The 72,089-nt window shown below is 41.5% G+C and overlaps 3 protein-coding genes across 3 annotated transcripts; all 3 read left to right on the forward strand.

Annotated features, from left to right (window-relative positions):
* Positions 1-22,489: 22,489 nt before the first annotated feature.
* On the forward strand, positions 22,490-43,523 carry LOC144604791 (mucin-19-like). Its single transcript, XM_078419450.1, has 8 exons — positions 22,490-22,660; positions 22,973-23,077; positions 24,478-24,666; positions 27,109-27,354; positions 32,614-32,770; positions 35,706-35,831; positions 40,388-40,526; positions 43,418-43,523. Exons 1-8 carry the CDS (start codon positions 22,490-22,492, stop codon positions 43,521-43,523), a joined length of 1,239 nt encoding a protein of 412 aa, XP_078275576.1.
* A 678-nt stretch (positions 43,524-44,201) lies between these two features.
* LOC144604792 (uncharacterized) lies at positions 44,202-57,694 on the forward strand. Its single transcript, XM_078419451.1, has 9 exons — positions 44,202-47,598; positions 49,677-49,855; positions 51,249-51,408; positions 51,518-51,750; positions 52,359-52,545; positions 52,675-52,897; positions 55,025-55,194; positions 57,082-57,151; positions 57,583-57,694. Exons 1-9 carry the CDS (start codon positions 44,202-44,204, stop codon positions 57,692-57,694), a joined length of 4,731 nt encoding a protein of 1,576 aa, XP_078275577.1.
* A 3,551-nt stretch (positions 57,695-61,245) lies between these two features.
* On the forward strand, positions 61,246-67,885 carry LOC144604793 (integumentary mucin B.1-like). The gene is made up of 5 exons (XM_078419452.1): positions 61,246-61,254; positions 61,359-61,469; positions 64,315-64,366; positions 66,645-66,759; positions 67,681-67,885. The coding sequence occupies exons 1-5, from the start codon at positions 61,246-61,248 to the stop codon at positions 67,883-67,885; spliced, it is 492 nt and encodes a 163-aa protein (XP_078275578.1).
* Positions 67,886-72,089: the final 4,204 nt, after the last annotated feature.

Consider the following 72,089-nt stretch of genomic DNA (forward strand, 5'->3'; position numbering starts at 1 on the left):
TGCTTTAACTTAAGTTCACCCCAAATCTCCTGTTCATGCCATGATGGACCTCGAGCCCTGCTTACCTATTGCTCCTGTTCACAGAGACCTCCATCAACTTGGTAATTATTTCATGTTGAGTCTCCTCCATTTTGTAACATCTTGTACTACAAGTGCTCAAATGCACACTTTTTAAATATGGTGAGAGTCACTGTCTCCAGCACCCACTTGGGTCGTGCATTCCAAACTAAAACCATTTATGGGTAAAAATAAAGTGCTTTGTCTAATTTTTCTACTTAAACGTTGTAGTAAACTACAAATTAATTATATAATTTTGCTGCCCCTTCAGTTTTGCTATTCACATCTGAAGACTATTGGTTACTCTTGCTATTAAATTCTCCCACCATCTACAGGTATCTCTTTCAACTCCTTCAATACTCCTCTCATATAAGAGTTGAACTTCCTATATTTGAATTTGCAGCTGACACTTGGTTGGCAATCACAATAGATTGTGCAGACAGGAAATTGCAGTCAAATAAGAGAGAGGGGTAAATTCAGTAATTAGAGTTCATAATTCTGAATGGAGGAGAGGGAAGAGGTGCATGAGGCAGGTGTTGCACCTCCTGCAGTTGCAGGGGAAGTGGCTGCGAGGGGGGAGTTGGGTGGTAATGGATGACTGACCCAAAGAGTTGAGGAGGGAGTCGTCTCCAAGAAAAGCAGAAAGAGGGTGTCCCCACATGTTAGGAACAGTGCCTCATATTGCGTGTGGGTAACTTACAACCCTGCAGTTTGAAGATTGAATTCTCCAATATTAAGTATACCCTCCCTGCCCTGTCTCCCCTTTCTGTGCTCCCCTCCCACCAGTGCACACCCATTTCTCCCACTATTCTGCCCCTCTTCCTACCACCCCCAGCACATCCCCTTTCAGCTGTATCCCTTCCTCTGACTTTACATTTCATGCCTCTTCTCTCCTTATCTGACATCATTTTGTCACATTTTACTCCACCCACTCTACCAATCAACCTCCCTTCACCTGTATTCATCTATCACTTGTCAGGATTTGGCTCACTCCCACCTCTCTTTCCCCACTACAGTAATCACTCAGAAGAAGGATTCCGACCCAAAACATCGCCTATCCGTTTCCTTCACAGTTGCTGCCTGACCCGCTGAGTTACAGCAGCACGTTGTGTTTGGCTCAAGATTCCTGTGTCTGCGGTTCCTTATGCCTCTAACTTATTCATTAAGTTAAATGTCAACTCATTCAAACCGCTGTCAATTTGCCTTAATCTCTGACTTGTCCTTATCGAGGACAACCCCTATGGTTACCCCAAAGGTGACATCCTTATGATTACCCCAAAGCATCAGACTTCTTTGTTTTTGGTGTTGGTTTATAATGTCTTTAAGAGATACCTCTGAGGTTATTCACTTTGGAAGTAAGAATAGAAAGGCAGATTATTATCTGAATGGTGTCAAGTTAGGAGGAGGGGGAGTTCAACGAGATCTGGGTGTCCTAGTGCATCAGTCAATGAAAGGAAGCATGCAGGTACAGCAGGCAGTGAAGAAAGCCAATGGAATGTTGGCCTTCATAACAAGAGGAGTTGAGTATAGGAGCAAAGAGGTCCTTCTACAGTTGTACCGGGCCCTGGTGAGACCGCACCTGGAGTACTGTGTGCAGTTTTGGTCTCCAAATTTGAGGAAGGATATTCTTGCTATGGAGGGCGTGCAGCGTAGGTTCACTAGGTTAATTCCCGGAATGGCGGGACTGTCGTATGTTGAAAGGCTGGAGCGATTGGGCTTGTATACACTGGAATTTAGAAGGATGAGGGGGGATCTTATTGAAACATATAAGATAATTAGGGGATTGGACACATTAGAGGCAGGAAACATGTTCCCAATGTTGGGGTAGTCCAGAACAAGGGGCCACAGTTTAAGAATAAGGGGTAGGCCATTTAGAACGGAGATGAGGAAGAACTTTTTCAGTCAGAGAGTGGTGGTGTGGAATTCTCTGCCTCAGAAGGCAGTGGAGGCCAGTTCGTTGGATGCTTTCAAGAGAGAGCTGGATAGAGCTCTTAAGGATAGCGGAGTGAGGGGGTATGGGGAGAAGGCAGGAATGGGGTACTGATTGAGAGTGATCAGCCATGATCGCATTGAATGGCGGTGCTGGCTCAAAGGGCTGAATGGCCTACTCCTGCACCTATTGTCTATTGTCTATTGTCTATACTGTCCATTTTCAATCTAAACATTTATGAGTTTGTTATTAAAAAAAATCATACGAATTACAGGATGTGTAAATGATCAGCAAAGAACAAATTTAGTTTTAGATTAATTGTTGGTGATGCAGTTGAGGTAATAATGTTTCTGTAAGAAAACTAAATTACCAAACTATGCAAATGATTCTGAGCATACATTTTTTTCTTCAGCTAACACTGCACCCGAGGTACAGTGGACATGTCTGTGGACTTTGTGGAAACCTTGAAGAGAATGGAAATGAAGATATGAGATTCAAACGGGGTAATTATAATATTTTAGTACATAAGTTAGCATCCATTTTTCTACTACATTTTGGCATTTTCCTCAAAGTGAAGTACAGAAATTGTAACTTTACATGAATATGGGAATTTTTAGTGCAAAAAATTAAACTGTCTATTGATTGAAATTAATTTCTTTCTGGGTGTACTCTGTCCAGTAAAATATTAAAATGTTCTTATTGCACATGAAAGCCCCATGATGAGACAGGGTGAACTGAATGATGAAATAAGCAGGTAGAAAGAACTAGGCAGTGTTATTGATAGAGAGAACATGGATACCTAGAAAATGGACTGCATTGTGCTGGCTTGGTCACGTCTATGCAATCCTAAGTCAAGGCACTCTGGGAGTGAAAGGAATGAGGGAGTATTTCTGGATAAGATCACTTCAATCTTGTATTTTAGAATAGACACTCCCTGATGGGATCTGCTTTACCCTATTAATGTTATCCCACTGCTATACACATACTCAGATATCAGTTGTCATGCATTGCACATTTGGAGCTTTACTGCACGTAAAGTGGAGCACCAAGGTCTGGCAAATAACTGCTGTTTGGAAAAATGCAAGGAATTCAACATCTACACACTATTTAAAGTGACACTCGACTTTCAATGGGCACTCCACAAAGTTGCTACAAATATCACTGAAGACTGTTCACTAATCTCTCAAAGTATAGACTGTGATCAAACTCGTGGCCAATCCATTTTGGTAATGTATCTACTGACAAAGCTATTTAGTAGTAAGTTCCCCAATGATCCCTCTGCCCACAAAAAGGAGGGCTGTAAGACCTATTCAGGTGGACTCCCTACTGTTCCTGACAGTTTATTAGATTTAAATAAACATCTTATTGCACATTTGCATGCTTGAACTCTTTGTTGGAGAACTGACTGCGGTGTGTGCAGGAGAATAGGGTATATGTGTGTGTATATTGGTGCATGGATCCTGCCCCATATGCATGGTATTATTTCTTGTATGGCTCCATTGTATTTCATTCACCAACATTTTAACGTTTCACTTTGAAAATCTTGGTGCTCATCCATGCCTTCTTCAGCTCACTGAGAAGGATTTGCCACAATTGTAACTCTAGCTGCATTTCAAAATGCAATGTCACTTTCTCACTCTTTTCTAGTGACTGCAACCTCTCTTCGTGGTGACTCTGTTACAGTTGGTAATTGTCCTGTCAGCATACCTCATCTTATGAATCACCAATCATTCCAGGTAAGTTTTGTATTTCTACAGGATTTCCTATTACTCAAATTATATTTCATTTAAATATAATTATAACCTAACTTCCAGCCAGGAATAATGCTTATTAATATGTACAGATGCAGACAATAATAAGTTAAATAATCAACAAATAAATCTCTTTTGTATATTAAGCTACTGATTTCTGTTCAATTTCTTATTTCTGTTAGAAGAATGTAATGAATAGGAGAATGCGCCATTCAATAAGGTCATATAAAATTAACTTTTAATCCTTATCCCTTGGTTCTCTTTATGTCCAAATATTGACATAATCTATGGCTAGGCAAACACTGCTCTCAAAGGTAGAAAGCTTAGAAAATTCAGAAATACTGAGAGAACAATTTTCTTCTCATCTCAGTCCTAGATGGCCAATCATTATGTTGTGAATGTGAGCTGAAGACTCTGAGGGATCAGAAGAGCCACAGAGTCTACGGAAGAAAAGTGGAAGTGGGATATCCTTGGTTGTTGAAGAATATTCAGAGTTAGGATAGGGCAAGAATGGGAAAGTTATGATAGATATGAAGCCTTCGACATACATAAAGTCTGGTGGAGCATAACAGCTGCAAAAGTCATAGAGTCATACAGCATGGAAACAGGCCCTTTGGCCCAATTTGCCATGCCAACAAAAATGCCCTGTCCATTCCAGTCCCACTTTCCCACGTTAAAGGCCTTGCTGAAATCCATACAGACAATATCAACAGCTTTGCCCTTATCGACCATTTTGGATACTTCTTCAAAGAACTAAATTAGATTCGTAAGAAATAATCTTCCACATAGAAAACCATGCTGCCTCTCTCTAATCAGCTCCTTGAATCCTCTCCAGTAACTAGCCCACCACAGATGTTAGGCTCACAGGTCTATAGGCTTTTCTTTGCAGCCCTTGTTATATAGAGCAACTACCTTAGCCATCCTCCAGTCATTGTGCCTAATGATGATTCATATATCTCAGCCAGTGCTCCTGGAATTTCTTCTATAGCCTCCCACAGTGTCCTCAGAGATACCTGATCAAGCTCGCCAGATTTATTTGCGACCATATGCCTATGGAAGTCCAGCACCTCCTCACCGTAATACAGACTGTCCTCAAGCCATCTCCATGGACTGTCCCACGTTTCTTAGTCTTCACGTCTTTCTCCACAGTAAAAACAGAGGAGAAACACTCATTGTGTACTTTGCCCATCTCCTGCAGCTCCACACAGAGATGACCACTTTGGTTTCTGAAGGGCCTTCTTCTTGCATTAGTTACCCTGAATTCCTTAAAGTACATAAAATTTATTTGGATTTGTCTTAATATTATCTGCCAGAGCTATCTCCTGACTACTTTTTGCCCTCTTGATTTCCTTCTTATGTATGCTTCTTAGTTCCCAAAACCCCTCCAGGGATACACTCGATCCCAGCTGCCTATATCTGTCCTTTGTCTTCTTTTTCTTGACCGGAGTCTTAATTTCCCTCATCATCCAAGCTTCCTTACTCCCACTCGCCTTGTCCTTTGGTCCACCAGGAACATGCATGGCCTGAACTCTTGTCATCACACTTAGGATAACAAATAGTGTGGTATGAAAAGAATGTGGTAGGTAAAAGGAATGAAAACCAAAATGTGTTATGGAAAAATGCCAAGGATAGCGAATTACTCCCTTTAAAAACCAAACTGGCAGTCTTGTGAAGTTGGAGCACTTTAACTCCCCCTCCCATTCCCAGTCTGACCTCTCTGTCATGGGCCTCCTCCAGTGCCATAGTGAGGCCCGCCGGAAATTGGAGGAGCAGCACCTCATATTTCGCCTGGGCAGTTTGCGGCCCGGTGGTATGAACGTCGACTTCTCCAACTTCAGATAGCTCCTCTGTCCCTCCCTTCCCCTCCTCCTTCCCAGATCTCCCTCTATCTTCCTGTCTCCACCTATATCCTTCCTTTGTCCCACCCCCGACATCAGTCTGAAGAAGGGTCTCGACCCTGAAACGTCACCCATTCCTTCTCTCCCGAGATGCTGCCTGACCTGCTGAGTTACTCCAGCATTTTGTGAATAAATCGATTTGTACCAGCATCTGCAGTTATTTTCTTATACTTGTGAAGTTGGAGGATGTATAAAATTCAGATTGCATTCTTTGTATCTGCCCATGGAAGTCGGGAATGGTTTAGCCATTGTCATTAAGGAAGAGATATGAATTATTTAAAGTAATAAACGTAGAATGTGGGTACATATTAACGTGGTGCCATTTTTAAAAATGAGCAAAATGTATTCCATGCTCTTAATAAAGTCTAAGGCACTTACTTTCATTTTCTAATGTTGTTTGTTTATGGACAGGGTTGGATGCTGACCAATAAGATACTGTTATTTAAAATGGTGGAAAGCGAACGCACTACAGGCTAGTAGGAAACCAAGTTCTGGAGCAACTCAGCAGGTCAGGCAGCATCTGTGGAGAGAAATGGAGACATTTTGGGTTGGGACCCTTCTTCTGATTTAATATTATTTGTCCATTGAATCAGATGAATAGAATAGAATAGTTCCTTTATTGTCATTGTAACATGAGCCATGTACAACGAAATTGTAAAATGTCAGCCAGTCAGTGCACCATTCAAACATTTCTAAAAGCTAACGATACATACAAGGTAAAATATTTTAAAAAAGATAAACAACTAAAATAAATATCATGAAAATAGCACGCATAAACACCCAACCCTACATCCTTCTGTCGATTTCACAGTCTCTTATTATGTATCGCCCCTGCGTTCCTTGGCGGCTACATTTAGTGCCTTTATAGCAGTGGGGTAAAAACTATTTTTAAGTCTGTTTGTCCTTGTCCTTGTAGATCTGTACCGTCTGCCTGACGGTAACAGTTCAAACAGGGAGTGTCCGGGGTGGGAAATGTCCTTTATAATACTCTGGGATTTTTTGATGCAGCGGGATTTTTTGATGAAGGGTCCGGATACAAAGTATCACCTGTCCATTTCCCTCTACGGGTGCTGAATGACCTGCTGAGCTCCTCCAACATTTTTTGTTGCTCAAGCTTCCAGCATCTGCAACCTCTTGGATCAGTTGGCCTGTAAGCCTGAGATCAATGGTATAAAATTGTTGTATAAGCTGTGAAGGATGGCAGAAATCAACACTGAGTGAGGCAAGGATTAATCAAAAGCAATTAGTGTGGATTTGTTAAGGGAATGTCATGTCCAGCTATTACATTGTTTGGGGCAATGTGTGTTGAGGAGGGTAGATCTATGTACAAGGTATGAGATAGCAGATTTATCAAGCCAGTGATGATCTTTCATCCAAGTGAAACTGGTTCAGTGATAGAAAACAGGGAGAAACAGACAAAAGGAATTTTACTTACTGGAGGTTTCCACAGAACTCAGTTCTAAGCCTCCAGATTTTTATGATATAAATAAATGGTACAGACTTTTCGGTGAATTTATTCTGGTGATTCAGAAATAGATGTATAGATTTCCAACTGAATGGATGGCACAGACAGCATGAAATGATATCATTTCGGATTCATCAAAATACTAGATATACTCAACAGATCTGTCAGTAGTTGTGAAGAAAAAAACGGTTAACATTTCAGCTTGATGTCTTTTCACTGGAATTTTCAGCAGATTGATGTTATTGTTAGATTATGAATTAAATCCTATTTTTTTAAAATTTCAATGAAAATACAATAAACTCTATTGTGTATCCCATTCTGCAAGCTGTACATTTAATCTCAAACTTACCATCTATTCTGTTTCACATTTGTAACCTGTTATCAGACATTATTTTTTTTTTAAATTAAAATTGTGATCCATTTCTTCCAAGCTTTCGAAGTTCAGCTACATAGATCTAACAATGAATAAAAGTGCTCTCCTTTGAAAGTGTAATGTCTTTCTTTAGGAAACTTCATCACTTGTTAAATATAATTACTTAAAATTCCAGCAAAAGGCAGGGCCTAATTTGAAATGTTTTTTAGAGTGGAAATCTGAATGCCCTGGGAATCAGATCTACGGTGATTTTGGTCAACTCTTATTCCAACTTGTATTGATCCAGATCTGCATGTTTAATAACTGTGTGATTTTACTGTTTATTGTTTTCCTTATTAGGCTTGCACAAAGATCTTCACAACACTTTATTCGTGTAGGAATGTTGAAACCTTCTATAGATTGTGTGCAATGGACACCAGTGCTTTTCCCAATAAAAATCAAAGTCACTGTCCGAGTATAAAAGAATTTGCACGACACTGCCAAATTCAGGAGGATTGGAGAAAGATCTCAGGATGTGGTATGATTTTCTCCATATTGAGAAAATAAATATATTTAAGCTTACAATTACCAAATTACCAAATATTTTCATTCAGAAATAGCACAGTGACAGTTGTGCCATTGTACTTTATAACAACGTGAAAATGTGAAATGCATGAATTTTATTTTTTAGAGAAACCTGAATGCCCTGGGAATCAGATCTACAGTGATTTTGGTCAACCATTTATTCCAACTTGTACTGATCCAGACCCTCAACAGAAAGATGCCCTTGAAAATACTTGTGAATGTCCAAAAGGTAACAACAATTTTGACTAAGATAGATTCTTTTTGTTGGACTTAGAGAATAAGTTGATGGGTAGCCAGCATGTCTCTCGAGAACTGCTAGTGCATCTGAATGTGCTTGTGCATCTGACCTTTCATTCAATTCTATGTTCAAATTGAAATTGGTTGGCTGAGTGACTGGATACATTTAATGTCTGGCCTTCCAGCTACTCACCAGCATCCATTTGAATAATGGTGGCAACCTTCATTTAAAAAGTAAGTTTTGGTAAGTTTTTTTGTATCTTTTCTTTATTTCATTGACTTATTTTCTGAATTCATTGACAACAGCCTTTTTAAAAATGTTAAGAAGTTTTTGGTCAGACTGATTGCAGGAGGTCACCAGTCACATCTTCACATCTCCACCCCTTTACACTTTCTACAGAGGTCACTCAATTCAGACCTCCTATGTTCACTCATCCCCTCCCACCCAAACCACCGCCACTCCAGGTAATTTCCCGTGCAACCGATTGGATATGTAACACTTGTCCCTATACCTCCTCTCTCACCTTCATCCAGGAGGCCCAGCAGTCGTTCCAGGTGAGGCAGAGGTTCACATGCACCTACCCTAACCTCATCTACTGCATCTCGTGTGATCAAGAATGTCCTAGTAAGTTCTTCAATTGTGAAAATCTTAAACTTAACCCTGTTCATAAAATGACTTAAGCAGGTGTTCTGTTCAACTTCAGACACTGTTCTTGATAACATACGACTTGACAACAAATGCATCAGAAAATCAGAGTGTCCTTGTGAATACAGTGGAACCGTTTATGATTCTGGAGACAAAAGGAACACTTCGTGTGAAACATGGTAACAGCTTCTAATTCGTCCTATTGTGGATCATTCATCCACTCTCATCAAATGCTTTACTAACAATAGTGGTCTTCTTCTCAGTGTTTGCAAAGGTGGACTATGGGAATGTTTTCATCATAATTGTTCCAGAAGTTGCAAAGTGGAAGAAGGAACACATATTACAACATTTGATGGAAAATACTATAATTTGAGAGGGGATTGCACATACATTGCACTTTCTGTAAGTGAGACATTTTGCTGCCACAGTGGTAGATGGTCACTCTGATATTAACCCTTGTTTAGTAAGCTTAAAGTTCTAAACTTTAATGTATATTTTTGTAGACTCTGCAGGAGGATCTCTGGAGAGTGACCATTGAGATGCGTGAATGTCACAAAGCAACTAAACATATTTGCTTACGGCGTATTATATTTTCCACATATCAGGTAGGAGTTTATGAATTGTTTTAGTACATTTTGTTATAAATGTAAATGATATTTGAAAACATTTTTTTTTTTATAGACCAAGTATGAATTCAATAATAATGGTGACGTTACATTTGATGGAGAAAATGTTGTACTTCCATTGAAAAGGGGTATGAACAAAATTAAAGAAAATTAAGTTTTCTATAATAAGAAGCTATAATTAAATTAAATGATAATTTTTAATTTCATAGATGGAACTATAATATTTAAACCATCTTCACGTTTCATTCAACTTGAAGCAACACACGGGTTGACAATGCAGATACAGATTTCTCCCATTATGCAGCTTTACGTTTCGCTGTTGGATGGTAATAAACGAAGTTTAGGAGGTAAGGCTAAATGACCTCTTAAGAGTGAACAAGATCTAAACTCCTCAAGTTGAAAAGAGGCCTTATGTCATATAATAGTAAGATTAAATGAGAACTTACCAGTTCGAAGTTTGATCTGTATTTTATGAGGAGTTACGATGAGGGATTACGTGAAGACCCCGTCCAGCACGCATGCGCGACATTCTTCAAAGCAGCGGTGTGGATTCACAGAAAAAACACAACGATTGAAATAAATATAGTAAAGAAAAAATAAGAATTTAATTACCAGTTGATCTGTATAATAGAGGGTGGGAGCGGAGGGCACGTAATCCCTCATCGTAACTCCTCATAAAATACAGATCAAACTTCGAACTGGTAAGTTCTCATTTAATCTTACTATTTTATTTCGGAGTCACGTGAGTGACTACGTGAAGACTTCAAAGCTCTGTGATTCCGAACCGTGTACCAGCTCATGCTTCACTCACTGTCTGAAGACTTTAGAGGGAGGAAGTATGTTATCACAATCAAAAAACCCGTTTGTGAACAAAAAAGGTTTATTAATGACAACAAAAAACAGAGAGCTCCCCAGGGCTTAAATTAAATATTATCTGCAGACTGTAGAATTCTGTCTGCAAATGTAGCAGGTTGCGCCAGCGGCTTATTATAAAACCTTTGGAAAGTTCTTTCCGAGGACCATCCTGCTCTGGTCAGAATATGGTCGATAGGCACGTCCATTCGACTAGCCGCCGACGTAGATGCAGCCCTGGTGGAGTGAGATTTGTAAACATTAGTATTCACTCCTGCGGACTTAAGCACCTGCTTGAGCCACCTTGAAATGGTTTGGCTCGTCACCTGACGATGAGGCTTCTTGTGGCTTATCCATAAGGCTTTTTCTCTCCCTCTTAATTTGTATGTTGTGTCTATGTAATTGGCGAGATGGGTCTTGGCACACAGCCGTGGGTCAGATGAATATGCCCAGAACTCCATGACTGGAGGCGTGGTACCTGGTCTAGTTTGTTTGACCAGTCCCTGAATATGAAATGTGAAACAGTCCAATGACTCTGTCATGCTGTCCAGCCTCAGAAGGTGGAGGGACTGTACCCTTTGAGCTGACACTAGTGCCATGAGCATGACTGATTTCAGTGTAAGTTGTTCCAGCGTGAGTGCCCTGGGCGGTGGCCATCCCCTAAGGTACGTCAGCACAATGCTGACATCCCAGATCTGAGTGTACCTTGGTCTGGGGGAATTGGTGTTAAAAATGCCCCTCATGGTTTTTACCACTAGTGGATGGGACCCCAAAGTCAGTTGTCCTGCTGCTGGAACCAAATAAGCTGACAACGCACTCCTGGCTGTATTTATGGCGCTGTAGCTGAGTCCTTCCCGATGTAATCCAACCAGGAACTCCACTACACTGGTGGCTGTCGCTGTAGTGTAGGTAGTTCCTGTTTTGGAGCAATACCGTTCCCATTTTCTTATGTTGGTCAGGTATTGTCTCCTGGTGGACTCCCGGTGGGATGCGGTCATCATGTTGATGGCGTCCTCAGACAGTCCCAGGCCCAGTAGAGGTCTTTTTAGAATCTGCAAGCCAGGAGATTGACTCTGTCATGGCACGGGTGACTAATGCCTGACACTGGGTGGATTAATAATTCCGGACTGCTGGGGAATTCCAGCGGTGTTTCGACAGCCATGTCGAGGGCCGCTGGGAACCATGGCTGTGTAGGCCAGTCGGGTGTTATCAAGATTCCTGAAGCGGAATCCAATTGAATCTTGCGTAATACCCGACTGATGAGGCAGAAGGGAGGAAAAGCATAAAAGAACATTTTCCCCCAATGCAGCGTGAATGCATCAACTGCTGCTGCCTCAGGGTCTGGTTCCCAAGCGACATACGTTGGTACTTGGTGATTCAGCCTGGATGCAAATAGGTCGATATCTGGTGTGCCATATTGCTTTGTAATTTCGGCAAATACTTTGGGATTTAACATCCATTCGATGTTATCGTTAAATTTGCGTGACCTGGTGTCTGCCACTGTATTTTGCTTACCTGGTAGGTAAGTTGCTGATAACCAAGTATGTCTTTCGACACACCATTGCCAGATTAGGTTGACCAATTTGTCACACGATATCGACTTTACACCACCCATGTGGTTGATATAAGCCACCACCGTGGTATTATCTAATTGCAACCGGACATGTGCATGATGCGTATTAGATGAATATGCTTTTAAACCATAAAACGCACCCAACATTTCTAAATAGTTGATACCCCGTGTCTGTAGGCAAGATGATTCAGAATTAGTCCATCTGCCCCCTGTGCTGGATTGCATGTTAGTTGCTCCCCAGCCCAAAGCACTGGCATCCGTTTGAATGCTTAATACTGGGTTGGTGATTATTATGGGACTGGAACTGAGCCTAATGTTCCTTGTCCACCATTGTAACTCTGGAATGGATTCAGCAGTTAAATACATAGCTCGGTCAAAGTGACTTGAGTTTTGCTTTAGTGCGTGCACTTTTGCTCTTTGTAAATTTTGGTAGTGCAAAGGCCCAAATTGTACAGCTGGAAAAGCTGCTACCATTTTACCAATAACTCTAGCTACCTGCCGTATGGTTGGCTGACGTTTATCCATTAGTTCGTGGCATGATAGTGCCAATTCTGATGCTTTCCCCTTCGGCAGAGTTACAAACATGCGAACAGTATCAATCGTAAATCCAAGATAGTCCATGGTAGTGGACGGTGTAAAATTGGATTTATCTGGATGTATGACAAACCCCAAAGTTTCAAACAAACGTTTGGTGGCTGCTACTGCCAAAATAGCTGTCTCCAAGGTTTTCCCTACTATTAAAATGTCGTCTAAGTACGCCATGACTATATGCTTTTGTTTCCTCAATAATGCCAAGGCGGGTTTTAAGATTTTAGTGAACAACCTTGGAGCGGAGGTTAGTCCATTTGGTAAGGCTTTAAATTGCCATAGCTGTTTCATCCAGATAAACTTTAAGTATTTACGATGCTCCTTGTGTATGGGTACTGAGTAGTAGGCATCTTTTAAATCAATGCCTGCTAGAAAGTACCCTCTAGAAATCAAAAGTCTGGCGGTTTCAAAAGTTTCCATCTTGAAATGTGTATAGTTAACTGACTCGTTTAACGTAGTTGTCAATGATGATGCGACATCCACCATCTTTTTTAGTTTTAGTGAAAATATTAGACACAAATTCCAAAGGTTCATGTTTTGTTCTTTCAATGACACCTTTTGCTAGTAGCCTCACAAGTTCAGCTTGACCCTCTTGTTTCTCTTTGACTGAGAGGGTGAATACCCTTTGGGGTATATGCTGAACTGGCGGAATGTTTTTATGAACGAAGTCAATTTTATAGCCATGAATGCAGCTTAGTATGTACTTGTCATTAGTGATGGTTTCCCATGCATCCAAAAACCAGTGCAATCTCCCCCCTGATAGTATAGAGCCCGTACTGCTCATATGCTGAGAGGAACCAGACCCACCTACCTCCATGGTTACTGGTGCTACTTCTGCCTCTTCGCTGGACGATGAGGTGTCTGCTGGGCTGTAGAGGCCTGCTGTTGGCGTTGATGTTGTTGGGGGTGGCGCATTTTCCATGGGGTCCGCTCTGGGCCCGGGCCTAAAAAAGGCTTACGGGGAATGGTTGCGGGCCCCGAGCTTTCACCAGTCCCATATGGTGGTCGACGACTGGTGGACGCCGTGGGGTACTGCCGCCTGGGTTTGTTGGGTCTGCTCGGTCCCAAACCTGCCCTCACGAGACCAAAGGTCTTGGACTCTTCCTCTAGGTCTTTCACCTTTTTTGGAAGGTCCTTTCCAAAAAGCAGAATTGGAGGTTCTGAACCCGGTGTTTTGCAAAGTCCCGCAAACTTAGGGTTGAGGGCAGGCTTGATGATTTCCTTGCGTAAATTATTTATCTCATATTGAGTGGTGCACAGCAGAGCTAATGTATCTTGCTGATTTGTGGAGATGTCCACACCATCAATGGACCGAGCATATGATGTCATCCCTGCAGTCAGGAGTTTAAGGATTTTCTGGAGCTTCAACTCCAGGTTCCTGATGTTCTGCCCCCAAATTTGGCTGTTTACAGCTGGTACATTCAATGATGTACAATTTTCTGGGGCTGTATATAGTTCAAGGGCCTCATTGACCACCCGTTCTTGTAGGGGTTTTGAGGACAGGTGGTCAATGCTGGCTGCAAGTTTTGGCTCTAAAAGCCGACCCGCTTGTGGAATGACCACGTAGCGGTTGACCACACCCAGCAGCTCTTCCTGATCCTGTACACCCTGCGTACTCCGGAGATCTTCAGCCAACAACCCCTCTTGTTGACCAGCCCAGACCTGGTCGCCAATGCTGCCTTCAAAAGAAGGTGAGGCAATGGCCAGTGCCGTAAAGGGCACTGCGGGAGTGCCTGAGCTCCCTTGGCGAGTCTGCTGCTGCTCTCTCAGCAGATCTTGCTGGAGCATTTGCTCCATAAGCCGTTCCATTCGGCTTAGGCGGCTGCCAGTGCCGCTCTCGAGCGGTGTGGCATCTTCATCCGAATCGTCGGATACTACCGCCCGGTTCTGGCTGTAGGTACCTCCAGCTCGCTGCTCAGGCTGCACTAGCGGTGCTGGGCTCGGCTCGGTAGCTATTCCTGCCGCCTCTTGCCCTCCCTCCAAAGAACGTTCCTCAACGGAAGACGAACGGGGGCGAGCTGCAGATTTCTTCCCTCTGGTCTTGCTCATTTTACTGGAAATAAAGCAGACCACAGAGAAAATACTCACGGCCACGGTAACTTACCTGTCGGCCCGACTTTTCAATTTGTAGCGGGAGCACCTTGAACTCCCGTTCGTCGCGGGTGCACTGCATGAACGCTAATGTCGCGCATGCGTGCTGGACGGGGTCTTCACGTAGTCACTCACGTGACTCCGAAATAAAACCCCAATTAATCAGAACAGCCACTGAAAATCAAATTGACATCGTTTTTACTTCAAAACAATAAATCACAACGTACCCATTTCCCCACAGTGAACTGCAGCGATTCATAGTGATTGTCAAGATTTTGTCCCGTAGTATGCAAGGAAGTTTGCCAAAACTGAAGGATCACATTGGCGTTGCAGCAACAAACTTGCTGTTTAAAAGGTTGCTAAGGCATTGAGGGCAATGTAACCTTTAGTGTGTGTGGCCATCTTCCTTGCAATGAATTTCAATGGCATGGGTGACTCCATATTATTATGAGCTGCAGAAAGATCAACTAAACAAAAAGTTGAAGTGGTATTTTAGAGATGTGTTATTAATCGCATTGAAATAACAAAACAATAATGGAGCACTGGTTAACTTCAACAGAAAAAAAGAGATGACGTAAAGATATGCATTAAATAATCAATGTGATAACATGTTTGAAGTTGTATTTTGTTTAGTGTCTGAGGAATCATTTCTGTATAGCAGTTCATATTTTATGATGTTTCTCAATTATAACAACTGCTCAATCAAATTAAGTAAATTCATTTCCCAAAAGTTTTTCTATTTTTTGCATTCTAGGCTTGTGTGGCAATTTAAATGGCAAGGCTATCGATGACTTCACCTCTGTACAGAATGTGGTGGAACAATCACATGTTATTTTTGCTCATTCATGGGCTGCTGACGTTAAATGCAACCCTCCTGAAAAGGAAATTCCAACTTGTGTCAGTTCAGAAAATGGTAATGTACTGTTTCCACATCAATATTTTGCTGCAATAAGTGTTTAGTCTGATGCAGTATATTCTTGATGTGGATCACTTTGATGGCCATAGTTAATTTCAGCACACAAAAAGTGGATTGTTTGGGAAACGGGAGAAACCAAAGATGTCTGAAATATAATGCAATGATAGTACTTAAAATCTAAGTTAAACATGAAAGGTTAGACAGATTGTTTTCCTCAGGACAGAAATATCAAATACTAGAGGGCACAGCTTTTACATGAGAGGGACAAAGTTTAAAGGAGATGCACAGTTTTTTTACATGGAGAGTGATGAGTGCCTGAATGTGGTGCTAGGGGTGATGGTGGAGGCAGCTATGATAGTGGCATTTAAGAGTCTTTAGGATAGGCACATGGCTATGCAGGAAGCGGAGGGATATGAATGATGCGTAGGCAGATAAGAATTGGTCTTGGTGTCATTTTTGGCACAGAAATGCGGGCCGATGGGTCTGTTCCTGTGCTGTACTGCTCTATGTCTCAGGTCTGCACAGTTTTCAATGACGGAACATTTCTGTCAAGCTTCCTCTTCCAAAGCTGAAGAAGGGTCTCAACCCAAAATGTCCCCCATTCCTTCGCTCCAGAGATGCTGCCTGTCCCACGGAGTTACTCCAGCATTTTGTGTCCATCGTCAGTGTGCCTCTTTCAACAGATCTCCACAGTCCATGCAGAGGCCTCGGTTCAGACCCACCCACCCACTCTACTCCAACATGCTTTAGGATGCTCACTTCTCAACTGGATGCCACATTGATCAATCAGATGTAATTTCAAGCAGGCAATTGCCAGTCCACAGCTGAGCGCAAATAGTGTTGCTGCTGCACAGCTCCAAAAACCTGGATTTGATTCTGAACCAACGTTCTAGCAACATCATGCAACTCCATTGATCCAGCACAGTTTATTTCACTATATCTTTATTAAATTAAGTTTGATTCTAATATCTGAATTCAAGATATTCACAGACTACATTCAATCATACCTTATCCGACTTCTTTTGTAGAATTCTATGCAAAGGAACGTTGTGCTCTGCTGAAAACAAATGGTGTTTTTGCTCAATGCCATTCCACAGTGGATTACATTCAATATTATCAGGTAAGGACAAGCATTATGTAAATATGTACAAATAGAAACTTTTCCTGCCTTAAGTAAAGTGAAAAGTCACATTTGAACTCAGCAACAAAAATATAAGAGACAAGTTAAACAGACCATAACCTGTCCTATTGTCCCATCCCTAATCTCTTAAATTACCTTGCAAGGATGGTTAACCACTCTCTTGCCGATGATTCTCATTGCATGGCAGTTCTGTGCATGAGTGTTAATTGCCACATCAGCCCATGCTGGTAAATGCCAATGACCTGCAAGTATCTCCACTTCTGATGTTAAGATGGAAGGTCATCGATGAAACGGCTGAAGATGGTTGGGCCTAGGGTGCTGTCTCGATGAAACGTGTAATGACATTCTGAAGCTGGGATGACTGACCAGTCATCTGCCTTTTTGTGAGGCATCTTGCAAATTGGATTGGATGGCGACCGGCTCTTCTAACAAACTTGGATGAGATGTGGTCTCAAAAATCATGTTTTGACTGCTCGTTAAATAAGATCCCATTTCGTTTTAAAATAAACGGGTCCTTTTCGGAATGGCAGGCAGTGACTAGTGCGGTACCGCAAGGCTCAGTGATGGGACCCCAGTTATTTACAGTGTATATTAATGATTTGGACGAGGGAATTGAATGCAACATCTCTAAGTTTGCGGATGACATGAAGCTGGGTGGCAGTGTTAGCTGCGAGGAGGATGTTAGGAGGCTGCAGAGTGACTTGGATAGATTAGGCGAGTGGGCAAATGCATGGCAGATGCAATATAATGTGGATAAATGTGAGGTTATCCACTTTGGCGGCAAGAACAGGAAAGCAGAGTATTACCTGAATGGTGACCGATTGGGAGAAGGGGAGATGCAACGTGACCTGGGTGTCATGGTGCACCAGTCATTGAAAGCAAGCATGCAGGTGCAGCAGGCAGTGAAGAAAGCGAATGGTATGTTGGCATTCATAGCAAGAGGATTTGAGTTTAGGAGCAGGGAGGTTCTGCTGCAGTTGTACAGGGCCTTGGTGAGACCGCACCTGGAGTATTGTGTGCAGTTTTGGTCTCCTAACCTGAGGAAAGACGTTCTTGCCTTAGAGGGAGTACAGAGAAGGTTCACCAGATTAATCCCTGGGATGGCGGGACTTGCATATGAGGAAAGACTGGATAGACTGGGCTTGTGCTCGCTGGAATTTAGAAGACTGAGGGGGGATCTTATAGAAACATATAAAATTCTTAAGGGGTTGGAGAGGCTAGTTGCGGGAAGATTGTTCCCGATGTTGGGGGAGTCCAGAACCAGGGGTCACAGCTTAAGGATAAGGGGGAAGTCTTTTAGGACCGAGATGAGAAAGTTTTCTTCACACAGAGAGTGGTGAGTCTGTGGAATTCTCTGCCACAGAAGGTAGTTGAGGCCAGTTCATTGGCTATATTTAAGAGGGAGTTAGATGTGGCCCTTTTTGCTAACGGGATCAGGGGGTATGGAGAGAAGGCAGGTACAGGCTACTGAGCTGAATGATCAGCCATGATCATATTGAATGGCGGTGCAGACTCGAAGGGCCGAATGGCCTACTCCTGCACGTATTTTCTATGTTTCTATGTTTCTAATGGCTTGTGTTTTCTTGTTGTCATCTCTAGATTCCAGTGTACATGAATTTAATAATGGTAAATGAACAAGTGATTATTATATTTGCATTTTTTTACAGATGTGCAAGATTTCCATATGCAACTGTGAGAATCTTGATCATTGCATCTGTGCTGCACTGGGGGCTTATGTTCATGCATGTGCTGCAAGAGGTGTCATACTGACGCGTTGGAGTGGAACAATTTGCAGTAAGTTGAGGTCTTTGAATTTCTATGAAATTCATCTCCTTTTCTGCTAACAAAAAGCAGTTTATGACATTGAATAAAACTTACAGTCTATTGATACGTGGAGATACGTAGTACCATGTGAACATTGTTTCTATTGTGATTTTTTTTTCCTTTCTCGTATCCGATTGTTTGGAGCATCCAGTGATTCAGCATCAATCTCACTCATAAGTGCACCAACTCATCATTATGGGCAGCGTTGGTATTTGCTGTCACACAAGGCTGGCCATACTTTAGTGGGATTGCAGCAGGAGTTAAAGCCAGAGCTGTGGTCGGGGTTGTGATCAGCAACTCTGGGAATCAAAATCATGGGCAGGTTTGCAGCCTGAGTGAGGATCTGGAGTGTGTATCAAGGTCCAGTGCTTGTAGATGTCCGTTTATGTTTCCATTGTCAAAAAACTCCAGATCCTGACTTCAGACATTGACACAAAACACCCTCCCAGCTGAAACTCATGAGGTTCTGTTTCTTGTGGCCCCTTAAACTTACCTGGGCTAAGTTTTCCGCTCCCTTTAAACTCCCTCAGAACACTGAAAATTATGGTGTAACTTGTTGAAAGAAGTGAAATAATAGTGTTTTCTGGCAACAGGCATAACATCAAATTGTTCAAAATGTTTCCTTGTCCAGCACCACCAAATGTCAACAGGTGCGAGGGTAACGGACTTTTATTATGCCAGGGATTTTTCATCTCAAACTTGGTCAAATGCAGCCTTGACTCAAGTTCACCTCCATAACTTTGCTGGCAATAGAAAGTAAACCGATTGACAGTACTTGGATAAAATTGATTTGGTTTAATTTTTGTGGACAGGGCATACCCTGAACATGCTTCCTCATTATCAGAAAGATCCACTGTCAAAGACGTGTTTGAACAGCCAGGAATGGTGTCAGTACGACACTGATCTTCTGTGTCAATTGTCACCTAGTTCACTAGGCACTTTTTGGATATTTTGTAGAGTGAAGAAAATCAGCTGAAATCTGGCATTGGTGGCCAGTTATACCTGTCCTGTTCGAGGTGGATTTTCCGACATGACACTTCTTTCTGAAGATAATTATGAGTGCTCCATATGTGGCTTTCATTGGTTCTCAGCCCTACTCTGATTTTTGTTTGCAGATACAACCTGTGAGAACAACCAAATTTTTGACAATGAAATGACAACCTGTAACCGGAACTGCAAATTATTAACAAAAACTGATTTCACCTGTGACGTGAAGGATACTCCAGTTTATGGCTGTGGCTGCCCAGAGGGCAAGTACATGAATGAAAATGGAGCCTGTGTTAATGCTGAAGACTGCTCCTGTTACTACAAGGGGATTTATATTCAACCTGGAGAGAAAGTTGATGATTGGTAAACATACCTATTAAAGTTAATTAAAATGTGACCATGAACCAGATGAAACTAGATCCTTAACTCCTTTTTTGTCATTTCAGCTATTGTCAAGGGGGATCAATTGGTTGCAATTTAGTTACTGACGCCACAACTACACCCACAGGTAAAATTAGTATCTTGTCATGTTGTCATAAGCAGAGGCCTGCATCGAAATCTCCCTGAAATAATTCTCTGTTTTTGTTTAATTCATTAGTATGCACAGGGGGAAAGGAACTTGTTCATTGTTCCCCAAATGGAAATCAGACTCACTGTGGAAAGAAATGCAGTAACCTGGCAATACCCTGTGTAAGTGATGTCCAATATAACAAGCTGTTCAAATTATACATTGCATACCACATAAAGAACTGAACCATAATACAAAATAGCCTATCTCAATTGTAACAAAAAACATAATTAGACATGCCATTCAAATCAAGGGATTACAGTAAGATATTGGTCACATTACTGTAATAATAATTCAGAGGCTTGGAATAATGATCAAAGGCAGAGGCAGAACAAGAAGCTAATATCAGTATTGGAGACCATGAATTGTTACAAAATTTGGTCAATAGGCCATTAAAAGAAAGAAATCAAATGTACTTGCCTAATGTATCCTCCATGTGATTCCTGGCCCACAGAAATATGGTGATTCAGAACATGGCTCTTACAAGCCTACCTCAGTCAGTCCAATGCTGGCTTTGTTATTGATTCTCATGTCCTGAAAATGATCAGTAATAAAATAAACAAGATGAAATATATTTTGAACTGCGAGTAAAGATATTAATAGTTTAGAAACACTCCAAAGACCCAACATAAGGTATTTAATCTGAACTGGTACATTTATCCCACAGATGGGACCCAACTTTTGGAGTATTTACAGCCTTTTGTGTTTTTGATTAAAAAAACTCCAGCAGTTGCCATTTTTAAATCAGCTATGATGAAATTCCATAGCTTAACCGTTCTCTTAGTAAAGAAGATTCTCCCTATGAAGTATAAACGTTGATAGATGAGGAGACCACAAATGGACATAATATTCCAAATGTAATCTCATCAAGGCCCTGCATTATTCAAGCAAATTATACTTATTCCTCTACTTATGTGTTCTTGCTATTAAAACCAGCATACTATTTGCTTTAACTGCTTACCTTCTTTGACTGATGTTTTAAGAATAGCCCAGACTTGTTGAATCTCAATACTTCTTAATCTTGCACTATTTAAATAATACAATGTGCTTTTGTTTTCCCTACATGATATAGCACGTGCCATATATCTAATTCCCGCTCACTCAGTCTGTCTAAGTCACCCTGATACATTAAGGATCCCCCTCACAATTCACAATCCAACCCAGCTTAATGTCATTGGCAAACTTCAAAATATTTAATTTTATTTCCTCAATCAAATTATTTATGAATAGCAGACGTCCAAGTATTCATGTTGGATCCTTCACAATACCACCTGCCACCCCAAAAAGTGTTTATTTATTCCAAATTTTTTTTCCAATCCGTCACTTCTAAATACCTCAATTTTGCACTCTAACCTTTCGTGTTGGACTTTTATAAAACCTTTGAAAATGCAATCACTTTACATCCACTGCCAGTTACATCCACCTTACCAGTTATATTTAAAAAAAACTCTATAGATTTGTAAAACACTATTTCCTTCATAGAAATCCATGTTGACAATGTCTAATCTTGTTCATATTTTCCTTGTTTCCTATTACCTTATCCTCTGTAATGGGCTCTAGAAATTTCCCTTCTATTCATGATCAGGTAACAGGTCTGCCCTTTCTTTTGTTTTCTCTCTCCCCTTTTTAAATGGCAGGATTACATTTGCTATCCTCCAATCTGCAGAAACGATTCCATGATTTGTAGAATTTTTGAAAATGCAACCAATGTATCCATTATTTCCATAACCATCTTTTTTCGTTTTTGGCAAAGCACTTTACCAGGTCCTAGCGATTTATTAGCTTTAGTGCCACTAATTTCCCCAATTGTATTTTCTTACTATTGCTAATTTTTGTGTTCTTTAGCTTCTGGATTTCTTAACCATTCTGGAAAATTACCAGTATTCCCTTATGTGGCACAGAGTCAATGCATTTGTTTCATTGCTCTGCTTTCTTCTCATTCCCGGCAATGAGTCTTCCACTTCTGGGCAATAAATTAAGTGCTGGAAACTCAATGGGTCACGCAGCTTCCATGGAAGTATATGGACAGACGATGTTTTGGGTTGTAGTCCTTCTTCAAATTCATTTCTAAGCGTTGGGGAGCTACAGTGAAATTATTTCATTTTTATCATTTTATCATAGAGCTCTTTTATATTTTTTGACATCATTACAAAAAAAATTGCAGAAATCATTTTAATTTTTCTTTTGCACAACAGACAAACGAATGTGTGCCTGGATGTGTTTGTCCTGAAGGTAAAGCTGAAGATGACAGTGGAAGCTGTGTTTTGACTGAAAATTGCCCTTGTTTATATGCAGGAAGTAGTTATGCCAAAGGAAAAGAAATTCAACTTGATTGCAGCCAGTGGTGAGGCCCAGCAAATGTAAAACTGATAAATCTGAAATATTAAAAAGTGTTTGATATTATGGCCAAGTTTCACTGTTCTTTATATCGCAGCAAATGCCAGGGTGGTTCATGGACCTGCACTGATAGGCCATGCACAAAGACCTGTCAAGTTTATGGTGAAGGTCATTACATAACATTTGATGATTTTCGATTCACATTCGAGGGTAATTGTGAATATATATTTGTTCAGGTAAATTGCAATTACCAAGTATTTAACCTACTTTTAAGAGAAAATGACATATGTGCATGTAATCGGATTAACGTTAAACAAAGATTTAAACAAATATAACAATACTCTTTACCAATAAATAAATGGCAACATAGCTCATTTAAGTTCCTCTTCAACCTGGCTATATAATTAATTACATTAATGAGTTACGAGTAAAATTGTTTTGTGCATTTTTCTCACTATATTGATATGTAGATTGGTTTTGATTACTAAACTGTTTACAGGAATATAAACTGCACTCCATTAATTTATTTCAAACAATCTTTTATTCAGGACCATTGCAACGGAAAACGTGGTACATTTCAAGTGCTCATAGAAAATGTTCCTTGCTGTGAAAATGGAGTGACATGTTCAAGAAATATTAAGATTATTTTTGAGGTATATCTACTAATTTACAATTGTTACCTACCTATGTTCAATGGTTCAATGGCGCCTTTATTGTCACATTTGTTAAGTGCTAACACTGAAATTATTTTGCATACAAACAGTCCAGTAGAATATTACCGTACACTCTTGATCCACGATTAGCAAGTTTACAGAAATAGTATTGTGAACCCGCATGCAAGAGGCACCATGCTCTAGTTCTTATGAACAGTGCCTACACCAGGCAAGTCCCAAGCTGTTGTGAGCCTCCTGCCATCTCCTTCCTTGGACGCCATGTCCCTCTCCTCGCCCGTCCACCTTTGCTCCCTGGGGGTACCTCCCACAGCCAATCACAAGGGCTTGGTAGGCCAGATCCCGGTTCCCTCTCCCCTCTCCCCTCCTATCAGCCTCGCTCCTTGCCTGTCGCGTTCATCGTCGTTGAGTCCATCTGTTTCTGTTGCTACTTTCGAAAACAACAAACATAAATCAGTACAGCACAAGAACAGGCCCTTTGGCCCACAATGTCTGTGCAAAACATGATCCCAAGGTAAACTACTCTCCTCTGCTCTGCATGTGATTCATATCCCTCTGTTCTTGCATTTCCATAGAATTTTCTAAAAACGTCCTAAATGCCACTATTATATGTGCCTTCACCATCACAATTGGCAAGCGTGTTCTAGGCACCCATCACATAGTGTCAAAAAACATGCCTCACACATCTCCTTTAAACTTTGTTCCCCTCAACTTAAAGCCATGACCTCTAGTCCTTGACATTTCCATTCTGTGAAAAAAGGTTCTGACTGTTTACCCTACCTAAACCTCTATATATTTATTTTATATACTTCTATCAGGATGTTTCCTCCACCTCCAATGTTCCATAGAAAAAAATCAAGTTTTCCAACCTCTAGACAATAGACAATAGACAATAGACAATAGGTGCAGGAGTAGGCCATTCGGCCCTGCGAACCAGCACCACCATTCAATGTGATCAAGGCTGATCATTCTCAATCAGTACCCCGTTCCTGCCTTCTCCCCATACCCCCCTGACTCCGCTATCCTTAAAAGCTCTATCTAGCTCTCTCTTGAATGCATTCAGAGAACTGGCCTCCACTGCCTTCTGACGCAGGGAATTCCATATATATCTAATATCTTTTAATCCACAGGGCATTCTGGTAAACCTTCTCTGCACCCTCTGCAAAGCTTCCTCATCCTTCCTGTAGTGGAGCAAGCAGAACCACACATAATACTCCAACATCCTAAAGAACCACAACATGATGCCATGACTCTTATACTCCTTTCTCTGATCTATTAACGCAAACATGACAAAAGTTGTCAAAATGCAGATTTTTGGGTCTGAACATTGATGATCAAATTGATTATTAAGCATTAATTTGCCAGACTTTATTTGCCTTTAGGGAGAAGAAATACTTTTGGAAGATGGGAAAGTAAAAGTGTCCGGTGAAAATACTAATTCAAGTTGCACAGTTGATTCTTATTCACTTCACACTGTTGGGCTTTATTTAAGCCTGACATTCTCCAATGAAATCACTGTGATTTGGGACAAACACACAAGGTTCTCAGTCACACTTGATCAACGCTGGAAGGTGGGTGAAGTTTTGACTTTAAGCATTTTCTCTTGTGTGTGAATCTTTTTCCTCAACCCAGACAAATGGAAGCTGAGATGATACTGAAGCGTATAATATGAAGATCTATCAGACAAGTTGTCCGCAATGTGATGCCCAGGTGAAAAATGCTTGATTAGATGAGGCTATTTAGGACCAAAATAAAAGCGTTATTCTCTGAACCAAAACAGAGATATTGGCAGAGTAGAAAGCTATCATATTGATGGAATAACAGCAAATATGCATCAATAGTGGATCAAATTGTATATGGAAAAGGAATGAAATATGACCAATCGAGTAATATAACCTCAGGGATCTAACCCAACGAGAAAAATAAAATCTTAATTTTCCTCATCATTCCTCAATGCCCTATGAATTTCACTCAGATTTCCAGGGCCATCAATGGAAAAATAATACCTCTGGAGAGATTTCAGATGGGTTAGCCATGGATTAACATTTATGAGTGGCAAATGCCCACAACTCCTCACATAATGGCTGAGCCAGTTGCAAAGAGTTCATGGAGATGGCCTACAACGATGTCTTGACCCTAACCACCTCTGTAATGGTGTGTGCTGTATGGATTTTTTTGTTATGTACTTTGCCTACTTTGTAGCCACTGTTCAGAACAGTTGAGCCCTTGGATAGGGCATAGAGTTGAGCATGATTAAGGATACATGGACCCAAGGGTTGGAGAATTCTAAACACTTGCTCCTCTCTGCGTGCAGACATTTCTACTCAACTCAATCATACAGTGGCTGGACCTTTTCCTGTGACAGTGGTCCATCAGCCCAACATTCAAACAACAACATTTAGTCTGTCAAGCTCCACAACAATTTTCAATGATATTGCCTCCCATTCTTCTAAACTTCAGATAATATGATGATATTTTACCCACTCTGTCTCCAGGAATAAGACTAGAGAATACCCTTCCACTCTGACATGGATTTCTTTCCTTAGGGTAGCTGATCACTGCTCCTTATGTGCTTTCACTAAAGTTCCGCATTCCAGCAAGGCATCCTTGTGCTCCCACATGTTGATGAGGGAAACATAACCATAAAATGAGATTTAACTAAGGAGCTGAATTGGCAGTGAAAGCACTGAAAAATGGCATGATCAAAGCATTCTGTTTTATCCTCCAGTTTTCAAGTTTACTTACCTAAAGATCTTGCCCAGTGGCACAGCTGTAGAGGTGTTGCCACACAGCGCCAGAGACCCAGGTTCAATCCTGACTATGGGTGCACTCTGTGCAGAATTTGTACATTTGTTTTCCCTGTGACTGCATGGGTGCTCTAGTTTCCTCCCACATCCCAAAGATGTGCAGGTTTGCAGGTTAATTGGCTTCTGTAAATTGCCCCAACTGTGCAAGATACAAAAGTGGGATAACATAGATTGAAAGCATGGGTGATCGTATGGTCAGCATGAACTTGGTGGGCCAAAGGGCTGTGTATCTCAAACTAAAAAGGTGCTGGAGTGGAGTTGCTGTGGCATTAGTGACATCATATAAACATGATACCAAACAATGAGGCTAGCAGTTCTGTATTCCAGCCCACCCCTGTGCTGCCAACCACTTTCATACATGTTGTTGTTAATGAGAATTTAGAATTGCAGAAACGTACAGTGCAAAAACGTGTCTATTTGGCCCACTTTACCCATGCTCACCATTATGCCCATTTATGCTGATCCTATTCGTATCCCTCTATGATTTTCCTGACCAAGTACCAGTCTAAATGTCTTTTAAACGTAGTAATTCTATCTGCTTCCACTCCCTGTATTGGCAGCTCATTACAGATATTCACCAGTCTTTATGTCAAAAACGCACTCCTCAGATCGCCGTAGACATCCCTAGAATCAGATAAAACGATTCTATCTACCTGATCTATGTTCCTCAATTTTATAATCCTCCACAAGTTCACCCCTGAGCCTCCAATGTTCCAGGAAGAATAAACCCATCTTACTCAATAGTTCCTTATAACTACAGCATTCCATTCCAGGCAATATCCTGGTAAAAATCTGCACTCTCTACATTATCACATCCTTCCTGGAGCTTGGAGACCAAAACTGTCTGGTCTGACCAATGTTTCGTACACCTGTAATATGACACCCCAACTATTATTCTCAATGCTCTCAACTATTATACTCAATTGAACTTCTTCTCTATTCTTTTTCCCTAAACCAGTAATGCTTTGGACAAGTTCTGACATGTCAGCCGAGGTGAACTGATATATTTATGTATCCAATGTAGGTGTAAAAATAACATGATCAAATGTGATAACAGAAAAAGGGTGACATTTGCAGGCTGAAAGCATATATTTCTGAATAGGGGTTTATGTCAGTATATTTGTTAGTTCACTTGAACATTGACTATGGAATGCCTGATTAACATATTCAACAACATTTTGGATTCTTTTGTAACCGGTACAATAGGATAAAGTGTGTGGTCTCTGTGGGAACTTCAATGATAACACTGAAGATGATCTCAAAACAAGATTTAACTCTGTGGCAAGCAATTCCATTGAGTTTGGAAACAGTTGGAAGTCTACAGATTCCTGCCCAAGTTCAGTAAATCAAACATTCCCTTGTGAGGAAAATCCATTTTGTTCTCCCTGGGCAACAAAGAAATGTTCCATAATTAAAAATCCAAATGGAGAGTTTCAACAATGTCACAGTAAGGTAAGACATTATTATAAATCTACTCTTCACATTTCCACAATTGTAATTACATGCTTGTAGGAACATCTCTATTTGCATATGGTAAGGTAAGGTTGTTTAGGTTCTGCGTAGAACATAGAACAGTATAGCACAGGTATTAGCACACAGGTATATATTACAGTATAGCACACCTATACTAATCAAGAATCTATCTCTGCCTTGAAAATATCCACTGACTTGGCCTCCACAGCCATCCCTGGCAAAGAATTCCACGGATTCACCACCCTCTAACTAAAGAAATTTCTCCTCATCTCCTTCCTAAAAGAATGTCCTTTAATTCTGAGGCTATGACCTCATTCTTCTAAACTCCAGTAAATACAGGCCCAGTGCCAACAAACGCTCATCATAGGTTAACCTATTAATTCCAGGGATCATTCTTGTAAACCTCCTCCAGACCCTTTCCAGAGCCAGCACATCCTTCCTCAGATATGGTGCCCAAAATTGCTCACAATATTCCAAATGCGGCCTTACCAGCACCTTATAGAGCCTCAACATTACAGAAGGGATATGGTTGAAAGAGGACAGTGGGGAAGGAAAAGAGGGAGGTTGAAAGGGAAATGGTGGACACAGATGGGAGAGGTGGATCATGAGTGTACAAAGAGGGAAAAGGAACAGGGTGATTAGAGTGGTGGAAGAAATGGTTGTGCACCAGGGTGAAGGGAAGGAAGTGAAGGAGTGGGTAGGAGGGTATAACTAGAAATTGGCAAAGTCAATGTTCATACTTTTATGTTGTGAGGTATTCAAATGGAATATGAGGTGATGTTCTCAAAATAGGAAGCCAAGGCAGAACGATCAGTATGGGAAGGGGATTTACAATAGTTAGCAACCGGGATCTTCACCAGGCTTTGGTGGTCGGACATCAAGTACTCGATGAATCTATGCTTTTGTTATCTTATCGAAATAGAGAAGACCATATCTAGAGCTCCAAATGCAATAGACTAAGTTGTGGCGGCTCCCAAGGGTCGGGCCATACCACTATTGAACCCCTCGGCACGGGAATGGACCAGTCCAGGGGGGCGGCCCTTAGCTACAGGGATAAAGGACGGGATTGTCGGCGCGATCTCTCTCTTGCAGACTCGACCGGACTAGAGAACAACAACGAATAAATCCCTCCAGAAATACCTGGCTCCTCGCCTTTATTTCGGGCTTATTGACGCACCACATTGGTGACCCTGACACTCCATTGGTGTCGTAATGGAGTCAAAACACAGAGCCACCCGTCCGTCCGCCTCACAGGCCGACCAGGCCCCGTCTATTGACGCAGTCTCCATTAAACTACCGACGTTCTGGACCACCCGGCCTCGCGTTTGGTTTCAGCAGGCGGAGGCTCAGTTTCAGCTGGGGGGCATTACGGTGGACGACACCCACTATTTCTACCTGGTGGGAGCCCTTGACCAGGACACGGCTGAAGAGGTCACCGACTTCCTCGAGGAACCCCGGCCAACGATAAGTACCTCGCCCTTAAGGAGCTGCTGCTCCAAATTTACGGGCTCACCAGGATGGAACGGGCTGAAAGGCCCCTTCATATGGAGGGCCTAGGCGACCGGCGCCCATCAAGCCTCCTTAAAGAGATGGTCACGCTACTGGATGGGCACAGGCCATGCTTGATGTTCGAGTATACGTACCTGCACCTGCTGCATGCCAACATCCGCATGCAGCTCACCGACGCCTCCTTCGCCGATACACTTTTTTAAAAAAATCAAAAATATTTATTCAGATATTAAAATAATATATACAATACAATAAAACCAAAACAGAACCCACCACCAGAATACTATACAAACAACTATACCAATTGAGACTGTTACACAATTATATTACAATCCCCATCCAGGATACATCAATCCCCCGCCGTGCCCAGCGGTCCCGGAAATCCCCCAGGGTGCCCGTGGACAGCGCGTGGTCCCTCTCCAACACCACCCGGGCGCGGATGTAACCCCGGAAAAGGGGTAGGCAGCTGGCTCGGGCAGAGCCCTCTTCCGCCTGGTGCCGTGAGTCGCGGATGGCCAGTTTGGCCAGGCCCAGGGAGCAACCCAACAAGGACATCTTTGGCCCTACCCTCTCCCCTACGCACAGGGTGTCCAAAGATGAGGATGGTGGGTGAAAAGTGCAGCCAAAAAGCAAGGAGCAGCCCTTTAGATATTGGAACAGGGGCTGCAACCTCACACACTCCATATACACGTGGTACACAGACTCTTCCAACCCGCAAAAGTGGCAGGCGGCTGGCGAGTCTGTGAACTGCACGAGGAACAGGTTGCAGGAGACTCTTCGGTGCAATACCTTCCACCCCAGGTCCCCGATGGAGAGGGGCAGAATCCCTGCATAGAGGGAGACACCCGGGCCCTCGGCAGGCGCGCGGACGCACTGTGGATTGCGCGCGTAATGACGTCAGCACGCTGAATGTCGCTCCGGCAGCGCCCGATTTCCTCCGGGAGGGCGGGGGAGCTGTGGAAGGAGTGACAGCTGCATCCCGGAGGCCTGTGAGATCGCACCCCGCGGCCGTTGTGGGTCCTGCACCAGCAGGCCCCAAGCAGCACCGGCAGGAGGAACTGGTGCTATTATCACCAGCGCTGGGGTGCTGCAGCCCAATGATACCTCAACGCCCATTTCGCCGGGGATACTATCTTCTCAAAAGTGGATTTGGTGCGGGGCTATAATCAAATCCCGGTCCACCCGGAGGATCGCCCAAGATGGCAATCATCACGACGTTCGGACTGTACGAGTTCGTGCGGATGCCATTCGGCCTTAAGAACGGCGCACATGCATTTCAACGGTTGATGGACGGCGTGTGTCGCAGGCTTGATTTTCTGTTCATCTATCTCAATGACATCTTGGTGGCCAGCCGACCGGACTAGAGAACAACAACGAATAAATCCCTCCCGAAATACCTGGCTCCTGGCCTTTATTTCGGGCTTATCGACACGCCACAAGGTTAAAATAAATGCTGTGAGCCACTGACTCCCCTGGAAGGGCTGTGGTGGTCCTTGGATGGAAGTGAAGGGACACGTGTTACATCTTTTGTGGTGTCAGAGAAAAATGCCTCAGGAGGCGGCACAAAAGAAGTCTTTTTAATCGAGCATCTTCAGGAAAAGCTGAAAAGTAGATAATCTCTCTATCTGAGATGGCCACCACCATAGGCATCAGTATCTATCCGGCACGGTTGGTTTCACTGGAAGTAGCTTGGTCGTCTGAGCACAAGATGGTGTAAGGTCCTAACAATTGACAGGATTTTGTGCTGCGTGTGTGTGTTCCATAGAAACATAGAAACATAGAAACATAGAAAATAGGTGCAGGAGTAGGCTATTCGGCCCTTCGAGCCTGCACCGCCATTCAATATGATCATGGCTGATCATCCAACTCAGTATCCCGTACCTGCCTTCTCTCTAAACCCCCTGATCCCTTTAGCCACAAGGGCCACATCTAACTCCATCTTAAATATAGCCAATGAACTGGCCTCAACTACCTTCTGTGGCAGAGAATTCCACAGATTCAACACTCTCTGTGTGAAAAAAAACTTTCTCATCTCGGTCCTAAAAGAATTCCCCCTTATCCTTAAACTGTGACCCCTTTTTCTGGACTTCCCCAACATCGGGAACAATCTTCCTGCATCTAGCCTGTCCAACCCCTTAAGAATTTTGTAAGTTTCTATAAGATCCCCCCTCAATCTTCTAAATTCCAGCGAGTACAAGCCGAGTCTATCCAGTCTTTCTTCATATGGAAGTCCTGCCATCCCAGGAATCATTCTTGTCTGGACATGTTGGTGAAACTGAGTAGTTGCAATTTCCTTATGCAAATTTACGTTAATGTGGAAACAGACCAACATGTAAACCAGAATGGTGTAGGGGAGGCAGGAGCCTCTTTTTCCTGAAGCAGTTTATTGAACATTAGAAGAGACATTCTGAAGTATAGTCCTTGTTTTGAATTAATGGCAGCTACTTCCATATAATGTTATAACCTGTGAATAATTCCCCTCTGAAGTACTTCAATGGTGTTTGGTTTATTAAAACAAAGTTCCTGAAAGATAGGGACAGAATTATTGTTAACCACTCAGAGGTCGGAACAAATCTAAGAATCTGCTCATCTGATCCCTAATTCTTGAGTAATTGGGCACCGTCATTAGATATCTTTCAGCCACCGGCCTGAAAACACAAACTTCTGCAAAATTCACAGTTTATTAGGCTGAAATATCTGCTCATTGTGCATCCATCCAGCCAAACTGGCATATCCAGTGGGCCATTTAAAGTTCAATTAGGTAGAAAAATGTGGCTGGATTGTTCCAGGATAAAGTGTGTGTAAGTAATTTAATTTTGAGTGTCTGAGCAGCCTGCTTGAATCACTGCAATCTTGCTGGTGAAGACACTCGAACTGTGCTGTTAAATAACAACTTCCAAGATTTAGATCAAGTGACTAGCATTCCAAATGAACTGGCCTCAATGGCTATATTTAAGAGGGAGTTAGATGTGGCCCTGTTGTCTTTCAGTTGTATATTCTTGTCTTATCTGAATGTGACTGAACGACATCTAGTGGAAAAATTACCTGACCTATCTTATGCTACAGATGAAATATAATTCAGCCAATTAAAGCCATATTAATACTAAACTTACTGATTGAAATATTGTGTGCTTTTCCGATCCCCACATTTTTGAAAGAATATGACTGGAGCAAGTGCAGAGATAATGAACCAGAATGTTACCTGGACTGGAGCACTTTAATTATGCGGAGAGGTTGGATGGAATGGATATGTCTTTCCTGGAGCAAAAAAGGTTGAGAAGTCACCTGATGGAGGTGTATAAAAACATAGGTGTTCATAGATTGGGTGGATAGTCAGAATCTTTTTCACTTGGTATGGATATCAAAACCAAGTGGGCATAGGTTTAAAGCGGGAGGAGGTAGTTTAAAATGGGGTCTGAGGGAAACATTCGTTATGCAGAAAATGGTTGATATCTTCAAATGGTGATGGCAAATCTTCAAAGATATGAAACTGCAGGATGTAAAGTTAGGTGTTAATGTTGAATGGAGAAAACTCACTGTCATCCCTGGAGTTCTTTACAAGAATTCCTCTGGGCCATATTCTATCCAAATCAACTCCTTTTGAGCATGGAATGTTTTAATGCTGTTGTTGACATTTAAACTAAACATTCTGCTTGTTTAAATGATGGCTAATAAGTCTTTTTTTCCCCAAGTGTTGATTTGATTTCTGACTCTCTGGCATTTTAATAGGTTGACCCTAACCCATACTATGATGCTTGTCTCCAAGAAGCTTGTGCTTGCGATAAGGAGGGGAAGTACCTGGGGTTCTGTACTGCTGTAGCAGTATATGCAGAGGCTTGTAATAAAGCTGGTGTTTGTATTCGCTGGAGAACTCCTGAACGATGTCGTAAGTCTAAATTAATCATGCCTCCCCATGTCCATATACCATCTGGCTCCTCCCTTACTCCCTCTTTTCTGCATCTCTTCTTTTCTGCCTCCATATTTGTATACAATTTTACGAGACGGGCTTTGATAGCTGCTTTCTTCTCACTAGCAATTTCTGTTGCCACTTGTTCCTCTGCTGCTCTATTTGTTCTGAGGTCTCCCCACTCATTAGCTATCTGTTCCTTACTTTCCCCTTTCATTTTAACTGGTTCTATCTGTCCCCGCCCACGGTCTTGTTTCTGTCCAACCCACATTCCACTGCCTGCTGTTTGTCTGACCTGGATGCTGTTCTTTCTAGTTTTGTAATCTGGCCATCAGTCAGAGTGGACAGAGAAGGACTGCTGTGATGTCTGTCTGTTTTGGCAGGCCATTCTCACGCCTTCCTCCCTTGTTAGGACACCGCCTCCAATCATGCCCGAGGAGGCCCCAGCTGTAACATCTCATCTCCTTCACCCAACTCTGTCGAGTGCAGCAGTCCTTTGTTAAGTGTCCCGGTCGCTGACACACAAAGCAAGTCCTTCTGACCCCCAGTAGCTCCGTTCACTACAGCCAGTTTGTGACCTCTCCACTCATCTACTACCCCTGTCCCATGAACCTATAGGTAGATCCCATAGCTATTCCCAAGATTAAAACCTCCTCGTGGCCTGAGCTCAGCCCTTCCTTCAGCAATTTCAGAAGACTGGATCATTACAGATAACATAACAGAGCTTTATTTGTCATTCGGTACCGAGGTACCGAACGAAACTACATAGCAGTCATACAAAAAAAGAACACAAGACACATAACCCCAACACAAACGTCCATCACAGTGACTCCAAACACCCCCTCACTGTGATGGAGGCAACAAAACTTCCACTCTCTTCCCCACGCCCACGGACAGACAGCTCGTCCCCGACCGACCCGCACAGTCCCCGCAAGGGGGTGGAAGTCCCCGCGGCCGAATCGCACCGGGTGCTGAAACGTCTCGCGGCCGAGCCGGGCGATGAAAGGCCCCGCGACCAAGCCTTGCACAGCTAAGTCCCGTGGCCGAGCCGCACCGGGCGATGTTAAGTCCCGCGGCCGAGCCGCACCAGCGATGAAAAGTCCCGCGGCCGAGCTGCACCGGGCGATGTAAAGTCCCGCGGCCGAGCCGCACCGGGCGATGTTAGGCCCCGCAGCCGAGCTGCACCAGGCACTGTTAAGTCCAGCGGCCGAGCCGCACCAGCGATGTAAAGTCCCGCGGCCAAGCCGCACCGGGCGATGAAAAGTCCAGCGGCCAAGCCGCACCGGGCGATGAAAAGTCCAGCGGCCAAGCCGCACCGGGCGATGCTAGGCCCCGCAGCCGAGCCGCACCCCGCGCCGTGAGTATTTTTACAACACCAAGTCCTTAGATCTGTTCAAACTAGAAGCCCCAGGATTACAGCATATCAAAGAACAGGTTGGCTGGAGTCATCAGGATTATGGGCCTGCTATTTTATGACCTCAATAGGTGTCATCCCAACAGGCATGGTTGGGCGTAAACAACTTCTGTTTACTGGCATATTCCCACATCAAGTTCCCAGGTCAGCATATCGCAGTCAACCATGTCACCTTCCTCATTAACTATTACCATGACTGCTACCCGGTGAACACCCACCTGTTGTACCCTTCTCCATTCATCTCTCAGATTACCCGTCATTAACTAATTGTTCCCTATATTGTTCTAATTCCTCTCTCCGTCCCCCTCTCCCCCCTCTTTCCTCCTCCCCCCTAACTGTTCCTTGTATTCCTTACATAAAAGACAAATGAAGCACAAAAGTACAACAGCACATCTGTAAAATCAGAATATGTTCTGTGCAATCTCCCCCTTCTGGGTCACTGGCCTCATAATGTCAGCAGTATTCCCTTTCATATGAAATGTTAACCATTCTTACTCTCACTCCTCCTAGGTCTTATTTCAAAGATATTCTACACAACCATAAGCATACTCTAACAAGCTCCCGAACATGTCTTTTGACTCCCCTCTGGCAACCCGAACAGTCAGTAACCACCTTTCACAACTGGTGGCCCTGTCTTACCAAACTACCCAGTGCTATCTGATTACTAGTCCCTTGTACGTATATATACACACACACACACACACACACCTTTTTATCTGCCTCTTCAGCTCTCCACCATGTTCTTTGATATGCTGTAATCCTGGGGCTTCTAGTCTGAACAGATCTAAGGACTTGGTGTTGTAAAAATACTAGCTCCCTTAGACTGCTGAGGTTGCTGGCCACATAATGGGGAAGAAGAAGGGTCTCAACCCAAAATGTCACCCATTAATTCTCTCCAGAGATGCTGCCTGTCCCGCTGAGTTACTCCAGCATTTTGTGTCTACCCAGAATTAGCGTTGTGAGAGCTAACTCTCTTGAGTACAAATATACCACTTATTGCTAGACAGACAAATATGTCTACGGTCATGCTTTTATTTAAATGACAAAATAAGTTTGGTCTGCAAGCTTCCTTTATCTCTGTCGTAATGGTGTGAAATAATTTAAGCTGAAGATTTCTGGATTGTTGTATGCCCAATTAACTGAAGAAGGGTCCTGACCTGAAATGTCACCTATCCATGTTCACCAGAGATGCTGCCTGACCCGTGGAATTACTCAAGTACTTTGTGTCTTTTTTTCAATTCACATATTCAATTGTCTTAGCACTTTTAATTTCAAACTGATTACTGCTTTCAATAAACATTAGAAGGGATATTCTGAAGAAAGGGTCTTATTTTGCATTAATGTCAGCTACTTCCATATAATGTTATAACCTGTGAATAATTCCCTGTGAGTAGTTCTTCAGTGGTGTTTTGGATTATGATGTGAACGACTCTTTTTAATCATTTGTATATTGACTTATTTACTGGCAACAGTATGCTAACGTTTCATTTTATGTTGCAGCTGTTTATTGTGACTATTATAATGACGACAATGAATGTAGCTGGCACTACAAGCCATGTGGAACATTGACGGCTAAAACATGTTCGAATCATACAATTAAAAAAAAGCTCTCTGCAGTTATTGAAGGTGGTTTTATTTCACAACTTTACCATAACTTGGTTATGCTGTGGGATTTTTTATGGTGTATGATTATGTTGATTTTAATGTGGTGAGAAATAGAAACTTAGAAACATAGAAAATAGCTGCAGGAGTAGGCTATTCGGCCCTTCGAGCCTGCACCGCCATTCAATATGATCATGGCTGATCATCCAACTCAGTATCCTGTACCTGCCTTCTCTCCATACCCCCTGATCCCTTTAGCCACAAGGGCCACATCTAACTCCCTCTTAAATATAGGCAATGAACTGGCCTCAACTACCTTCTGTGGCAGAGAATTCCACAGATTCACCACTGTGTGAAAAAAAACTTTCTCATCTCGGTCCTAAAAGACTTCCCCTTATCCTTAAACTGTGACCCCTTGTTCTGGACTTCCCCAACATCGGGAACAATCTCCCTGCATCTAGCCCGTCCAACCCCTTAAGAATTTTGTAAGTTTCTATAAGATCCCCCCTCAATCTTCTAAATTCCAGCAAGTACAAGCTGAGTCTGTCCAGTCTTTCTTCATATGAAAGTCCTGCCATCCCAGGAATCAATCTGGTGAATCTTCTCTGCACTCCCTCAATGGCAAGAATGTCTTTCCTCAGATTAGGAGACCCAAACTGTACTCAATACTCCAGGTGTGGTCTCACCAATACCCTGTACAACTGCAGCAGAACCTCCCTGCTCCTATACTCAAATCCCCTCGCTATGAATGCCAACATACCATTCGCTTTCCTCACTGCCTGCTGCACCTACATGCCTACTTTCAATGACTGGTGTACCACGACACCCAGGTCTCGTTGCATCTCCCCTTTTCCTAAACGGCCACCATTCAGCTAATAGTCTGAATCGGCCACCATTCAGATAATGTTTGGGTTTTTTTCAGTTTAGTTTGGAGTTACAGTGTGGAAACAGGCCCATCAGTTCCGGTGCACTAGTTCCATCCTACAAATTAGGGACAATTTGCAGAAGCAAATTAACCCACAAACCTGCACGTCTTTGTAACGTGGGAGGAAACTGGAGAATCACGGAGAAAACCCATGCGGTCACAGGGAGAACATGCAAACTCAGTAGAGACAGCACCCATATCCAGGATTGAAACTAGGTCTCTGGCACTGTAAGGCAGCATCACTACTTATGCGCCACTGTGCCGTGCTTTTTGTACTGCTAATATTTGAGTGCTGAGTTACACAAAGAGCCAAGTTCAATATTTTGTTAAGCAGTGGCACACGTTCAGATCAGCATGGAGAGGACATGGAGAACAACATTGATTTCAATCTATGTGCATTTGCATATTGTAAGACCTTTCATGGGTTTTGCTCATGATTTGTGTTGTTTCATAGAAACATAGAAAATAGGTGCAGGAGTAGGCCATTCGGCCCTTCGAGCCTGCACCGCCATTCAATATGATCATGGCAGATCATCCAACTCAGTATCCCATACCTGCCTTCTCTCCATACCCCCTGATCCTTTTAGCCACAAGGGCCACATCTAACTCCCTCTTAAATATAGCCAATGAACTGGCCTCAACTACCTTCTGTGGCAGAGAATTCCACGGATTCACCACTCTCTGTGTGAAAAAAAACTTTCTCATCTCGGTCCTAAAGGACTTCCCCCTTATCCTTAAACTGTAACCCCTTTTTCTGGACTTCCCCAACATCGTGAACAATCTTCCTGCATCTAACCTGTCCAACCCCTTAAGAATTTTGTAAGTTTCTATAAGATCCCCCCGTCAATCTTCTAAATTCCAGCGAGTACAAGCCGAGTTTATCCAGTCTTTCTTCATATGAAAGTCCTGCCATCCCAGGTTTCATTCTTGTCTGGACATGTTGGTGAAACTGAATAGTTGCAATTTCCTGATGCAAATTTACGTTAATGTGGAAACAGACCAACATGTAAACCAGAATGGTGTAGGGGAGGCAGGAGCCTCTTTTTCCTGAAGCAGTTTATTGAACATTAGAAGAGATATTCTGAAGTATAGTCCTTGTTTTGAATTAATGGCAGCTACTTCCATATAATGTTATAACCTGTGAATAATTCCCCTCTGAAGTTCTTCAATGGTGTTTGGTTTATTAAAACAAAGTCCTGGAAAGATAGGGACAGAATTATTGTTAACCACTCAGAGGTCGGAACAAATCTAAGAATCTGCTCATCTGATCCCTAATTCTTGAGTAATTGGGCACCGTCATTGGATATCTTTCAGCCACCGGCCTGAAAACACAAACTTCTGCAAAATTCTCAGTTCATTAGGCTGAAATATCTGCTCATTGAGCATCCATCCAGCCAACCTGGCATATCCAGTGGGCCATTTAAAGTTCAATTAGGTAGAAAAATGTGGCTGGATTGTTCCAGGATAAAGTGTAAGTGATTTAATTTTGAGTGTCTGAGCAGCCTGCTTGAATCACTGCAATCTTGCTGGTGAAGACACTCGAACTGTGCTGTTAAATAACAACTTCCAAGATTTAGAACAAGTGACTAGCAATCCAAATTAGGATGCTGTGCAACGATGAGGAAGCCTGCTGATGGTGGTGTTCGCCTGGTATCTTCTGCCTTTATCCTTCTTGAATGTAAAATGTGTAGTTTTGAGTGATAATGTCAAAATAAACCAGAGAGAAAATTACAGAGTAACTATAGAGTAATTTGTGATGATACAAATTATCCACGTTCTCCAGAGATGCTGCCCGACTTGCTGAGTTAATCCAGCACTTTGTGTGCTTTTAAGTATTGACCAGCATCTGCAGTTGTCATAAGGTCATAAGTGATAGGAGCAGAATTAGGCCATTCGGCTCATCATGTCTACTCCGCTATTCAATCATAGCTGATCTATCTCTCTTTCCTAACCCCATTCTCCTGCCTTCTCCCCATAACCTTTGACACCTGTACTAATCAAGAATCTATCTATCACTGCGTTAAATATATCCACTGACTTGTCCTCCACAGCCTTCTGTGGCAAAGGATTTCACAGATTCACCACGCTCTGACTAAAGAAATTCTTCCTCATCTCCTTCCTAAAAGAATATCCTTTAATTCTGAGGCTATGACCTCTAGCCCTAGACTCTCCCACTAGTGGAAACATCCTCTCCACATCCACTCTATCCAAGCCTTTCACTATTCTGTATGTTTCAATGAGGTCTCCCTCATCTAAACTCCAGCGAGTATAGGCCCAGTGCCGACAAACACTCATCATAGGTTAACCTATTCATTCCTGGGATCATTATTGTAAACCTCCTCTGGATCCTCTCCAGAGCCAGCACATCCTTCCTTTATTATGGTGCCCGAAATTGCTCTCAATATTCCAAATGTGGCCTGACCATCGCCTTATGGAGCCTCAGCATTACATCCCTGTTTTTGTATACAAGCCCTCTCGAAATAAATGCGAGCATTGAGTTTGCTTTCTTTACTACCAATTCGTCTTGCAGATTAACTTTTTGGAAATCCTGCACCAGCACTCCCAAGTCTCTTTGCACCTCTAATTTCTGGATTTTCTCCCCGTTTAGAAAATAATCTACACTTTATTCCTTCTACCAAAATGCGTGACTCCACACTTTGCTGCACTATATTCCATCTGCCACTTCTCTGCCCACTCTCCCAACCTTCTGCAGAGTTCCTGCTTTCTCTACACTACCTGCCCCTCCACCTATTTTTGTATCATCTGCAAACCTGGCCACAAAGCCTTCAATCCCCTCATCCAAATCATTAATATACAACGTGAAGAACTGCGGCTCCAGCACCGTGCCCTGCAAAACTCAATTTCGACAACCAAAAAGAACCCCCTTTATTACCACTCTCTGCCTTGTGCCATCCAGCCAACCTGATATCCATACTAATTGTCTGTTTTTACATGGAAATTTGGCATGTCTCCAATGACTCTTTCCAATTTCCACAGATGCACCAAAGGAAGCATCTTATCGGTATAGAAGCATAGAAACATAGAAAATAGGTGCAGAGCCAGCACTACCATTCATTATGATCATGGCTGATCATCCACAATCAGTAACCCGTGCCTGACTTCTCCCCATATCCCTTGATTCTGCAGGCCCCAAGAGCTATATCTAACTCTCTTTTAAATTCATCCAGCGAATTGGCCTCTACTGCCTTCTGTGGCAGAGAATTCCACAAATTCACAACTCTGGATGAAATAGTTGTTTCTCATTTTAGTTTTAAATGGCTTCCCTTTTATTCTTAGACTGTGACCCTGGTTCTGGATTCCCCCAACATTGGGAACATTACTAAAGATGTTTTCCTCCTTACACCCTTCCATTCGTTTACCTGTGATTTCTCTATAGCAGTACACTAAACACTGTTTAGTTTCTCTTTATTTGCACCACCTGTTGTAATGATATATGGAACGGTCTGCCTGGATTGAATGCTAGGTAATGTTTTTCACTGTACGCATGACAGCAATAAGCCAATACCAGAATGTTGAAGATGTGTCAGCTCAGCCACTAAATTATAAGTACTGTCTTGAAACCATGAACTAATGTATTGATAATATGATAAAAATGTAATACCTCATCCTAATTTTACATTGTTCTATTGATTAGGCTGCTACCCAAAGTGCCCAGAGACGGCTCCTTATCTGGATGAAAATATCATGAAATGTGTCCGTCTCCATCAGTGCACCTGCCTTTACAATGGGCAAATATATCACGCAAATGAAAACATAATTGGCTGTGGAAACTGGTAAAGTGCTTTAACAGTTTCTAATTTGTTATTAAAATATTTATGTTTGTTGGGATAGTCAAAAATAAGGGAGTACCGAAGCAGAAATGAAGCAATTTTTAATTCCAGTGAATGGATAGAATATGAAGCATGCTATCACAGGGTGGAGTTGCTAAATGAATACATGATGGAAAAGAATGGGATGACATGTTACCAGTTTATATTAAGACAACAGAGTGAAAAGTAGATCTTGTGGCACAAAAACATGCCTGAATACCTCACTTCTGTGCAGCAAGCACAGAAGCATAGTATTAAAGCTGCACGTTGACTTTTTATTGTTAGACTTAACCCAAAACCTATTTCTGAATTGGGAAGTATTTTCCTCTAAATTGCCATTTATTTAGATGACTGGAAGGAACTTCATGATTGCACATTATGGCTCTTATAGTTCAATTACGGTCCTGTAATAAAATTTGGAAAGTTTGGTTTAAGACCTGTAATAATTGGGGCTTCACAAGAATTGACAGGTGGTGGATTGAAGGGATTTTCTTGTGATTTTCTTTCAATTGATATGGACCTTCGTATTATTTATGAATCTAAATGCCAATGAACCAAGTCTAAACTTCTGCCACTGGTATGGCCTCCATGGGAAATTCTTTACAAAGCATCACGTTAATTAAAAGTGACGTGCTTCCATGAACAAACAAGAAGCAATACCTGCCTCGTTGGGCCATTTTGAAAATCCATCATTTGTACCTATCTGAGTCTAGCACTTTATCATTCTCTTTTAGTTAAATGCTTTTTTTACATTCTTCTTTTACTGATGTGTATTTCTTCACTATTTCCAAAGAACATGAGAATTGTTGCCAGATATATAGGAAACTATACATACTTTGTGTCACTTGTCATACCACTATTCATAGGAATATTGGAGAAGACTGGCTGGGACATTGTTTCACAATTCTATGGATTAAGGAAACAAAAAGGAGATACCCATGTTCAGCATGATAGTTAAATTAATGCGCATATTATAATAATTGCAGGGATATTTTTAAGGTGGAGATTGACAGATTCTTGATTAGTACGGGTGTCAGCGTTTATGGGGTGAAAGCAGAAGAATGGGGTTGAGAGGGAAAGATAGATTAGCCCCGATTGAATGGAGGAGTACATTTGATGGGCGGAATGGCCCAATTCTGCTCCTACAACTTATGAACTTATATGTAATGTTTACATTCTTTCTACAGTGCAAACCTTACTGTTTGCTCAAGTTTTGAAGCTGCAAGTTGTGAGATTGCTGCTTAAACCGAGGCAAGATCTACGCCATGATCTTAATCTTAGTTAGACACAAAATGCTGGAGTAACTCAGCGGGACAGGCATCATCTCTGGAGAGATGGAATGGGTGACATTTCGAGCCGAGACCCTTCTTCAGACTCGAAACGTCACCCATTCCTTCTCTCCAGGGATGCTGCCTGTCCCACTGAGTTACTCCAGCTTTTTGTATCTATCTTCGGTTTAAACCAGCATCTGCAGTTCCTTCTTACACATACACTCTTAGTCTCAGTTTCTTCCAGTTCTTTTAAGCAATGAAAATCCTTCTTTCATGAATTGTAACCAATCATATCCATATGTGCAGGACTAAGTTTGACTGGAATTCATTAATTTATTTTCATGAACAACTATTTTAAAGAATGAATGGTTAAAATGAGTGGATCAATGATTACTGTGATAACTAATGTCATTAGCTGAACTATTCCCTTTGTTTTGACTGTGCAACCAATAGCTAAAATGTTCAGAACTATTACTATCAGAACTATTATGTACTTTATATTATTATAATACCATATAATACCGTTAAACACACAAACAGAATTTTATCCTCCGTATCCCATTTGAAATAGTTCATTATGTTGACACTATAAGTGGAATTTAAAATATAGAAAGGCTTGTAAATCTATCCTTTAATAATAGCATATCAGTAGCTACTTTTGCTTGCTTGCTTTCTTTTCACTTTCTTTTCACTTTTGAAATTAATGAAAGAAAACCTGCCGAGTTCTAAAATAGGCACAATATTGCCAAATTTTTTTTTTACCCCTCAGGGGATATTGAAATGATAATGTCATCCTAAACAATTAGATGTGAGCTGAACATGATTGACTCTTTTAAAGTGGTTTGATTGTGTCTTTAATAAGTAAACCAAATAACCAAAAATAAAGTAATTTGGCCTTCTGGGAATATTTTGAAATATTTCATAATTATGATTGTTGAAAATAATGACAGTCAGTTGCATTAAAGGAAAATAACTCAGAAATTTAAAATCCAGCCCCATTCTCACCACCCTCATCCATCAGTCCAAGTGCATGCACAATCGCCAAAATTGAGTTAAAGAGTGTCCTCAAATATTTTGCATCTTGCACTCACCACAGTGCAACTGAAAATGGTGGAGAATAAATTAAAACTATGCATATCCATTGTGTTGAAAAAATGTACTCTTTAAAGGATGGTTTCAGTGTCCTCTGAAAAGTAATTTTTTTTGGATAATAAAATGCAAATGACTGCTGGACACAGTTCATAAGTTACAGAACCAGAAGTAGGCCACACAGTCCATCAAATCTTCTCTGACATTCAATCACAGCTGATCTATCGTCCCCTCTCAAGCCCATTCTCCTGCTTTCTCCCCCAAACCCCTGACACCCAGTTGGCTAAGTGTACAACATTCTTGGCTTTCCTCACCAGTGAGTGAACAGTTGGTAATATAACCCCTCTCCACTTCGCTGTTGAACAAATATATCAACCTACAGCATCTCCTTGGTGTAAGGATAACTGTCAATGACATGGAGACTGTGTAGAGGTTGGGGAATGTATTGTACTGATTCCCTAAGAATAAATCATCTAACCATTTAATATTTTACAGTGAATGCACTGATGGAAGAGTCATATGTGGTGAGCAAACTTTCTTTTCCAATAAGACTCTTAACTGTATAAACCATGATGGAAACAAATCATTGACAGCTACTTAGGATGAAGTACCACCGAGCCGGTTGGTATATGAATTTTTGCAGCATGCATTAACTCATTTTATAGATCAGCTTCATCATGTAGATGCTTATTGCTAAACAAGAACTATAGATGTCAAGGAATTAATACTTAGTTTTCTTTATTTTACTTAATTTTCTGTGATTAAAATAAGGAGGAGTGAACAGATATAAAACAACTATAAAACCTTTCAGAGAAATATCATGTAGAAACACAGAAACAGGTGTTGGCATTCAGCTCGTTGAGCCTATCCACTATTCGATGACACTATTCCACTATTCCACTATTCTGTTCTTCAAGAGGAGGAGAACATCCATGTCACCTCTCCATATTCTCCAGATATTGCCTGACCCACTGAATTACTCCAGTACTTTGTCTCTTCTAGATTGGATCAGCAACTGTTTCACTTTACCATAGGTTCAAAATTAATTTTGAAGCTTGATATGTTAAGAGACAGTAATGTTAATTGTGTGGTAACTTTAAATATTCCTGTTAATCTCCTAAAGTGTATACTTATATTCTTGAGTGACATACCTATTTTGTAACCATTTCTTAAATATATTTGATGCAGATACTAAAATGATTGCTCCTGACTTAATTACTTTTTTTTAGAAAATACAACTGTGACAAGTGCAACGACATCTCCAACTACGACATTGTCAATGTCAACAACAACAACATTTACGCCAACAACATCCCCAATAACAACTTCAACTACATTACTAACAACATCTCCAACCACAACATCTCCAACCACAACACCCACAGCATCTCCAACTACAGCATCTCCAACCATATCTACAACATTGCCAACCGCAACCTCAACAAATTCTCCAAATACAACCTCACCAATATCTCCAACTACAATATCACCAACCACAACATCTACATCTCCAACCACAACATCGACAATATCAACCACAACCTCCATAGCATCTACAACCACAATATCTCCAACTACAACATCACTAACCACAACATCAACAACATCTGCACACAAAACATCGGCAACCACATCACCAATCACAACACACACAGCATCTCCAAATGCATCAACAACATCGGCAACCACAACATCACCAGCCACTGTATTAACAACATCTACAACCACAACACCCACTAAATCTACAACCACAACATTAACAACATCACCAACTACAGCATCAACAACATTGCCAACCACAGCATCAACAACTTTGCCAACCACAACCTCAACAAGTTCGACAACCACAATATCTCCAACTACAACACCCACAGTTTCACCAACTACAACATCAATAACATCTCCAACCACAACATCTGTATCCTCCACATCAATCATAATATCAACACCATCTCCATCCACCAAATCAACCACATCTACACCCACAACATCGTCAACAACAACATTTCCAACCACAACATCAATAACATCTCCAACCACAACATCTAAAACCACAACATCTCCAAGTACAACATCAGCAACCACCACATCAAAAATATCTACACCCAGAACATTGCCAACCACAACACCCACAACATTACAAATCATAACATTAACATCTGCAACCACAAAATCAACATCTGCAACCACAACGTCTACAACATCGCTAATCACAACCTCAACAAATTCTCCAACTACAACATCTACATCTCCGACCACAACATCAACAATATCTCCAACCACAACACCCAAAGTATCTACAACCACAACATCTACAACTACAACATCAACAACAACACCAACCACCACATCAATAACATCTACACCCACAACTTCGCCAACCACATCTCCAACCACAATACCCACAACATCTACAACTTCAACAACATCGGCAACCACAACATCGCCATCCACAACATCAACAACTTCACCAACCACAATATTTCCAACCACACCGCCCACAACATCTCCAACTACAACATCACCAACGACCACATCAAAATCATCTACACACACAACATCATCAACCACAACACCCATAACATTACCAATCACATCAACATCTACAACCACAACATTAACAACATCACCATCCTCAACATCAACAATATCTCCAACCACAACATCAACAACATCTCTGACCACCACAACAACACCTCTGACCACAACACTCACAACATCCGCAACTACAACATCAACAACATCTCCAACTACAACATCAACATCTACAACCACAACATCTACCACATCGGCAACGACAACATTGCCAACCACAACCTCAACAAATTCTCCAACTACAACCTCACCAATATCTCCAACTACAACATCACCAACCACAACATCTCCATCTCCAAATACAACATCAACAGCATCACTAATCACCACATCAACAACATCTACACACAAAACATCAGCAACCACATCACCAATCACAACACACACAGCATCTCCTAACACATCAACAGCATCATCAACCATAATATCGCCAGCCATTGTATTAACAACATCTACAACCACAACACCCACAAAATCTACAACCACAACATTAACAACATCACCAACCACAGCATCAGCAACATTGCCAACCACAACCTCAACAAATTCTACAACCACAATATCTCCAACTACAACAACCACAGGATCACCAGCCACAACATCAGTAACATCTCCAACCACAACATCTGCATCCCCCACAACAATCATAATATCAACGACATCTCCAACTACATCATCAACAGCATCTCCAACCACAACATCTCCAGCCACAACATCAATACTCACATCTCCAACCACCATATCTCCAACCACAACATTAACAACATTTCCAACCGCAACATCAACAACTACAACATCAACAACAACTCCAATTACAACATCACCAACCACCACATCAAAAATATCTACACCCACAACATCGCCAACCACAACACCCATAACATTACCAATCACAACATCAGCATCTACAACTACAACATCTCATATCACAACACCCACAACATCTCCAACCACAATATCAACATCTACAACCACAACATCAATAACGCCAACCACAACATCGCCAACCACTACATTAACAAATTCTACAACCACACCACCCACTAACTCTACAACCACAACATTAACAACATCACCAACCACAGCATCAACAACATCTGCAACCACAACATCAACATCTCCAACCACAACATCTACAACATTGCCAACCACAACCTCAAGATATTCTACAACTCCAACCTTATCAACATCTCCAACCACAACACCCACAACACCTCCAACCACAACATCAACAACATCTTTAACTACAACATCACCAACCACAATGCCCACAAGATCAACAACCACAACATCTACATCCTCCACATCAACCATAACATCAACAACATCTTCAACCACCACATCAACTACATCTACACCCACAATATCGCCAACCACATCTCCAACTACAATATCAACAACATCTCCAACCACAACACCAACAACATCAATAATTACTCCAACCACAACACCCACAACATTTACAACAACATCTCCAACTACAACACCCACAATATTGCCAATCACCACATTAGCATCACCAACCACAATATCAACAACATCTCCAACCACAGCATCAACAATATCTCCTACCAGGACACCCAAAACTTCTACAATTACAACATCACCAACCACAACATCAACAGCATCAACAACATCACCAACCACTACACCCACATCCACAACCACATCAACAACATCTACATCCTTCCCATCAACAACATCAACAACCACAATATCAACAATATTTCCAACCATCACATCAACATCTCCAAGCACATCAACAACATCACCATCCACATCAACAACATCTCCAACCACCACATCAATAACATCTCCAATCTCGACATCAACATCACCAACCTCAACATCAACAACATCTCCAACCACAATATCAACAACATCTCTAACCACCACAACAAAACCTCCAACCACAACACTCACAACATCACCAACCACAACATCAACAACATCTCCAACTACATTATTAGCAACCACAGCAAGAACAATATCTCCAACTACAACACCAACAGCATCTCCAATCACAACAACAACGCCAACAACATCTTCAACTTCAACATCTTCAACCCTATCCACAGCAAGTAAGTGTGGGTAAGAATGTGGATGGATGTAGGTACGAATCCACAGAAAAGGGCAGGAGTCCTTGGAAACAATAGAACAGATTATATTTTAGTAGCCTGGCACAGAATTCCAGTTCTAAGTGTCACCTGGAAAACTAATATTAAACCTATTGTAATAAAATTTCTTCTGCTCCTCGACCCTTTCATATAATTAAACTATGGCTAGTAAATTAGCATAATAATATTAGAAATAGGAGTAGGGTTAATCAACATGTCCTTTTGAGCCTGCCTTGGCATCCAGTAAAATCATGGGTGATTGAATCTTTGTTCCAATACTACCTTCCTGCCTGATCCCCAAAAATCGTAATCTCTGACAAAAATCTGTCTGAATCTTGAACATATTTAATTAATTGGCCTGCACAGCTCACTGGGATAGAAAGTTCCAAAAATTCACAACCCTCTTGAAAATGTCATAAATGGTTGACTCGTTATTTAAAGTTGTGTCTTCTTAAATATCAACCATGTCAAACGCCTTCAGAATCAAATTTGTTTCAAATCATAACCTTTCATTCTTCTCAACTCGAATGATAACGACTCGGTTATTCCACAAAACGCCTTTACACCAGGAAATAATGGAGTGGAGCTTCTCTAAACTTTAATATGATTATATCTATGGAGACCAAACTCAACATAATGCTTCATTGGAGTTCTCACCAAAACCCCATTGAGTTGCAGGAAGAATTCTCTTACTTTTATGCTGCACCCACCTTGGAAGGAAGCCTAACTGCCTTCCAAATTATATGGTGTACATGCATCTGTGGATTTTTGTTTTCTACAAAGACACCCTGATCTTTCGGTATAATGAGCATCCTGTTGTCTCAATCCATTAGTATTAACCAAGAAATTGGTTAATTTGTAGCATGTTTTTCATATTGTTATTCAGCACAGAAACAGATCCTTGAGCCTAAAATGTCTATGCAGAGCAAGGTGTCGTCTTCAACTACTCCCATTTGCCTACATTTGGCGCATATCTCTCAATGCTTTTCCCATCCCTGTAACTATTAAATATTGCAATTGGAGCAGCCTCTATCGCTTCTTCATGCAGCTCGTTCCATATACCCACCAACTCTATGTATGAAAAATATTCTTGTCAAGTCCCCTGTAAATCGATCCCCTTCACCATAAACCTATGCAGGTTATTTTTGGATGGCCCCACTCCTGGAAAAAAACCTGTGACTATCCTCCTTATAACTGCTCCTAATGATTTTATATACCACTATAAGGTTAAGGAAATCATGCAAAACATGGTTAATTTTCGAATGGCAAACGAGGAAATGATAGTGCCTGCTCCAATTGCAACATTTAATAGACCTATGGGCCTATGAGTGGAACATGACCTGATGCCCTTGTTGGTGGGATTATCAATGTCCTGAAGCTGTACATGGAATGTCTTTGTTGGTGAACTGCACAGTAAGGTGCACTCCAATTGTTCTGCATTGTTTCAACCAGCAGGTGTGGAGCTGAGCTGTCAGGCAGACATTGAGTCACAGGTAACATTTCTTCCAACACACAAATGACACACCTCAGGGTTAATATTGCAACTATTCCTCAATGTCTTCATCTTCTGCTCTTAGCCAAAATGATGATCAACGGGTCTGAGACCCACAACACTCATTTCTCAGGCAGTAAATCGTTTATAGCATGGCAAACTGAAGCACCTCATTTTTCCTAACACTCTGTTGGTTGCCTTCTTTCTGTATGTACCCATGCCATTAGATTTTACCTCACACAATAACCTTTCATATGCCATCTTACTGAATGCTATTTGAAAATTAAAATATACTATATTTTCTGATTCCCCTTTATGCAGACTTCATGTTGCTTTGAATTTTCATCTGCAAATAACATTGTATATCATCTTTGCTGATTCATTACTAAGAATGAGTACATCATCTGGGCTAATATTTTTGTGCAGTAGTGAGGATACGTGATTTTTCAGATGTGATCAGAAATTAATTGAAAGCCTGACTGGGGGTGGGGGGGATATTGCAAAGTAGAGTAGAATTATCTTTGTTTCATTTTCAACTGACATTTAACAGACACTCCAACCACCACAACTCCAACTAGCAGTTCAACGACTGTTTCAACAACACTAACAACCACCCCAGCCACCACAACGACCAGCTCATCAACAGTTTCGACATCAACAACCACAACTACAGTAATAACGACAACTCCCCCAACAACATGTCCCTGCAGTGTGAACACAGAACATCAGGTATGTTTTTGCGATGAACTATATATTGTAGTAGTCCTGAAAGTGAAGTGTTTTGGAGGAAGAGCGTTGAACTGTCATCCTAACGTTTACTTATGAATGATTATGCTTTGAGTTTCTTCAGCTATTTCTATAATCTATACATGAAAACTTTCTGCTTCTGATTCTGTTTGTATGATAAAAGCCTGCAACAGGCCAGGACCCCATTGAGTCCTGCACATTTGACCTGGGCTTTTCAGTTGTCTTGATTTGAAGGTTTATTTTCTCTTCCTGCAAATGGCATTTCTTTGACTAATAACTTAAGTCTGGTCAAGTTGAATTTATTTTCATATCCACAGGTATGGTGAAGTACAGGTACAATGAATACAGGATTCAGACCAATGCACAAAATAAATTATACATAACTTATACAATCATACAAACTTTCTAACAGAAAAAAAGACTGTGTACAAAATACAAGACATTAGTGCAATAACATAATTAGGAAAAATAAACAAGTCCATGGTAGTGCAAGAGGTGAATTGCAGAGTTCTGGTAAGATTAGCGTTGTGCAAATTGATTCAAGGATGGGATAGATGTAGGAAAGTAGCTGTTCCTGAACCTGGTGGTGTTGGACTTCAAGAATCTGTGCCTCCTGCCCGATGTTGCAGTTAGAAGGACTGGCCTAGATCATTGGGATCCTTGATGAAAGATGTCGTTTAAGGATGGCACCGGAGAGAGGTAACATTTTGCAAGCAGCATGCAGGAGTACACATATAATAACTGAGAATTATTTCATTATTTCCCATCTATATATAAATTCTTACCATTCTCTTTACTCTATTCTTAATAAGATTGTTTAATTAGAATAGTTCAATAAACATTTGAATTGCCTCCAAAATGCATTTTTCATACATTTTTTATTGGTCCTTACATATACATGATATTGCATTGTTGAAAGTGTTCAGCCTTTTGGTAGTTTTATTATTTAATAGCTGTGATAGAGAGGTTTAAGGGTATGTAAGTCAAGTGATTCTACCACTTCTGATTGCTTATGCGGGCCTCGTGATTGGAAGTGAATGTTGGGGTTCATGCCATATTTTCACAACATCTTGTGAAGTGGATGAAAAACCCAGAGGACAATTTAAAAGTTGGACTTTAAACACTGATATTTTCACTTGTTCTAGGACATTAGTTAATTGGTATGTGCTGGATGCACATGGTTAATGAAATCCACTTATTCAGTCATTGAGCGAGACATCATGGAAATAGGCCCTTTGCCCCATCTTGTCCATGATGGACCAAGTTGCCATACTGCGCTTCTTCCATTTGCCTTCATTTGGTCCCAAGCCCTTTCAAATCGTTCTATCCATATAGGCTATTAATCCAAATGCAATTATCAATTCTGTGATTCTAGTGCACTGGAACATGGACTGAAGACTGTGCTATTAAAAAATGTGACAATGGAACAACTACAATTGTAAAACAATGTGTGGCGAAAAAACCTACATGTGCCAACAATTTAAAGCCCATTGAAGTAATAAATGAATGTGGCTGTGCAGACTGGGAATGTGGATGTTAGTATCATTTCTCTTTCTCGCTACTAACACACAGTGAATTATTTATACATTAACATTCTCTCTTTTGTTGCCTTTTCACAAAACAAACAAATGCTTACTCTTCCAGGTGAATGTGAAGTATATGGTGACCCACATTATAAAACCTTCAATCAGCTGTCCTATAGTTTTTACAAGAATTGCACTTACGTGCTTATGGAAGAACAGAATCCAAAATACAAGTTGCGTGTTCTAGTGGACAATTACTACTGCATTTCTTTTGTGCCTTTGTCATGTCCAAAAGGCTTAATCATTTTTTACGGAAATGTTAATATCGTCATCACAACTCATAATGTCAATGTGGTGAGTATTCTGCTGGTTATTTGCGGTATTACTGCCCCAGACCTCCTTAGCTCAATTGAATTGGCAAGACCGGCATTGTGGTGCAGCGGTAGAGTTGCTGCCTTACAACACCAGAGACGCAGGTTCGCTCCTGACTATGGGTGTCGTCTGTACAGAGTTTGTGCGTTCTCCCTGTGCCCCCATAGGTTGTCTCTGGGTGCTCCGGTTTCTTCCCTTAATCCAAAGACGCACAGGTTTGTTGGTTAAATGGCTTCTGTTAATTGTGGCTAGTGCGTAGAATAGAACTATTGTGTATGGATAATCATGGTCATCACGGTCTTGGTGGGCGAAGGACCTCTTTGCCCCCTCTACCTCTAAACTAAACTAAGACAAATATTCTAATCTTTAAAGAAGGTGGTCACTGTCACTGATGGATCACTACTTGGTGCCTTTAAAATGGGTAAAAGAGAACACTGAACTTATTTAAATAGACTCCTTTAGGAGCACGATACATTTATTTTATTAATATTATAAACAAACAAAATCATCTGGTTAGCAATATGCAATATCCATCAGGTCTTGTTGCTTTGCAGCTGATGGTTTAATGCAACTGTTTTATAATTTTACAGTTGACAATTGATGGAATTCAACAAAAGGTTCCCTACACTACAAATGGAATATGGATAACTGAACTACCCAATGGAGGTGTAAATATTTACTTCACTGATATTAAAACAACAATTGTTGCCTCCCGGCTTAATTTTAAGTTAAGTGTGGCCGAACGTTTCTTCTTGAATAATACCCAAGGACAGTGTGGTATGTGATTTTATATTTTAATAATGTGTTGTTTGATCATTTTCCATTTTATTCATAAATTAAAATTGGTGGAGTTTTAATGTTCTCTATACAGCATTTGCAAGAATTTGTGTTTCTTTTATCTTTTAGGCACTTGTACAACATTTCACGATGATGACTGCATTAGACCAAATGGAACAATAGAGGACCCTGATTGCTGCCCCACAACAGCACGAGATTGGATGTATAATGACCCCAACAAGCCATATTGTGTCGCAACTCCTCCAGAATCTTGTTCTACGCCCACTCCAACTCCTATACCCCCTCCCATTCCCCCCAATTGCAAAACAATGTGCAAGAAAATATTAGAAACGTATGTAAGATTTTAAGCTATTAATTTCATTCAAAATAAATTCTAAATATCTGGTGTGGGGCAGTTAGAGGGAGGCCATGCTGAAGCCTGGGGATCATTGCTCATGAATCTCCATGTAATCATTAAACTGTGCTCTCCCTCTATACCTATCATTACAGTACAGTCGATGTTGTTTACAGATTTTCAGAAAGCCTTTGATAAGGTGCCACACGTGAGGCTGCAAAGGAAGATGAGAACCCATGGTATCAAAGGGCAAATACCAGCATGGATAGCAGGTTGGCTGGATGGCAGAAGACAAAGAGTGGCAATAAAGGGGGCTTTTTCTGGTTGGCTGCCAGTGACTAGCGGAGTTCCGCAGGGGTCGCGACTCTTCACGTTGTCTAGTAATGATTTGGACGAGGGGATTGAAGTGTTTGTGGCCAAGTTTGCGGATGATACGAAAATAGATGGAAGGGCAGGAGGGAGCAGGGATTCTGCAGAATGGCTTGGACAGTGAAGTGACAGATGGAATATAGTGTAGCAAAGTGTGGAGTCATGCATTTTGGTAGTGGGAATAAAGGCGTGGACTATTTTCTAAATGGGGAGAGAATCCATAAATTGGAGGGACAAAGGGACTTGGGAGTGTTGGTGCAGGATTCCCAAAAAGTTAATCTGCAAGTCGAATCGGTAATAAAGAAAGCAAACTCAATGCTAGCATTTATTTCAAGAGGGCTTGTTTTTATGTGGGGGGTGGGGGGTAGGGGGGTGTTGCGGGAAACCTTTTCTAATGTCTTACCTCGACGGAGATGCGATTTTTTCCGTATATCTCTGTCCGCACTGCAGCCTAACATTGAGTAGTTGGTGGCCTTTGCTGGACACCAACTTCGAGATCTCTATCGCGGGAGCCTGCGGACTTAACATCGCGGAGCTCGCGTTCCTGGTCGGGGATCAACTTTGGGGCTCCAACCGCATGAGCCTGCGCACTTTAACATCGCGGAGCTCGCGGTCTCTGGTTAGAGACCGACTTTGGGAACTCCAAGCCACAGGAGCCCCGACCTCAGGAGAATAAAAGAGGAAGCGGATTGGACTTTATTGCCTTCCATCACAGTGAGGGACGTGGGGAATCCACTTTGGTGGATGATTATGTTAACATTTATGTAGTTGTGTGTCTTGTCGCATTTTTTTTTAGTATGGTAATTCAAATTCACTGTCCCTTAATTGGTACATGTGACAATAAACTGACCTTGAATGTTGGGCACCATATCTGAGGAAAGATGTGCTGGTTCATAGTTAGTTCATATTTTTATTTTATTTTTGACGTTGCCAACATAAACTAACAGGATCTACCTTCATAATAGCCGTTAAATTTCAGAAAATTTTAAGTATTATTCTAACGTTGGAAAAATAATAATGGGGTGGGCATTGGTGAGGATAGGGATCTATGTCACATTATATTCGCTTGTTCCTTTCCGAAGGGCAGATGAGGCAATCCATTTTTTGCATAACGTGCAATCAACAAAATGTTCTTCCAAGAATAGTGGTGTTTGAGAGGCTTGTGGGCCAAAGGGACTGTTCCTGAGCTGTACTATTCTATATTCTACGTTACAGAGTTGCATTTTATTTGACATTTTTTTGGGTTGTCTGCCTTGATTTGTCACAAGGAAGTAAGGGTGAACTCCATCTAGGCAGGGTTTTTATAAACAGAAGCAGGAATTCCAGTTTCTGAACAGTAAGGATAATACTCAGATCTGAACATGCATTGTCACCCTTGACAATTGGCTAAACATGCAATTAATTTTCCTCGCAATCTGATTTTGTAAGGAAGAGTATGTTTCTGGTTAGGACCCTCAGTGAGAAATTGACCCATTTCTGGTATCCAGATGCCCTCCAAAGGAACTACGTGGGGCAAAGCCAGACTTTGTTCAATGGTCAGTGGTGGCTTACTTCAAGGTGGTTTCCATTCTCGTACCATTTCGATCATGAATAAATCAAAATAATAATTTATTTCTCAGTAATAAAAATGAAAGTTTGGTTTAGATTTATATTGATAGCGCTTATAATTTACCAAATGTATAGTTTAAAATGTAAAATGACAAAGGAAAATATAACAAAGCATTTATTTTCATCTGTTTGTGATTTTCCCTACAGACCATTTGAAAACTGCACAAATAATTTGGTTACTACTTATTATGAATATTGTTTATTTGACTGTGCTGAGACAAATTCTACAGAACTTGTCTGTTCCATCATTCAATCTGCTGCTGGCAATTGCGGCAATGACACATGTGTTGACTGGAGATCCCCTGCTGGTGAATGCAGTAAGTACTTTGAATCTAGGAGACCATCTAATCGCACTTTGTAACATAGTCCTTATGTGTTTTAATTTGTTAACTTTGATTTAACATATCATCCATTTTAAAATGGGCAGATAATAGGCTAACTTTGGGTATCAGGCAGAAGTAAGAATGGGGCAGAATGCTGCCTTAGACATCCAATTTAGAATATTTTAATACCATGGCTCAATCTGTGTCCAGTAGAAGATCTACCCAAATTAAATAAAAAGTGTCAACTGACTCTCAGTCTGAAGAAGGGTCTCGACTCAAAATGTCACCCTTTCCCTCTCTCCAGAGATGTTGCCTGTCCCGCTGAGTTACTCCAGCATTTTGTGTCTATCTACTGAGTAAGGTTCAGGTGGCCAAAGGATACAGGTTGAGAACAAAGGATGCTAACAAATGGGCAATTTACAGGGAAAGGTTTACAGAAAATCTCAAGGATGATAAATGTTTGGAGTTTAGGATCTACATATCGGAGCTTCCCAGACCATAGGAGACCAGTGAGAAGGTGAAGGAAGATGAAATATTCTATTTTAAAGATTCTTTAAACCTCTGTGTAGAAGTGATTATAAATTAGCAAGCCATTTCACATCCCTCCTTTTGGAAATAGAAATTAGGATGCAAGGAATTAAAAACTGATGCTTATATCGGTGCATGTGCCTAAAATTTATAAGTGTACAATGCACTTATCATGTAGATTTCTTTAAAACAAACTCATAATATATAGCAAATTGGTAAAATATAACTGATAAAATTATTTAAAAAAAGATATCAGCAAGGCTCTCACAGCTTTTCTGGCATATGGGAATAATTTTCACAGACAGTACTTTTTAAATTTTAAATTCCATTACCATTTAAATCACTCATTTTGCCACAAAACTTTGAAGGAACAGAAATAAATGGCTGCAATTGTTCCCAAGATAACCCAGCTTGCACTGCATTTGAATGATAAGGCAGTGTTTGCCTGTGACGGCCATGTCATTTCCCTGGAAGCATCACTCTTGTATCTGCCCCAGGAAGTCGGGAAGATCTTAACTAGTGATAAGGCTTCAAGCATTGGCAATTAACGCCCCACCATTGACCACTGCTCATCAATGACATTTAGAAACAGTTGAAATAGATTTACATCATTAATTTAAGAAAATAACTGCAGATGCTGGTACAAATCGAAGGTATTTATTCACAAAATGCTGGTGTAACTCAGCAGGTCAGGCAGCATCTCAGGAGAGAAGGAATGGGTGACATTTTGGGTCGAGAAGAAGAAGTCGGGTGAAGAAGGGTCTCGACCCGAAACGTCACCCATTCCTTCTCTCCTGAGATGCTGCCTGACCTGCTGAGTTACTCCAGCATTTTGTGAATAAATACATAATTAATTTCAAGCTTTAAAATATTACGTGTTATATCAGCACCTGTGCTGAATAATTAGGGTAGCACAGTGGCGCAGCAGTAGATTTGCTACCTTTGAAGCGCCAGACACTGGGGTTCGATCCTGACTATGGGTGCTATCTGTACGGACAACTGTCCATTTAGTTTTTAATGATCCCTTGGTTATTTGTCTTTTCCCCGCAATGATCCATAAAATTGGCTAAATATGGCGTGTATGCTACTCGCTATTTGCTTCTCTGCCTACCTTGGCATCAGAAGTCACTTTTTAAATTTCATGTGCCTCTTAGCCATTCTCTGGATCAGGATTAATCTCATGATGATTATATCGCTTGTCAGCGTGGATACTAACAAACACACCATGATCGGAACTTTTTAAGGGAACCTATTTCTCTGCTATTTTTCTTCATTGAAAAATTCTCTCAATAGTTAATCTGAAAAAGGAATTGTTATACATTTTAAACCTAATTACTTGTTATTTTTTTTTAGAAATGAATTGTACAGAAAACTTTGTTTATAAGGCATGTGCTACTCAGCTTGACCATTACTGTGAGGACAAGTAAGTATGGGGCTACTTTGATGTACAATTTCAGTTCAATTAGTTAGTAGTGAACATCGGAAACTCCAGTTGTTGGAATCGTGAGCAAAGCACAAAGTGCCAGAGGAGCTCAACAGGTCAAGCAGCATCTGTGGAGGGAATGCACTTGCTCTGCTCTCCCAGGTGGAACTAGGTCAGATTTGTCCCGGTCCTCACCGAATCAGCCACCGCACCCAACACATCATTCACTGACATTTCCACCAACTTTCCATGTGATCCTACCACCCGTCACATCTTCCTTCCTCCCATTTTCTGCAGAGACCAGCCCCTCTGCAATTCTTTGGGTCGCTCATCTCTTCCCACCTCACCCGACTCCTCCCCTGGAACTATTTCCTGCCCCCACAACTGACATAATACTTGTCTCTACACCTTTTCTCTCACTTCCATCTAAGGACCCCAGCAGCTGAGACAGAGGCTCACATGTATTTCTTCAATCCTCACCTACTGCAATTTGATGCTGCAAATGTAGCCACCTTTACATTGACGAGACCATACTTAGACTAGGCAACAGTTTTAGTGAATACTTCCAGCCTGTCCTGCAAGGCCTGCTGGAGTTCCCGGTTGCAAAACCATTTTATGTCCCCTTCCCATTCCCATACCAACCTTTCTGTTGTGGCCTCCTCCATTGCCAAAATGAAATCACTCACAAACTGAAGGAACAGCATCTCATATTCAGCTTGGGTAGCTTACAACCCAATGGTATGAACTATGAATATCCTACTTTCAAGTAATACCCTCCTTACCCCGTTGCACTACTCCCAGCATCTCCCACTCCTCCCCCTCATCTACTCCGTTCCCTTCTTTATATACTCATCTACCATCCCAGTCTCCTATTTTCCTATTATACCTATCTTTTCCCCTCCTCATCTCTTTCCAGCTTTATCCTTCCCTCCAGCTTAATGTTTCATCCCTCCTCTTTACTCCTACCTGACATTGTTTTTTCACCTCTAGCCAATGTCACTTGAGACTCCACCCATCTGGCAAACAAATCCGCTCATCACTAGTCAGGCTTTGTCCTGCCACAGCTTCATTTTTTCAACTTTCTCCTCCCTATTCCTATCAGTCTGAAGAAGGATCCTGATCCAAGACATCATCTGTCCATTTCCTCCACAGATGCAGCCTGACCCGCTGTTCCTTCACCGCTTTGTGCTATTCCAATATATATATATATATATTTTTTAATCGCCTTTAAAATACGTAGTTAGCTTCAAAACATTTTTCTCCTCATCACTTTGGCAGAAGAAGGAATCAAGCAGCAACATAAAATTAACTAAATTGATCAACAATCGTACGTCATGGTGGGGCAGCATCACCTTAACCCTGGATAAGCACTAGGTGGGCCCAGAGATTTAAGAAAATCTCAAGGAAATTCAATTCCAAGAAATAGTTAGCATGCTTAAAATAAAAGTTAAAATCTATTTTAAACCCATTTCCTCTTGATTGTGAATTCTAAAATCACACTAATTCATAAAACATCTCAGTGGTATCTTGTCTGGTTGCTTGCCCAGACACCAGAACTGATGCCCCTGATTCCATTCAAGGTTGCCAATCATAAGGCATAATCTCAGGGTGGGATGGTGGCACCGTGGTAGAGATGCTGCCTTACAGCGCCCGAGACCCAGGGTCGATCATGACTACAGGTGCTGTCTGTACGGAGTTTGTATGTTCTCCCCATGACCTGCGTGGGTTTTCTCTGGGTGCTCTGGTTTCTTCCCATACTCCAAAGATGTACAGGTTTGTAGGTTAATTGGCTTTGGTTAAATTGTCCCTAGTGTATGTAGGATAGTGTTGGTGTTCGATGATCGCTGGTCAGTGCATACTCGCTGGACTGAAGGGCTAGATTCGTTCTGTATCTCAAAACAAAAACAAAAAAATAATTCTGCCAAGTATCATTGTAATGATAAACCAAATCCATGCCTTTTTACAATTGAGAAAGTTCTGAAGACCAGGAAACTGAGGAATGACAATGGGGTTTTCTTGGGGATAGTCTGCATTGCAGAGGAGATGCTGGACATCTTAAAATATATCAAGGTAGATACATTTCTGGGGCCTGATCAAGCATATCCAAGAACTGTGAGGAGCTAGGGAAGAAATTGTGGAAGGCCTGGCAGAGATATTTGCATCATTGTTAGCCATGGATGAGGTGTTGGAAAAATTGTACAACTGTCTTATACACTGTAACATAACATTCCAACATCTCTACTCAATATCCTTACTGAAGGCAGCCAATATACCGAAAGCTTTCTTCACCACCCTATCTATCTGAGTTGGTGCAAGGGGATCCCTGAAGCCATTCTTCTGGTACAATTGCTGGGATTACAAACTAGAAATCGATGTGACAATAAACACCTTCTCTTATAAGATGGTAACTGCATTCTAATTTTCAGTTCAGTGATGAAGGGGAAAAATCTACTTAATTATCATGAAGGTTGTTTCTGTCCAGCTGGAATGATGAAATCTGAAGACAAGACGAAGTGTGTTTCAACATGTAAGTTTGGAGTGAATAATGCACAATTTTGATCATTGTATCAATTAAAATAACTCATGAACCTTTTTCTTTAAAAAACAGGTTGCCTGGATAATAATGGAAAACGAAGAGAGGTAGGATTTTGAAATTGTCTTAGTGCAAAAGAAGCTTTATAAGCACAATTGAACAATTTGTTTTTTATTCCACTTTCTTACCAGGAAAAAGTTGTTGAAACATTTTACTGAGATAGACAGAACATAGAATAGTATAGCACACCAACAGGCCCTTTGGCCCACAATGTTTGTGCCAAACACAATGCATAGTTAAACATCTGCCTGTACATGATCCACATCCCTTCTATTTCCTGTACTTCCATGTGCTTATCCAATAGCCTCTTAAATTACACTTTCGATTAAGCACCACAGTTTGCCTCCACCACATCTACCCCTGACAATACTGACACTACTCTCTGTGAAAAAACACTTGCCTCACAAATCTCCATTAAACTATCCGACTCTCTCCCATGCCCTCCACCTGTAGACATTTCAACGCTGGGGAAAAGGTTCCGACTCTCTACCCTCTCAAAATTGTATATAGCTCTGTCATGTCCACCCTAAATCTCTGATGTTCCAGAGAAAACAATCCGTCTATCCAACTTCTTCCTCTAGCTGAAAACCTCTAATCCAGGCAAACCTCTTCTGCACCCTTTCCAAAGCCTCAATATCTTTCTTGTCATGGAGCGACCCGAACTGCTGGCAATGTTCCAAGTGCAGCCTGATAAAAGTAGCTACGTCATGATTTCCTGACTCTCATATTCAATGCCCCTAGCAATGAAGGTTAGCATACCATATGCCTTCTTTACAATCCTATCTAATTGTGCTGTGATTGTTAGTGAACTTGGACTCCAAAATCCCTCTACACTGGGTCTTGCCATTGACTGTATACTCTCTCCTTGCATTCAACATCTCACACTTGCTTGGGTTAAACTCCATTTGCCATTACTCTGCAGCTGATTGTTACCTGTCGTTATCCTTCCTTACTGGAACATGTTGATTATGCTGGCCTTCAAACAACTCCTCTGTGGATTTACCAAATAACAACTGCTCCCAATCTAACTCCTTATCTTCTGCCGAATAACATTATAATCTGCCTTGCTCCAATTGAGTACCATCCCCCAACATCCAGACCTGTTCCAATTCAAAACAATCCTAAAACTTTGAGTTGTGATCCCTATCTCTGAATTCTTCTTCCACTGCAACACCAGTCACCTGGCCAGGCTTGATTCCCAACACATCATCCATATGATCCCTCCTCAAGTCGGAGTATCCACATACGGGTTAATGAAACCTTCTTGGATACACCAAACAAATTCTTTCTCATCTAATCCTCTTCCCCTGAGTAAGTCCCAGTCAATATTAAGGAAGACACCCACAACCACAACCCCGTAGTTCTTGCATCCTTCCGTAATCTGTCTACATCTTGGATCCTCTATCTCCCAAGTATCTATTGGACGCCCTATAATGTAAACAGAAACTCCAACCCCACACACGCAGGCACCAGTAAACCAGGAGACCAAGCAAACCAAACAATGGTAAAAGTGCCAGGAGAACGATCCTGGACAAGATTTGTTGACTTAAATTGCTTGTAGTTTTTCTTTGTGAAGCCAGTTGAGTGTACTAATCTTGTTTTTTTCTTTCGTAGATAAATGATAACTGGCGGGATCAGAACAATACTTGTATTTCCCACACATGCACTGGAAGGGGGGTCGTAACACATACAAAGACTTGTGCTCTTCAAACTTCTTGCAAAGAGGTTTGTATAATAGATAAGTTGCAAGTTACATTTATTTTTATTATCCTGGCGATCTTAATTAGATAGCGATGCAGTTAGATGAAATTACCAATTACTATAAAGCTAATAATTTGAAGAACAAATATTAAATTAAAAACATAAAATAGCAAAAGACTAGTAATAATCTGATAGTAATCTGATAATCAGGTAGTAATAATCTGACATATCAACCGAATATTGGAATAGAATCACAGAATTGTTATTCCATGCTAGAAGGCCATTGAGCCCATTATTCCTACAATGGCTTTCTATGAACAAGTTAGTCACTCACATTCTTTTTTCATAGCTCTGATTTGTTTCTCCTTCAGGTCGGCATTCAGCTCTTGCTTGAAAGTGACAATTGAAACTATTTTCATTACTGCCACAGACAATGAATTCTTAACCATGATTACGCTCAACCCAAAAAAGGTTTCTCTCAACCCCTCTCCTCCTAATCAGAGGAAAAATAGATCACCCCTCGTCCTTACCATCCGACCAGATTACCGTATCCTACCACATTAACCACAATTTCTATCACATTCAACTAGATTTTAACATCTCCTTCCTTTAGCATTTTGAAGGGACTGTTCTCTTTGTGACACCTTGTTCTGCTCTCCATCTCCACCAACCACTCCCTTTCTCACAGACTGTTCAATGTAGCAAGAGGAGAAGCTACACTTGGTCGTTCACCTGTTCCCTTCCCAGCATCCATCGACCTAAACATTTCTTCCAGCTGAAGCAACAATTCAAGGCTGCATTTGGTGTTTACAATTGTTCTCCTTGATATTGGAGGATGGAAACAAAATTGGGTGACCTCCGCAGAAGGCTTGTGTTCAGTCTGGAGGGGCTACCCCGTTGGCTGCCACTTTAAGTTACTATCAGATTCCTATTTCAATCTATTTTGACCTCCTGCACTGTTATAGTGAGATTCAACAGAGCTGGAGGAACAATACAGCAATCTCCATTTTGGACACATTACACTCTTCCAGACTCAATATTAAATTCTACAATTTAAGGTAACCCATTTTCTCTGACTATGTGAGAATTGGTCAGGTCCTCCATCTACAATTTTGGATCAGTTTCTCCATTAAGACAGCTTGACACTGCTAGTAACTGTTACAGCTTTTGCATTCATTTGTATGTGTTCTCACTCTGTCTTATTTCACACACTGTATTAAGAACCATGTTCTCTTTCCCTGTCGTTAACCCACTGACCATTTGAATTTACAACTTGTTCCCACTGAACCCTGATCTCACCCTTTGTCCTTTCCAAAGGACACCCATTACCGCCAATCCACCACCTTCCCTGAGGCTTAATACCAACTTGTTTCCTCCCCTTGCCAATTTTGACAAGGTGTATTCAACAGAAATGTCAGCTCTGCTTCTCCTTCCACAGATGCAGTCTGATGTGATGAATGTTTCCAGCATATTCTGTTTTTATTCCAGATTTTCAAAAACTGTAGATTTTTTTTAGATTTCATTTCTGCTCACGGCTCCTGTAATTCTCTTGCAATTATTTTAAATCTACATCCTCTGGTCTTGATCTTTCCATAAATGGATATAGTCCCTCTGTTTAGACACTTCATTTTGAATGCCTCCAAAAAGGCCTCTCAATACCCTCTGCTTTCAAACAACCAATTCTGGCAAGTAATGGAAGTTCTTCATGTTCAGACCCATACTATGAATTTTCTCCGCACATTCACCAGGTTTAGTGAAGTGTCCTTGCTCTTGCTTTTAATGAACCCCAGTGTCCTTTCCTAATTTAAGCACTTTTAAATATTGTAAAATATTAAACAGAGAATGTTAAACATTGTAGGTATCCCTCTGTCATAAAGCAGAAAATAAAAATCTTAAACCCTTAAATGTGAACTCTCTATGTTCTGCTTCCCTTCCTTTTTAGTCCTGGGCTGAAGGGCCTGTTTACATACTACTGAATTTTCTCCGCACTTTCTCCAGATTTGGTGATATGTCCTTCCCCTTGCTGTTAATGAACCCCAGAGTCAATTTTGAATTTAAGGACTTTTTCAAGCTACCTTTAAAAATTAAGTAGAAAACGCTAAACATTGTAGGCATTTTTCTGACATAAAACAAGGGAACAAAAATCTACTTAAACTCTCTATGTTCTGCTTCCCTTCCTTTTCTGTCCTGTATGCCATTGAACTCACTTTCTTAAAGTATTTAAGAAATACTTTACATCTTACAGATGTCTGTAAGATGTCTGGCAATTACCTCATTAACTCAAAAAGGCTGACATCAAAAAACTGATGGCAAGATAAAACGTAATTGAAGCTTTAGATCCTCAGAAACAAGTTGCTAACCAACAGCCCCAAGGACCGCATGGCAATTCTGTGATCATTGAAATAATTCATTGCGAGTAGGCATGAGGCATTTCTGAAAGACTTCTTAGCACATAAACAAAACCTTCACTTTTTTTATTTATAATTTTAACACATAATATCTTTTTAACATTCTTACCTGATCAAGGTCTGATCACTATGGGGCAGCACAGTGGCGCAACACCAGAGACCCGGGTTCAATCCTGACTACGAGTGGTATCTATACGGAGTTTGCACGTTCTCTCTGTGACAATGTGGGTTTTCCCGGGTGCTCCTGTTTCCTCCCACATGCCAAAGACATGCAGGTTCGTAGGTTAATTGGTTCTGTAAATTGTCCCCACTGTACAGGATAGAACTAGTGTACAGGTCGGCACAGACTCGGTGGTCCAAAGGGCCTGTTTCCATGCTATATCTCTGAACTAAATTAAAACTAAACAATGTATGCCTGGATCATGCACAGTATTAAATCTAACTGTTAAATCTTTGTTCAGTCTGACAGAGAATGGGATGATGAACACTGTTGCTACATCTGTATCTCTCAAGGTAAATATTTAATTTTTAATAAATGCTTTAATTTTATAGAACGTTGCAGATGATTGCTATGAATTATCAACCAAATTCAATATTCCTAACTAGGTCTAATTGTGAATCAACTCATATCACAGATTTTTTTCCTCAGTGACAGTAAATTGTTTAGTCAGGCTTTGGGTCTTTCTTAATATTCATATTTTTAGCAACATTACTAATTGTTATTTGAACATGTTGCTAGGTTACTACAATTTTTTGAAAATGATTCAACATTTGAACAAAACAATTTATTAATTATGAGATAATAGTTGTGGGCCTTAAGGTATTACCAATTCCACTTCATAAACAAATCGTTATCAGAGATTGGCCATTTGTTAAATTCTAATGATATTCTTTCCCTTTCTCAAATATTTCACTGGGTAACACAATGTGTGATAAATTGTTCTATATGGGTGTAATATAAAAGTTTAATTTTTATCAGCAAGTTGCATTCAGTTTTAACATAGATGGATAAAGTTAAAAAGTCCTTGATGTAGAAACTTCTATCCTACAGAGCCCTTGGCAGTTCTTATGATCTTTAAATTAACAAAACAGCCACGGAAGTGCTTTTGCTATGTTGTAATTGTTGTCAAATGGAGCCACGGCCATTTTATGTCCAATAAACATCACCTGTTTTGATGTGTTGTTATGGAAAATTATGCTGGATAAATGTTGATCAGACACTAAGTTAACTCCCCTGTATTTCTTTAAGTAGTGCCAGCAGATCTTTAACCATGTAAGAGTCTATTTCAAAATTAGTTTGGATTAAGTCAATTTAACATTTGAGGCTAGGAACTCGTAACATAAATATCAATTAAATTCAGCATGACATTTCCACTTAATTGACAGATTAGGAGTTGGATAAATTTGGAAAATACCACTCTTGTTTATTAGGCAATAGTCTGAGCAAGAGCAGAGGGTCACTATTGGAGCAAAGTATTAGGGACATAAGACTATATTTCTCCATTCTTTCTCAGCTCTGGTTATTTTTTGAAGTTGGACATGCCCTACTTTAAGACAAAAAAAATCTATTTGAGTTCTGCTGAATCATGGCAAAGTTTTATTTTTCAATAGCAGACTGCAAAGGATATTTTTACCCGATTCTTTTGTTTCATTTGCAGGTATTTTGGCATTCTTAGTTTTTATATAACATGGGGCAATCTGGGGAAAATCTGCAAATCTGAGTACAGAAGTTGGAGGGCATGTTGCAATTGTATAAGCATTGGTGAGGCCACATTGAGAGTATTCTGTTCAGTTCTGGGCACCATGTTATAGGAAAGATGTTGTCAAGCTGGAAAAAATTCCGAGGATGTTGCCAGGACTAGAGGGTCTGAACTATAGGGAGAGGTTGAGTAGGCTGGGACTCTACTCCAAGGAGCAGAGGAGGATGAGGAAGAACTTTTAGAAGTTGGACATGCCCTACTTTAAGACAAAAAAAATCTATTTGAGTTCTGCTGAATCATTTAGAACGGAGATGAGGAAGAACTTTTTCAGTCAGAGAGTGGTGAAGGTGTGGAATTCTCTGCCTCAGAAGGCAGTGGAGGCCAGTTCGTTGGATGCTTTCAAGAGAGAGCTGGATAGAGCTCTTAAGGATAACGGAGTGAGGGGGTATGGGGAGAAGGCAGGAACGGGGTACTGATTGAGAGTGATCAGCCATGATCGCATTGAATGGCGGTGCTGGCTCGAAGGGCTGAATGGCCTACTCCTGCACCTATTGTCTATTGTCTATTGATGAGGGTGATCTTAGAGGTGTATAAAATCATGAGGAATAAATTGAGTAGATGCACACATTCTCTTGCCCAGAGTAGGTAAATTGAGGACCAGAACGCATAGGTTTAAGGTGAAGGGGAAAAGATTTAATAGGAATCCGAGGGGTCACGTTTTCACACAAAGGGTGGCGGATGGATGGAAGAAGCTGCCAGAGGAGGTAGTTGAGACAAGGACTATCCTGACATTTAAGAAACAGTTAGACAGGTACATGGATAGGACAGGTTTTGAGCGATATGGGCCAAACGCAGGCAGGTAGGACTCGTGTAGCTTGGAACATGATGGCCAGTTTGGGCAAGATGGGCCGAAGGGCCTGTTTCCATGTTGTACCACTCTAAATAACTAAGAATAGCTAAGTATAAATGAATCTGCCAAAAGTCAAAATCATTTGATGTTTGAACAATGATAACCATGATGTAAGATACAAACATAATTATTATTCAGTTGCAGATGAGGTTTACAATTGTTCGACTATTCATTCCAATAGGTTTGTGCAAACGGAAATCCATAATCACCAATGTCACAAAAGAAGTCCAGAATACAACCTGTACAGCAGCCATTGAACTATACATATGTGAAGGGAATTGTGCCAGCTCAGTTTAGTAAGTATTTTCCTTTTTGCTTCTCATTGTGGTTTAAAACAAAACCATTAAATACTGTTTCATATGGGAGATAGAATAATTACTGAGACTTGAAATAATAATCAGAGCAATACTTTTCACTTTAACAAACCTGTTCTGTTTAAGAGATACAAGTAAATTTAACTATGCACGGTTGCATATGATACTTTTGTTATTCCCTTTATATTCCAAATATTCTCTGCCAAGGTGGTGATTCAACATTTTTAGTTCCATGAAGACAGGTTGCAGATAATGAACACAAAACTGATGCAGTTTACTTATTGTGTCTTTCATGGTATCCCTACATCTCATCAGGCCGTATATGTGCTATACAGCACTATGACTCCCCAGGCTAGGCTAGTAGCAGATTACTCTGCAGTCCTTGCATGTGAGACTTTTCCCAGATTTTGTCCAAAGACCTCCAGTGTTACACACGAGAAAATTTTCCTTATCCATTTTTAAATGTTCCACTGTTCAACAGACAACGGTACCATACAGTACAGCTCCTCAAACATTGCTTGTTATTGACATTTGAATGCTCAACCTGCAGGAGGCTGTTTATAGGCTTCCAAACCCAACTAAATCAGGATATTTATCCATCAGGCACAATACTGCAATTTACATCTAAGCTTTTAAAACAAGAAGACCTCTGGCACAAAACCACTCGGTATCCATTTTCTTACTTTTGTTTTAATCTTGATCTCTGTGTTGATTTATACATAGCTGTATTTCAAATGTGGTCAGATGTTCTTTAACTCATTGCATCATTCATTCAAATATGAAATTCTCTTAAATATTTCAGATAAAATTTTACCATTAGGAAAATGTTTACATTGATTATCGCAATTATATAATCCTAGACCATTGTTCTTACTTTTACAACTCTGTCATCTTATTTTCCAGCTATGATACCCAGACACACAGAACTGAACGCAAATGTGAGTGCTGTCAAGAAATGGTGACCGAAGTTAGGAAAGTGAAACTTACTTGCCAAGATGGTAGAGAAAATGAATTGTACACCTACCCTCACATCACATCCTGTCACTGCATGAAGGAGGTCTGTCCTGGGTCTTCTACCGAAAAGCCACATGCTGAAATATTCTTTTAGATGATAAAGCACGATATTGAATCCAATCTGTTATTCTTTTGAAAAAATAAATATAATTCATTACATTTAGACAATCATAATAATATTTAGAAATAATTCTAGTTGGACTTCAAATTACAATAATTAATCTACATCATTATTACATTGCTTTATAAACTGCTTATTTGTTCTTAATTGCAAAAGTATATTAATAAACAACTGCAAGCAAATTTGCATGGTCAATTATTATCAATGAAAATGGTTTAATTTGTAAAATATCGAACCAAGGATGAGTATTTCATTCATCACATACGTATCATTTTCAAATGTGTTTTTTTTGCCAGATCCGAGGTAGGCTTGGACAGAAGTAGAAATAGAACAGAAAACATGGGGGCATTCTCTTCAGCCCACAATGAATGCACCAAACATGATACCATGTTAATCTAATTTCCCCTGCCCCTCCTCCTTCCATATCCTTCCTTACCTGCATATCCATGTGCCTATCAAAAACCCTCTTAAGCACCACTAATGTACCTGCTCCCACCAGCACCTGTGCCAGTACACTGCAGGCATGCACACTCGGTGTGAAAAAACCCTCACCCGATGCATGTCCTTAAAACGTCCCCCCTCTGACATATGCCCTTTAAGTCTTTCTATCCTGGGAAAAATGTTCTGACTACCTGCAAAGGGCAGAAAGTTCTGGTCATTACCCAACACATCTGAAATATTCTAACAAATATATTATTTTCTAAGAGTTGCCAGAAAAATGCCCTCTTTTAATGTGGAATATGGAATTTGCTGAACATTCATATTCCCAACCTTCATCACAAAATATTACTACGACTGTGTAAGAACTAGCTTGAACGTCACAGAGGTAGTCCTGAAGTGAATTGAAGTGGCTGTTTTGGTGGCTGCAAATACAAGAAAAGGTGCAGAGAAGATTTACGAGAATGTTACCAGAACTCAAGGGCCTGAACAATTGGGAGAGGTTGAGCAGGTTAGGACTATATTCCTTGGAGTGCACAAGGATGAGCAATGACCTTCGAGGTGTATAAGATTATGAGAGGAATAGATAGGGTAAACGCAGTCTTTTACCCAGAGTAGGGGAATCAAGAACCAGAGGACAAAGGTTTAAGGTGAAGGGGGAAAGATTTAGTGGGAACCTGAGGGGCAATTTTATTTAAACAGTAGATGTATGGAATACATCTACTGTGGTAGATGTGGTAGCTGAGGCAGCTACTATCATAACATTTAGAAAACACATGGACAGATACGTGGATAGGATAGGTTTAGAGAGATATATAGGCCAAAACGCAGGCAGGTGGGACAAGTGGGGCATGTTGGTTGTTGTGGGCAAGGAGGCCAAAGGGCCACTGACTCAATTAAGTCTACTTTATTTGCTTAAGATTTCAACATGAATTTTTGGAATCTCTCTGTATTATGCGTTAAAGGAGGGATTAAAATGAAGGGAGGCAATTCTTTATAAATGAACTGGAATTTACTTTTATTTAGGAGGTCAAACAAAAGTTCTTGTGAATGCTTGCATGGCTGGTACTTGCCTAGCTAGTACTATGCAGATGAACAAAGGAGAAACTTTCCTTGGGGTGAGGCTGGTCAGAAAATAGTTAAAATAATAAATGAATGCAAATAGTTTATTAATTTCGCTCTTGGGAGTACATGGATCCAATAATAATTGTAGACATCACACTGTTATTATAAAATCAAATATTCTCAATGTCTACCAGATTTCCATTTTCAGAATGATTGGATTCACCCATTCACTCTGAACCTTTGGTATTCTCTGCCTGATAAGGCAACCGTGGCCATGACACTGTTTATTGAAGTATGAGACAGATACATTTCTTAATGGTAAATGGATCAAGATATATACAGACCAGGTAGATGCAAGGTATTGAAGTAAGCAAATCATCCATGATCATTTTGAATGGTGGAACACGTCTGATGAGCCAAATAGCCACCGCTGCTCTACTTGCTAAGTTTGTTGCTACATAGCTCGCATGCACCAAACACATGTACATACTTGTCAATATTTCCCAGTATCATACTGCACGCATCATCTGGTGCAAGCTGATCTTTAAGTTTCAGGTGATCTTCAACGCAGAGTCTCGCTTGGGCCGGGACGGTGAGGACTCCTGTGAGTGGGAAGAGTTTCAGGAGAGGAAGGAAGCGCTGAGGGACCTGCAGCTTGAGCGGTCCCGAGGTGCTTACGTGAGGTCGTGAGTCCAGATGCTGCACGATCTGGACCGGGCTTCACCTTTCTTTCTCTCTCTGGAGAAAGGGCGAGGAGCCCGCAAACAGCTCGTCGAGCTGCTCGCGGACGATGGCTCCTCGGTCACAGACCCAGAGGGGATTAGTGCGTTAGTTCGGTCCTTTTATGGAACGCTGTTCTCCGCGGATGGTGTCAGCGGAGAGGCTCAGCGGGTTCTGTGGGAGGGGCTACCGACTATAGATAGAGGGGTGGTTGAACAGCTTGATGACCCCTTATCATTGGAGGAGGTGACTGGTGCCCTGCACCAGCTCAGAAGGGGTAAGTCTCCTGGGCTGGATGGGCTGACGGTTGAGTTTGTTAGAGCCTTCTGGGATGTCCTGGGGGGTGACTACATGAAGGTTCTGGGGGAGAGCCTGGCGACTGGGGAGATGCCCCTCTCGTGGCGCAGGGCAGTCGTTGTCCTGCTACCCAAGAAGGGCGAACTCCGCCTGTTGAAGAACTGGCGCCCGGTCTCTCTCCTCTGTACAGAGTATAAAGTTTTTGCACGGGCGATGGCAAATCGCCTGGGCTCCGTACTATCCCAAATGATCCACCCTGACCAGTCCTATACAGTCCCTGGTCGGTCCATCCAAGATAACATCCATTTGGTTAGGGACCTGATCCATCTGGCCCAGGGCACTGGTCAGTCAGCTGCTTTTCTATCCCTGGATCAGGAGAAGGCTTTTGACAGGGTGGACCATGATTACCTCTTCGGGACACTGCAAGCGTTCGGTTTTGGACCGCATTTTGTGGCCCGGGTCCGGCTTATGTACACCGCAGCAGAGTGTCTCGTGAAGATTAACCGTGCATTGTTGGCTCCCATTCGCTTTGGGAGGGGGGTACGCCAGGGGTGCCCCATGTCTGGGCAGTTGTACTCGGTCTGTGTGGAGCCATTCCTGTGTCTTCTTAGGAGGCGGTTGGCAGGCCTGGTTCTACCAGGACCGGGGGTGGAGGTGGTTCTCTCGGCCTATGCCGATGACATTCTCCTTACGTTTACTGATCCTGTTGACCTGCGGAGGATGCGCGAATGCCAGCAGGTGTTCTCAGCTGCTTCGTCCGCTAGGATCAACTGGAGTAAGTGCTCCGGACTTCTAGTGGGCCAGTGGCAGGTGGACTCCCTGCCGGAAGAGATGAAGGATTATGCGTGGAGTACCACGCACCTCCTCTACCTGGGGATCTACCTGAGTCCCACTGAGGATGCTTGGCCAGCGAACTGGCAGGAGCTAGAGACGAAAGTCGTCGCCCGGCTGGGACGCTGGTCAGGCTTGCTTAGGGTTATTTCTTTCCAGGGTAGGGTGCTGGTCATAAACCAGCTGGTGGCCTCAATGTTATGGTACCGGCTGGCCACTCTTGTCCCGCCCTCTACCTTTGTAAATGCTGTACAGAAGAGGTTAGTGGATTTCTTTTGGGGAGGGAGGAAACACTGGGTCTCAGCAGCAGTCCTGATTCTCCCGCTAGAGGAGGGTGGCCAGTCCTTGGTATGCGTGCGTACCCAGGTGGCAGCTCTCCGTCTCAGGACTCTGCGGAGGTACGTGTACGCGGAGCACCCTCCCAGGTGGCACGCTCTGGCCACGTGTTTTTTCCGCCAGGGCCAGTGCCTAAGGGGGGTTTGGCGGCTCCCGGTGGCGGGCATCAGTCGACCCGCCATGCGGGACATGCCAAGCTTTTACCGCGATGTGTTGAGAGTGAGGAATTTGGTCATCTTCAGTCAGCGTGTTGCTCCTCAGGGGGAGGGGGGTGTTGTGGCTGTGGGGGGGGGGCGGTCCTCACGCTGTCGCGGTGGGTGTTGGGGAGCGGCGTGTGCTTGGAGTGATTCCGGCCAAGCTTACCCCCGCTCCGCCGGAACTGCTCATCGGGCCCAGGCTCCGGAATATTTCCCGGGAGCCGGCCCCACACAACTTGAGCCGCCTCTCCCAGATGCCCAGCGTGCCGTTCCGTGATGCAGGCAGACGTTTA

The sequence above is a fragment of the Rhinoraja longicauda genome, chromosome 23 (assembly GCF_053455715.1).
Source record: "Rhinoraja longicauda isolate Sanriku21f chromosome 23, sRhiLon1.1, whole genome shotgun sequence".
Lineage (NCBI taxonomy): Eukaryota > Metazoa > Chordata > Chondrichthyes > Rajiformes > Arhynchobatidae > Rhinoraja > Rhinoraja longicauda.

Coding starts and splice junctions, on each gene's coding strand:
- LOC144604791 (XM_078419450.1), top strand. CDS start 22,490: ATGGCCAAGTTTCACTGTTCTTTATATCGCAGCAAATGCCAGGGTGGT. Junction 22,661..22,972: donor GTGAATATATATTTGTTCAG/GTAAATTGCAAT, acceptor TCTTTTATTCAG/GACCATTGCAACGGAAAACG. Junction 40,527..43,417: donor ATAATTGGCTGTGGAAACTG/GTAAAGTGCTTT, acceptor AATATTTTACAG/TGAATGCACTGATGGAAGAG.
- LOC144604792 (XM_078419451.1), top strand. CDS start 44,202: ATGTCAACAACAACAACATTTACGCCAACAACATCCCCAATAACAACT. Junction 47,599..49,676: donor TTCAACCCTATCCACAGCAA/GTAAGTGTGGGT, acceptor GACATTTAACAG/ACACTCCAACCACCACAACT. Junction 51,409..51,517: donor TGCAGACTGGGAATGTGGAT/GTTAGTATCATT, acceptor TTACTCTTCCAG/GTGAATGTGAAGTATATGGT.
- LOC144604793 (XM_078419452.1), top strand. Junction 61,470..64,314: donor TTCAAACTTCTTGCAAAGAG/GTTTGTATAATA, acceptor ATCTTTGTTCAG/TCTGACAGAGAATGGGATGA. Junction 66,760..67,680: donor AATTGTGCCAGCTCAGTTTA/GTAAGTATTTTC, acceptor CTTATTTTCCAG/CTATGATACCCAGACACACA.